This window comes from Cryptomeria japonica, chromosome 10 (assembly GCF_030272615.1).
Source record: "Cryptomeria japonica chromosome 10, Sugi_1.0, whole genome shotgun sequence".
In the NCBI taxonomy this organism is placed as follows: domain Eukaryota; kingdom Viridiplantae; phylum Streptophyta; class Pinopsida; order Cupressales; family Cupressaceae; genus Cryptomeria; species Cryptomeria japonica.
This window is the reverse complement of record NC_081414.1, coordinates 856619681-856691769: the sequence shown is the minus strand read 5'-3', so window position 1 is coordinate 856691769 and position 72089 is coordinate 856619681. Positions and strand designations below refer to the sequence as shown.

The 72089-nt window shown below is 37.7% G+C and overlaps 1 protein-coding gene across 1 annotated transcript; it reads right to left on the bottom strand.

Moving 5' to 3' along the window:
- Window positions 1–40620: 40620 nt before the first annotated feature.
- LOC131065178 (UBP1-associated protein 2C) lies at window positions 40621–70429 on the bottom strand. The gene is made up of 6 exons (XM_057999621.2): window positions 69844–70429; window positions 43323–43443; window positions 42824–42967; window positions 41958–42151; window positions 41627–41702; window positions 40621–41517 (listed from the first exon to the last, which is right to left on the bottom strand). Exons 1-6 carry the CDS (start codon window positions 69984–69986, stop codon window positions 41086–41088), a joined length of 1110 nt encoding a protein of 369 aa, XP_057855604.1. The 5' UTR covers window positions 69987–70429; the 3' UTR covers window positions 40621–41085.
- Between the last annotated feature and the right edge of the window lie 1660 nt (window positions 70430–72089).

Genomic DNA, 72089 nt, shown 5'->3' with positions numbered 1-72089 from the left:
TCATAGGATTTACAAACTTGTCCTCAAAATAGTTGTACTAACACTTTGTATACCTTAAATTCCATATGGACAACCATAGTTGAATAGGCTTTTTCTCGCCATGCTTCTCAAACTAATTTCCTGGAAAAGCACTGCCCCACATTGAATTCATATCCCCAACAAATAACAACATATGCATTAACAGAGAATAATAAGGGAACACTATCTATCTGGAATCCCCTTTGATCTTCTCCAAAGAGCGATTTATCTAATTTCTAATATAGGTTGCATAATCAAACTCTCTGGGATCCTTTGATTGGATATCTATAGCCAAAACCATCAGTACAATGTCCATTAGGGGAGGTGCCTCAACTCCCAAGACTTGTCCATAGAGTAATAGGTGTATTTGATGTGTGTTCTAAAAAGATTCACATCAAATGGAGCTAATTCTTTACTTCTGAATATTGTTGTTTTTTTCCCTACTTCCCTCCTTTTGTGATAAAGAAACCTCTAGTTTATGTATGTACTTTCTAGGGCAACATACTCTTGTTTTAATTTTGCCACATCAATTTGTGCTTTGTTTTCGAAATCCAAATTGAATACCGTTTCAATGAAGTCCTTCCTGATTGGGACTAATGGCCTATTGTCTTTGTCATAAATTGTCTTTGTTTTAGGATCATATCTATCTGTGAGAGCTTTTATCAGTTCAGGACTAATAAATATATTGGGAACTACTAGTCTCCCTATATTCAACCTCCATGGATTATTGACAGGCTTAGGGCTCATTCTCCTCTTCCAGTGAAACATGAATAAATCATACCCTCTGATCTCGGTCCAAATATCTCCTAGAGATTCCTAATTATCCTCTATGCCATCCTCTTTGGACTTCACTCTATGGGATTTCATGCTAGATGCAGGGAATTGGTCCAATAAGTCTTGGTTCAACACTCTCCCTTCATTTTTCTATCTTTTTCTTTTAGCTACCTCACTAGTATCAGTAGGTGGGAGATTCTTGGGATTCCTACTCTTAGCTGGTTTAGATGAAGAGGACTCCATGAATTCACAGAGAAAAAGCAATATAGCAACTTACTTGTTTCCAACTTTATGTTCCTTTCACTCTATCTCCAAGTCACAATTCACCTCTAGATCAATTGTAAGAGTTTTCTCTTCTGCAATTTTTCTTTTATGTTTTAATCTGAATACAAAATTCTTTGTATTTACTTCGGAACACCTTTCTAATTTAATTATGTTAAATCTCACTCATGCATGTATTCAATTTTTGCTCTGATCAAGGTATTACCATCATTATTGGTCACATCAGGAGTCATCAATGATTTTAACACATAGCTAATCCCCCTTTTGCTTTTATCAAAAATCAATGTGTCCTCTATGTGTATTCCTGACAATCGATAAGACAATGTCTTTCTACCAAACCACTTTTCATATCATTAAAACCCTGAGTTTCATTAATGAGTTATATCGATGAAATCGTAGCCTTCGATAATGAGAAAATCCCTTTCTTCGAGTAGCTTTGTTTCTTTGCAATCACTTTGATGATACCTCCTCCTTTGATAATCATTATTTCCCTTTTATCAATCCCTATCATATCATCAAACTGATTGTCTTCGATAAGATCTGGTGCTTCGATGAGAGCATTTTTTTGTTTCTTCGATGCGTTTCTTTTATCGACCTCGATAACATTCACTCTGCGATGATACTCCTCCTTCGCTTGATCGATTTTATATCTTTCATCGAATTTAACTCTTTGATAACTTTCAATCCCTTGATTATATGAATTTTTAGATCATCGATAGTATAAGACCCATCAAAGTGTTCTATAGTAGCTAACCCTTATTTCGATGATCCTGAATCTTGCGATGATCGCTTTTATGGCTTCATCGATCTTACTTGTCTCATCAAAAGGCTTTCTTTTCGATAATACACACTATGGTGATAATAGAAAATAAGCTTTTATCAAAAATATATGTTTCATCAATGTTACTATGTGGGTCCCAATCTCAGTGCTCCTTCTTTGATTAAACTTGCATGTATTCAATTTTTACTTTGATCAAAGTATTACCATAATTACTTATCACATCAGGAGTCATCGATGAGTTTAACACATAGATAATTCCCCTTCTGATTTTATCAAAAAGCAATGTGTCATCGATGTGTATTCCTGACAATCGATAAGACAATGTCCATCTACCAAACCACTTTTCGGATCATTGAAACCCTTACTTTCATCAATGGGTTATATCGATGAAACCATAGCCTTTGATAATGAGCAAATCCCTTTCTTTGAGTAGCTTTTTTTCTTCACAATCACTTCGATGATACCTCCTCCTTCGATAATTGTTGTTTCCCTTTTATCAATCCCTATCATATCATCAAACTACTTGTCTTCGATAAGATGTGGTGCTTCGATGAGAGCATTTTTTTGTTTCTTTGCTACGTTGCTTTTATCGACCTCGATAATAAGTTACTCCATGATGATAATCCTCCTCCGCTTTATTGGTGTTGTAAGTTTCATCAAAGTTTAGCCTTCGATAAATTTCAATCCCTCGATCATATGAATTTTTGGATCATTGATAGTATAAGACCCATCGAAGTTTTCTATAGTAGCTAACCCTTATTTCAATGATTCTGAATCTTGTGATGATCAATTTTATGGCTTCATCGATCTTACTTTTCTCATCGAAAGGCTTGTTTTTCGATAATACACACTGTGGTGATAATAGCAAATAAGCTTTTATCGAAAGTATATATTTCATCGATGTTACTATGTGGGTCCCAGTCTTGGTGTTCCTTCTTCGATGAAACTTGTTATTTTGATGATACAGTCTTTACATTTCACCGAAACCTTTCTTTGATCAAAGGTCCTTTTTGATTAATTTATTGGTGTTTCTCACTTTAGTAGGATATAATGGGATATTCTTTTTCTCGAATCACTAATTAGAATATAGAGTCATATTGTCCTGTAGTATTTTCTTGTTGATATCACTCTCACTTGTATGACAAAAACTAAAAGACTATGACCAGACACAATGACCCTTTATGGGATTTTAATCATAAAGTTTATTCAACAGTACAAATATGCAAGGCTTTAAAGAGTTGATTTAAGGTATTAGGACTTCATGACTAGGCTCATTCACATAATTTAAACACATGGTTTTTTAAGATCCATCACATTGATTAAAAAATAAAATCTTTGCATTCTTTACAGACATGTTTAAAAGTACATAGATTTCTTATAAGACTCTACAAGGATATAAGAAATTCTATAAGAAATTCATTAATGAGTCTATAAGAAATTCTTCATGATATTAAGTTTCATGATTGATTTCCTTGATGTATGGAACCCATCTTCCATTGAATATCTAGTGTGTAATGACTGTTCTTTTGTCTTTATACTCCTATAGCTGTAATAATCTTCAATATCTGCATTAAAATCTTTTAGGAACTAAGCCCTTGCTCATTAGTCTGAATGATAGTTCACTAGGACATTGCCTCCTATTCTTGAATATGAATTCTGTTTGTCTTTCTATACCTCCAAATGCCTCTTTTGTCTCATTTTATCTTGATGGGGTCCTTTAATAATTTCCATAGACCTGCACCTCTATCATTATGTCTCTATTAGCAGTGACTGCACATCTTCACTATCGTGATGGCTACTTTGTTTTCAAAGTTGGGACTATATTTTGAGTTAAGAATTGTGGGCACTTATATTTTGACAACATTGTTTACTTCTCAAGACTGTGCTCTTGGTAGGGATGCTTTGGTGAAATGTTTCTTTGAATTAATTTTCATTTATTCACTGTTTTTTCAATGTAATGCTCATCTTATTGCCATCAATCCCTGCCTGTGTATTAAGATTGAGGATGAGGGTAGAGGTCTTGAAATCTTTTGTTGTTCCTATTTTGAAGCCTCCTTTATCTTTGTTCAACATGACCATGCTCATGATATATCATTTATGATTGATATCTTTGAGTCATTAACTTTCATGACACTCTCATCATCAAAACTTATCACTGCATCTATCTCTCATCTTGTCATAATCTGACCCCTAAGGATTGATTTGTGATGATCTTAGCTAGATCCTTTGTATGTCGTTTGGTACCAACTCTGTGTTAGGTCCATCATCCCTATGACTATATTCTCTGCCCTAATAACTACTCATAGGTGTTTGCACTATTTATGACCACATTAAATGTGGACTTCTCTATTCCCATAACTTTGACCCTATGATGGTTAGGTCACTATCACCTTTGGCTACAACTAATCCCTTTGTTTTTTGATGAGGGCTCATGAATATGCCTTTCTTGTTGGCATTGTGTTTTCATTGATGTCAACCGGTATGGGAGTATTGTTGAAATGAAGTCTTTAGTGTCAACTAAGTGTTGTAGGTCACCGGTAAAGAAGAAGAATGTCATTCAAATTAATGACCACTGGTGTCATAGTGGATTCATCCATATACAAGTTAGTGTCTGACTTGTGTCGATGAAATGGACAAGTTACCAGTAGAGTCTATCACCAGTAAGGAGAGGATATCAACTGGTATGTGATGTGTTGATAGTGAGTAGCTACCAACTGACAAGCTTATGACTAGTGTACAAGCAAGATGAGCAAGGTGCTTTAGCTATTGTTTGTGATGAAGAGGTAGAATGTTACCTGAATCACATCAACATAGGAGAATAAGGAAGTACAGGTCACTGATATTTTGTGTGGATGCAAAACAGTAGGACTCCCACCAGATGAAGATGTAGTAGCCATGTGAAGAGATGACTGACAATGAATGTGCCCACACCGGATCACATGTGCCTATTTGAAGATATGTTGCACAAATAAGGAAGCCACATGAGTGCATTGTAGGATGCAGATGACAAGGATTCATTACCATCGGTAAGTGGAGCTTATCTCCTATTATGCATAGTGTGCATATTAGTTCTATGAGATAAGGAATATGAGGTAAAGGCAGGTGTTTGAAGGCTCATAGCAGATCTACCGATGAATCAAAGGAATGCCTCAAGTGCATGAGATCAGGGATATACACTGGACCGATAGAGAAGGCATGTTGAGTTGCTAGTAAAGATGAAGAGTTATGGGTTTGCCACTTTGACAAACTGGTTGAGATATAGTCTAAGTTGATGAAGAAGAAGGCAAAGTGGAGCAATTGTAGAGAGTGTATGCAACCAATATGCAGATGCCTTAGATGGAATTAGTTTAAGTTTGATAACATGATCCATCAAGATGGCTATTGGTGAGTTTGAGAACCGGTAAGGAAGCAAAGAGGCTAAGTGATGTGCTTCAATCTTATGAGACAGAGTATGCCATGGATAGACATGTCTAGCGACTGGTTAAGGTGTTCAATCGACAGATCAAAAAAGTGCAGACATCAAGGGTAACTAGTAAAGTGTGAGATACCGACAGGGTTAGTGAATTGGCAGAAAGGAAAGACCGATTGTCTGTTGATTGTCAGTGACTGAGTCTAGCCAACACAAAGATCTTTGCTAAAGTGGATATTGACATGGATGCCACATGGAGTTGAAATGGAAAGCTTGCAGAGGTCGGTGAAGTGTCATGTAGGGATAGGTGTTTCTACAAGTGTGCATTTAATATGGAGCCCGTGATTTGTGGATTGGATCAGAAGAGTGCGGCTTGAGGAAGAGTGAATGATAGAGAAAGATCTAGGAGTTTTTGGCACTTGAATCGAAGCAAGGAAATCAGATTGCACGAGGACCTTGAGAAGGAAATAGTTGAGACATTTATGGTGTTTTGACAGATGCAAGATGAGATACAGGGATGTGTTTGCTAAGTTTAGAAATGTGTATTGGAAGACACGTTAATGGCAGAGATGTATAGATAGTTGTTTGGGTGATCAGATCATATAAGATCTTATTGGATTTGGTTTGTCTCGAGGTTGATGAGAAAACCCTAACCACCTAAAATTTGAATTGGCTCTTGGCGGGAAAACTAGGTTATAAATATACAAGCCAAAATCGTTGAAGGTTGTTGTTGAAGGAGAGAGTATTGCCACTAGATAAGGGAGTGTTGCTACATATAAGGAGAAATCAGTCAAGTTCTCATCAAGTAGAAGAGACTGAGTGTGAGGAAGGATTGGGTTGAAGTGTTCAACTGACACCAGAGGTCAAACTGACTGAGAAGAAGTAGAGAAGACTGCAGAAAAGGTAGCTATAGAACTGGCAAAAGATAGTACCGATGGAGAGCAACAGTGTTGTTGAGAGAAGAGAAAACTGCCAGACAGTTGAACTGACAAAGTTCTGAACCAATAGAGAGTAGAACCGGTAGAGAGAGAGAACCGATAGTGAACTGGACAAGAGATCTAGTAGAGAGATTTGAGGAATAGTTACAAAATCCATTTGTAACAAGGCTATTAACTTGTAAATGAATATATTTTGTATTCACTGAGTTGGAGCTCAGTGCAGGGGTTGTGGCTCCTTGGGTTTGTTCCCTAAATCAGGGATTGGTTCTTCTTGGGTTGGTGCCCTAAAATCAGGGGTTGGTGCACCTTGGGTTGGTGCCCTAAACATTATAATCAGAGATTGATTGTGAGGCTAGATTGGAGCAGTAGTCTCGAGCAACATTTCTCATCGAGGTTTTTCCCATCTTGGGTTTTCCTCGTATATGTTTGTGTTATGTGATGTTCCTCTTGTGTGAATGCATTTATGTTTAGTCTCCTTACTAACGGGTAAGCCTGCATTGAGTTAGATTTGATAACTGGTATACACATATAAGAAAGTTAAAGGGAAAAGATTAAGAACCACTGATTCACCCCCCTCTCAGTGGTGCATTGTGTCTAACAATTGGTATCAGAGCATAGGTTCCTAGTTAGACGAGCTTTCTCTAGCTTGGGTACACAATGGTTTGTTTAGTGTCAATCCCCGTTCTAGTTTTTGATAGTTCATTCTATTCTATTTGGAGTTGTAGAATGGAAGTCTACCTATCCTCTCTAGGGTTTGATGTGTGGATGTCTATTGTAAATGGCTGCCCTAGTAAACTCAATCCTCCCACCGATTCAAATACAGAAAGAAGAAACTAGTACAATGAAGCAGTAATGAAGGCTATACTCTATGGGTTAACAGATGATGTCTCCTTACATGTGGATAGATGTAGATCTGCAAAAATCCTATGGGAGAGATTGAAGAAACTTTATGGAAATGAGTCATGCACTGTTAATCGGATTGTGGAAGCATGAAGAACAACAAAGTAGACACATGTGGAAGTGTTGATAGAAGATCGGTCAACTGCTATAGTTTTGATGAAGAGGAAAATCATCTCTTGGTGGCACAAGAAATAGAAAGTGAAGTGCACACATCAGAGTGTGACAAGGCAGACAAATACCACCAACAAGATGTGTTTGGGAGTGATGATGAAGATGAAGCCGAAGTATATCTTGAATGTGAATTGATAAGTGCACTAGAAGAGTTCCAAGATGATAGAAAGGAATTTAAAATGTACAAAGATTCAGTTCATGAAGAATGCAGTCAGTTGAGAATATGCCTTGAAGAATCAAATAATAATATCTGTATATTGACATCTCAACTAGAAGAGGCAAAAGGATTGATTGGTGAGTTGAAATCAATCTTTGATGCTAAGGAGAGAATATGTGAGGATCTCTAGCTAGAAGTGGAAACAAAGGATAAAGAATATCAACAACTGGTTGGAGAAATGAAGATTCTCTGAAATGACCTTAAGAAATGTCAGGATGAGCTCAAGGTAAGAATTTGGTTTGATGGCAGCAGTGATGCCTTGGACAAAATGTTGAAAAAGTAAAAGCATGCCAAGGACACTGAAGGTTTAGGAAGTGGTGCCATTGAATGCTCCACCAGCAAGAATGTCCCCCACAATGACATTTTGTTTGTCTCCTCAAATGGAGAAAACAAGGGACAGACCTTCACAGTCAGAAATGCTCCCCGGAAGAAGGTTGACCTAACCACAACCGGTGAAGACTTGCAGACAAGAATGAAAACCGGTGCTGCAAGAAGGAGGAAGAATGCAGTTCCCAAAGGTAAAGGGAAGATGGGAGATGACTGCTTCACTAGAAGCAAGAACATGAGAAGACAACAAAGAGGACCTCATATCGGTAGAAGACAAAGGAATACTACCACCCACAAGACAAAGTAAGTGTGGGAGAAGAAGAGATCATATGGAAGAGTTGCACAGAATGGACAACCTAAGTTCCATCCCCAAAGAAGAAGAAATAGAGATGCTAAGCCGTTAAGATTTGCCCATGCATGGAAAAATAAATTTGTAAATCATAGGCCATGATTTACTGGTTATTTCTTTGCATGTAATGCTCATGGCCATAGGGTAGAATAATGTAGAAAGAGATCTAGAAGGAATAATCTAGGATCTCATAGACATTGTGCATATAAGAAAAATGTATCCAGGAGTAGATACATGCATATCCCCTCTCCCGGTCATGCAAATATTATTTGTTATAATTGCAGTAGAGCTGGCCATAGAGAGTTTGAATGCAGGAAGAGGAACTTGCAGTCATATGGAGGCCAATATAGTACCTATGCTCAACTTAGAAATGGATCTAGATCATATGGAGGTCAAAGACCTACATGGAACCAAAGGATAAATGTCCCTACTGGATCAAGAGTTCCACCGGTTTCAGTTGTCAGTCACAACAACATGACCAAAAGAAGATGGTCAAACCGGTATGCTAAGAGATTCCCCAATCATGAAGTTGGGAAAATGTTGTGTGCTACTATAGTACTACTTCCGGTTATGATGTAGAATCCAAAAATAGAAGGACCCATCAACAGAAGATGGTAAGACCTGCTCCCAAGACTAAATATGGGAAGAAGAATGAGACCAGGCAGGTATAGAGAAAGAAGACCATGGACCGGTACTATGAATTCAATGCACAAGTGATATATCCTAAGGCATAAAGGAGATGTAGGACCTCAGGGGGAGTAACATATTGAATAGATCATTCACCCCCTTAGTGAAGAAGGACACATGGAAGAACAAGATATTATCGGTATAAAGGATGGAAATGAGAAGATAAGTGTGTGTAGTGGCGGCCTCGCCTACACACCTATAGATCAGAGTTGGATCACTATTGTTGTGTCAATGGATAGAGATTAACAATTGAAATCAGATACATAGTGACACAAAATGTCAGGAGTCAGAGGAAGGTGCTTTGGCAGTGATGATGGACCAGTACAGGAAACCGGTATGTGCAGGATGTTACCGGTATGAATGCTAACAGGTACTTGCAGGTTATGTAAGACAATGAGGTTGGAGATCATTGCATTAGCCCCGGTAGCATTGATTGTGGAGTTTATGTCTCGGGTGGTGTAGATGAAGACCTAAATGACATATGTTGGCCCGACTATTGATCGTGCATGCATGCATGTGTTTGGGCTAATTGGTTTGATCTATGACTTGATGATAACATTGTATGACATTGTGTACATCTAGGATCATGTCATAGGTTGTGGTTAAATAATGGAGCTAAAATATAATCAGATGATCATATATGCACAACTCAACCGGTATATGGAGTTGAGTGGAGCCTCGGTATTGGATCTGACGGGAATTTTGGACCTAAGATGTATAACTCAGGGGGATTTCAAGTGCTTATGCAGAGTCGACATGCTTGAACTTGTGAAGATATTGACTGCCCAAATTGCACATGATGGAAATTACAGTAGGAATACCCAGGAGAATTTCATGGTTAAGGGTATCTACTTGTCATTTGGTTGGTTGTATTCATACTACAATCACATTTGATTCTAAAGAAATTTGGAATCATACGAGAGGTGATGTAGTTTGACCGGCAGGTAAGTAGTATTCACTGACACATCCTCCTGAAATTGAGTGCTTTAACAATTGGTATCAAATTTGCATACTCAATTTTGTGTCAGTTAATGGTTGAGTCCTCCATCTCAAGTGTTGTGACTTGAGAAGATGTAACAATTGGTATCAAAGGAGGAGATACATTCGGTAAAGAAAAAGGGGAGAAATATTTTTGTTAGTGACTGGTAGACACAAGGAGGAGTGAAAACTCTGACAGTGCCCTTTTCCATTGTTGTAAAAGGGGGAGAAGGATTTTGTAGTGTACAACATACTACATGTGTGATAATCCATGGATTACACAAAGGGGAAGATTTGGATCACACAAAGGAGGAGAAAGCCTATATAGTATGTCAGATACTACATGAGTTGACATCAATGCCAAAGGGGGAGATTGTTGGCATTGTGTTGTCATTGATGTCAACCAGTATAGAAGGATAACCAGTATGGGAGTATTGTTGACATGAAGTCTTTGTTCTCAACTAAGTGTTGCAGGTCACCAGTAAAGAAGAAGAATGTCATTCAAAGGAATAAGCACTCGAGTCACAGTGCAGTCACCAGTACACAAGTTAGTGTCTAAGTTGTGTGGATGAAATGGATAGATTACCGGTATAGTCTATCACCAGTAAGGAGAGGATGTCAACTGGTAAGTGATGTGTTGACAGTGGTATACAACATACTACATGTGTGAGAATCCATGGATTATACAAAGGGGAAGATTTGAATCACCCAAAGGAGGAGAAAGACTATGTAGCATGCCAGATACTACATGAGTTGACATCAATGCCAAAGGGGGAGATTGTTGGCATTGTGTTGTCATTGATGTCAACCGGAATAGAAAGACAACCAATATGGGAGTATTCTTGACATGAAGTCTTTAGTGTCAACTAAGTGTTGCAGGTCACCAGTAAACAAGAAGAATGTCATTCAAAGGAATGACCACTGGAGTCACAATGGAGTCACCAGTACACAAGTTAGTGTCTGACTTGTGTGGATGAAATGGACAGGTTACCGGTATAGTCTATCACGGGTAAGGAGAGGATGTCAACTGGTAAGTGATGTGTTAATAATGAGTAGCTGTCAACCGGCAAGCTTATGACTAGTGTACAAGCATGAGTAAGGTGCTTGAGCTATTGTTTGTGATGAAGAGGTAGAATGTTACCTGAATCACATCAACACATGAGAAGAAGGAAGTATAGGTCACCGGTATGCTGTGTGGATGCAGAACAACAAGACTCCCACCGGATGAAGATGCAGTCACCATGTGAAGAGATTACTGATAATGAATGTGCCCGCACCGGATCACATGTGCCTGTTTGAATATATGTTGCACAAACAGGGAAGCCACATGAGTGCATTGCAAGATGTAGATGACAAGGATTCATTACCACTGATAACTGGATCTTGTCTCCTATTATGCATAGTGTGCATCTTAGTTCTATGAGATAAGGAATACGAGGTAAAGGCAAGTGTTTGAAGGCTCATAGCGGATCTACCAGTGAATCAAAGGACTGCCTCAAGTGCATGAGATTAGGGATATGCACTGGACTGATAGAGAAGGCATGTTGAGTTGCCAGTACAGATGAAGAGTTATGGGTTTGCCACTTTGACAAACTGGTTGAGATATGGTCTAGGTTGATGAAGAAGAAGGCAAAGTGGAGCAACTACAAAAAGTGTATGCAGCTGATATGCAGATGCCTCAGATGGAATCAATTGAAGGTTGATGACATGATTTCATCAAGATGGCTACTGGTGAGTATGAGAACTGGTAAGGAAGCAAAGAGGCCAAGTGATGTGCTTCTATCTTCTGAGAAGGACTATGCCATGGATAGACATGTCTGGCGACCGATTAAGGTGTTCCATCAATAGATCAGAAAAGTGCAGACATGAAGGGTAACCGGTAAAGTGTGGGATACCGACAAGGTTAGTGAACTGGCAGAAAGGAAAGGCCAATTGTGTGTTGATTGTCGGTGACCGAGTCTAGCTGACACAAAGATCTTTGTTGAAGTGGATATCGACATGGATGCCACGTGGAGTTAAAGTGGCAAGCTCACAAAGGTCAGTGAAGTATCATGTAGGGATAGGTGTTTCTACAGGTGTGCATTTAATATGGAGCCCATGATTTGTGGATCAGATCAGAAGAGTGCGGCTCGAGGAAGAGTGAACAATAGAGAAAGATCAGGAAGTTTTTGGCACCTGAATCAAAGCAAGGAAATCAGATTGCAGGAGGACCTCGAGAAGGAAATAGATGAGACATTTATGGCATTTTGATAGATGCAAGTTGAGATACAGGGTTGTGTTTGCTAAGTTTAGAAAACGTGTATTGGAAAAAATGTTAATGGCGTAGATGTGCAGATAGTTGTCTAGGCGATCAGATCTGATTGGATTTGGTTTGTCTCGAGGTTGATGAGAAAACCCTAACCACCTGAAATTTGAATTGGCTCTTGGCGAGAAAACTAGGTTATAAATATGCAAGCCAAAATCATTGAAGGTTGTTGTTGAAGGAGAGAGTATTGCCACTGGATGAGGGAGTGTTGTTGCATATAAGGAGAAATCAGTCAAGTTCTCATCAAGTAGAAGAAGAGACTGAGTGTGAGGAAGGACCGAGTTGAAGTGTTCAACCAGCAACCAATAGAGAAGAAGTAGAGAAGGCTGTAGAAAAGACAGCTATAGAACTGGAAGAAGATAGTATCGGTGGAGAGCAGCAGTGTTGTTGAGAGAAGAGAAAATCGGGATAGATGAGAACTAGCAGATTTTTGAACCAATAGAGAGTAGAACCAGCAGAGAGAGAGAACCGGCAGTGAACTGGATAAGAGATCCAGCAGAGAGATTGGAGGAAGAGTTACAAAATCCATTTGTAACAAGGCTATTAACTTGTAAATGAATATGTTTTGTATTCACTGAGTTGGAGCTCGGTGCAAGGGTTGTAGCTCCTTGGGTTGGTTCCCTAAATCAGGGGTTGGTGCTCCTTGGTTTGGTGCCCTAAAATCAGGGGTTGGTGCACCTTGGGTTGGTGCCCTAAACATTGTAATCAAAGATTGATTGTGAGGTCGGATTGGAGCAGTAGTCTCCAACAACATTTCTCACCGAGGTTTTTCCCATCTTGGGTTTTCCTCGTATATGCTAGTGTTATGTGATGTTCCTCTTGTGTGAATGCATTTGTGTTTAGTCTCCTCACTAACCGGTAAGCATGCATTGAGTTAGATTTGATAACTGGTATACACACATAGGAAAGTTAAAGGGAAAAGATTGAGAACCAATGATTCACCCCCCTCTTGGTGGTGCATTGTGTCTAACATTTTTATGCTTAGTATGCCAAATGATTACTATATAGTCAAAAGTTCTTTGCTCCAAGCCCATGCCCTTGGTTGGTTGTCCTAGGGTCTTTGCTTTTTTTAATGCATCTCTATCATGAGTCTATGCTTTAATTGTACTTCTTATTGGACTGTATATTGTAGCCTTCATGAAGATTTATAGTCATGAATGACTATGCTTTCATGCACACTATGATTTGGTAGCCCTCCAACTGAATATTCTCTATTGTAACAGAGATTTCTAACATTATCCCTTGCCACTCTCTATTAGTTTGATTGTTGATGATCCACAGGGTTTTCTTCATGGCATATGAGGGGCTTTTGAATCTCTATTTTAATGACTTCATGTTTTGTCAAAGAATGTTGTAACTTATCATGGATATCCTGCTTAAAGCTCATTGTCTTAAGGAAGAAGGCTATCCTTGACTACAAAAGTCTTCCTATATTGCTATTGTCTTCAAAATTAAGACCTCCATAGACTTGCTACCTCTGTCTGGTACTATTGTTGTGATCTTTACTGTGACAACCATAGTGATACCCTCTTTTAGGTTGTATTCATTGTGTCTAAGTCAACAAACATCTATGCTATCTTCTTCATCTCTTTTATTGTCACAATCTTATGTGCTTGGATAGTCTTAAAAGGTCTATTATCGTATATGCAACAGTCTTACAAATGACATTTTGTCATAGGCTTATTGTTCTTTTAGGATTAACTTATGATCGCTCCCCTTTGAAACTTTGTAACTATGAAGCCTCATTGTCCTTTGATCATTCAAGATATGAAGACGCCTTTTGATAAATAGGTTGCTCAAAGATTGTTGATGTTGTGTGCTTTGTAAATGACTTTTGACTTTTGACTTGACTATCCTTAGCTGTATCTTCAAGGCCATTTGTGATAAGTTTTTTTTTTTCACTATCTTTGCCTTCCCTCAATCTCATGACTGCCCTATTGAAGCTGTGAATTGCATCTTTGTGTTTGAACTCTGCCCTTTGTATAAAGATTTGCACATCTACTATGCATACTCTTTCCTTTTAAGTGATTTGGTCAGCAACTTGATTCTCACCACTCTTACTGCATATATCTAGACTACACTTATCACTACTCTAAGGCTTAGCTACAACCTTCATTATTGTGAGGACTGTCATGAATGTAGGACTTCCATTTGACTCCTCTTTTATTGTCTTAACTACTCTTTATGCACTTAAGATAATTGTCAATTTTTTTGAGGTCCATTCTCTACCATTCATAATTGAGATTTTGTGTTTAGACTGTGAGTTACCGTGACCTTGATGTATTTATTGTATTGTGCTACTAAACTCTAAAAGATGTTATTGTTAACTGTGAAAGGGCTGCACTTTTGATGTAAAATGTTGCTATTGTAGTCCTTCACACCATCATGGGGGTCTTCTATGATATCATCTTTGCAACATGGAGACTGTTCTCTTTCACTCTTTTGGGCTATCACAAGCTGATGTCTGTTGCTTTGTGTGCTCCTAGTTGTCATAGCTTTGAACTAGGGCTATGATCTTGTGTAGAAGCTTCCTTCATTATGACTAGGATTCTTTATTGTTGCTTTTGATTGTGGCTATTGAAGCTTGAGATCATGGATGTCCCAAGCGATGTCTCTTATTTGCAATTTCTGAGACTCGTTACTGACATTGCAATATTTCTTATAATTGTATGACTATTACAGTGAATTCATAACTTTGGTTTGTTAGATGTCTTTTTTTTCAACTGTAGAATCATTGCATTTTTTTTGAAAATTTCTTTTTTTAGTTATTTAACATGAGTACTATTAAATAAATGGTTGTTTTATTATGCAAATAAGGGTAATCATTACATATGTATTAATATAACATGTTATTTTTTCTTTTTGTAGAAACGTACTAATAAATTCAATGAAGGTGATAAAGTTAGGTTGTTGGATCCATTTGATAGTGTTGTTGTTGGCATTGGGAGGATTCACTCCCTATCTATTCTACATGGAGTAAACTTAAAAGGAACAGGTGATGCAAATGTCAACATTTTAACGGTCACAAGTAACATACCTCTTCCTTATGAAGACAAAATAGATGGAGTCATCCATCTGAAAGAGAAAGAGAGAACCTTCCCAAGGTGGCCATTAAAATATTTGCAGAAAATGATATAGTTGAATATGTTTATCATGTTTCTTATTGTTTTATGTAGTATTTTGAATATTTTGAAAGAGTTGGAAACTGTTAGACAACTTTGACATTTTTTTATTATATTTACATATATGCCCTTACACAGATTTGACATCTTATAACTTGATTTATATATACATATTTGCATTATATATTTTTTTATTGCAGATTACCTTGTTTGTCATGATGTTCAATCAATCTTTTAATTCTAACATGTAGCTTGTTCGTATATGTAATATTTTTATTTGCTTTTATGATCTAGTTTGAGTTTAATGTTATATTATTTTTGCATTATAAAATGATTCAATATACTACCAATGGATGCAAATATATGACTAAAATAAGGAATATGATGACTAAATAAATGACCATTTAAAAACAATCAATGATTAAATTAATGACTCAATATATGACTAAATTAATGACTAAATATATGACTAAATAAATCACCAATATGACTAAATAAATGATTAAATATATGACTTAATTAGTGACTAAATATATGACTAAACTAGTGACTATCATGAATAAATAAATGACCAGATAACAACAATCAATCCCTTTGCCAACTCATCCCTCTGCCTGGATGGAGGGGAGGTCGACTGTGAGTCCGTGGAGGACCATTTGGACCGGTTGGCAGGATTGCGAGAGCACATCCTATGGGTGGGAGGGATGTTGGACGGATTGGGAGAGAGCATGGTAGGGTGGGTATGAGATCACCTAGAGGGTTACCATTGACAGGAGGCAGTGTGACTGGACTAGATGGGGGTTGTGGGAGAGGCATTGATTTTGGACAGATTCAGCCAGACCCTAGGGTTATTGCAGCACATGGTGGTGATGATGAGGATCCTGAGGATCATGTTCCCTTGATTAGATGACAGGTTCTAAGAGTTACTCAGATGGAGATTCCAACAGTTAGACAGGTTGGTGGTGAGGAGGGGATTGAGGTTCATGTACCACAACAGGATTTGCCAGGGCAGGATGCACTTGAGCATGATATGCCAGAGAAGGATGCACCATAGCATGATGTGCCAAAGCTAGATACCATTGACAATCTGAGAGCACAGATTGAGCAGCTTCGAGCACAAGTGCAGACTCTTATGACTGAGAGGGATAGAGCTATTAGGAGACAATAGGATACTCAGGGCCTTCTAGATCATATCCAGCAGGTTGGATCGGGTACTCTCTCGGTTGACACTATTAGAGCATTAGTTCAGGATGGGAAGGAGACTTCCCACTGGCGATGATGATATGAGGAGGTAGTTGCAGAGAGCAAGAGATTAGGTAGTTATCAAACCACCGTGTTGATGGATATGAGCAGCGGTGGGGTCATGGGACCTCCTCAAAGGAGTGGTGAGCATGGGAGACAGGCATCTGGAGGATCTTCTCACCCATAGCCACAGAGACAGATAGAGTCAGGTGGGAGTGGTGCAGGACAACTGTGACTTAATTTGAGGCATTTGTATTGTTTATCTGATATCATTGTATACTTGGACTTTTATTGTTTTATGATGATCTATATGTAGACATGGATTCTATATGATGATGATCTTTCTTATATGCATGTTACTCTATTTTATGATGATCTATATGCTTTGATTATATGGATGTAGTGATTAGATGGATGATGATCTATATATGATGATGCAATGATAAATGCTTCTTTGATTTTTTATTTTGATGATCTTGGGTGCAAATGAAAATGATTACTAAGTTAACTGAGATGTAAATGATGCAAATGCAATGATCTATATGGAAATGAAAATGAATGATTGATTTGCTTTGTTTATGATGATGTAACTGCAAATGATCTACATGAAATATTTTTGATTTTATATGTAATTGAAAATGATATGAAAATGCAAATGTAATGATTGATTGTTTTGATGTTTATGTATAATATGATTATGAATATAAGTGCAAAGATGCAACTAAATGATCTTTAATGAAATGGTTATGTAAATAGTAATGATAATACACTACATGATTAATGAAATGCACTTAATGGAATGCAAACTAATGCAATGATTAAAATGCAACTAAATGAAAATGGATGATGATTGAAATGATTGTTAAAATGAATGCAACTATAATGATCAAATGCAAATTATTTTAGTTTTTCCAAGTATACTCAATATTTATTTATGGTCATTGATCTGTTAATGAAATGATATGCTTATAATGCAACTGACAAATGAATGCTTATAATGCAGATGAATAATGAGCTAACTAAAAATTGTACTACCATTCTTCATATGCTATCTTTGTAACAGTGCTTTGATTTCATCATTGGGCTTTAAAATGTTGTAAGAAAATACAAGCAACTTGACATAATGATTCAAGATGACCTGAGTATTCCTTACATGGATTTTGATATAGCAAGTCAATACAAGCAACTTGATATAATGGATCAAGTTGACTTGAGTATTGCTTGCAGAACAGACAAGGATTATCCCCTTTCCTACATGCCTTAGAACGTCCTCCTTGATCTTTTGCCGATCATATCCTTAGACAAATACATACCATAGTAAGAGATAAACCACAAACAACAATCAAAGAAAATAATCATGCCTCGTCATAGCTTCTCTAGTCATGGGCATCCTTGAGTTGCATAGAGTACATGATTAGCAATAAAATCAAGATATAAACACTAAATCTTGCATGTCATTCACATGTTCTTATGGTCATTAATTGATATAATCATCTTGATGAATGATCTTTGATAATCCTTTATTACTTGCTGATTGATTCTTCGATTTCTGAGTTTCATAATTCAGTTGTTGATGAAATGCCTTGATTTTCATTGCTTTGTTGCTCGTTATCCATTTCAAAATCCTAGGTGTTTTTGGTTTTTCTAAGTTTTTCGAATGTTTTGGGATTTTCAAAAATCACCTTAGCAAAAGGAATTAGGATTTTGCCCCTAGCGGAAACCAAAATTTATTATGGATGTGTCAATTGATCAAGATCCAAACCATGGCAGGATACAAATGCAGATATGATTGATTCTGATAAAATCTAAGGTAGTGACTACAACAAGTGTGTCAAAGAATGATAGTTTTTAGTAAGCTGCATATTTCTTGCTAAATGGTTCAGAGCAACGGATGCAAAAGATGAAATGGATAAGCTAAGATAGATGAAAGCGATAGATGTGGTAGGATAGAGTGGATAGGTGCGCAAAGTGATCTCATAGATGGAGGAACCTACTTTTTAGATAGCGCCTGTTTACCAAGTTTTCACCATCTAAATTTATTGCCTTTTTTTGGATTTTATATGCTTTTTATTGATTTTTTCAGGACTTTATATGCTTTTTATTGATTTTTTCAAGACTTTATATCTCAAGCATAGAATTTCTTGAGATGGATAGAATTGATAGATTCATCAAACTAATCACCTTCAAGGGTAGATAACTTGTATGCTCCTGATCCATATGTTGCTACTATGACAAAAGGTCCTAGCCAATTTGGTTCAAATTTTCCCTTCTTTTCTCGGTCTTACTGATTTCTTGGATTCTCCCTTAGAACTATATCTCCAATTTGGAAAATACATGGCTTGACTCTGTGGTTATAGATTCTTGTCATTCTTTGTTGGTATACTTTCAAATGTTCTGGTATACTTTCAAATGTTCTGTTGCATTCTGGCAACGTTCTTGAATCAGTTCTAGTTCTTGGAGTCGAGAGACTCGTTGTTCTTCTTCTGGTATGAGACCGTACAAGGATACTCGTAGAGAAGGTATCTCTACTTCTATAGGTAATATGGCTTCTGATCCATAGACTAAACAATATGGAGTTGCCCGTGTTGGAGTGCGGATGCTAGTTCGATATGCCCAAAGAGCAAGATTTAGCTGAATGTGCCAATCTTTTCCAGCTTCATTGACTGTTTTCTTCAAGATTTTCAAGATAGTTTTGTTTGATGCCTCAGCTTGACCATTACCTTGTGGATAATATGGAGTTGAGAGCGTATGTTGGATATGAAACTGTTCACATAGCTCTTTCCCATCTTGATTTTTGAATGGTTTTCCATTATCAGTGATAATGGTCATAGGAACTCCATAGCGACAGATTATATAATTCAAGATGAATCATGATATTTGTTTTCCTATCACTGTTGTTAAGGGCACTGCTTCAATCCACTTAGTAAAATATTCATTAGCAATCAGAATAAACTTATGTCCATTAGAAGATGAGGGATTGATCCTTCCTACCAAATCAAGGCCCCATTGTGAAAATGGCAATGATCCTGTCATAGGATATAAATCTTGTGCTGGTGCATGAATGAGATTTCCATGGATCTAACATTGTTTACTTTTTTTAGCATATGTGAATGAATCTCTTTCCATAGTAGGCCCAAAGTAACCCATACGAAGAAGTTTCTTAGCCAATGTTAAACCACTTGAGTGTGTCCCACAAATACCTACATGAATGTCATTAAGGACTCTCTCAGATTCATCTTTTTCAAGACATCTCAACAAAGTACCATCTAGACCATGGCTATATAGGATATCAGCAATAATAGTATAGCGAGAGGACTAACGGATAAAGTTTCTTCTCTGATTATGAGATAATTCAAGAGGAAGGATATGATCCTTTAAATACTGATAAGTTTGACTGTATAAGGATTGACTGGTTCCTGATATATGGCAAATTTGATAGGTATGTTGGGATTGGATGGTAGGGGTTAAGATATCTTCCATGAGAAATTCGTAACGCTGTTGATTTTCCTTATTTTGCAAGAGATGCTATTGTAGCCATTGCATCTGCTGCTTTATTCTCATTTCTTGGAATCTAGGTGAATGATATTTCTTTAAAGTGTTCTTTAAATTCCTCCACTAGCTATTTGTATGGCATAAGCTTATCATCCTTTGTTTGATATTCATCATTTATTTGGTTGATGATAAGTTATGAATCACCATAGACATGTAATTCTTTGACGTTCCACTCAATGGCCATTTTAAGCCCTATAGCCAATGGTTCATACTTTGCAATATTATTGGTGCATGGAAATCGTAGTCTATACGATTTCAGAATTGTGTGTCCTTGAGGTGTGACGAAAAAGATTCCTGTGCCTGATCCATATTGTGTATAAGAACCATCAAAGTACAATTCTCAAAAGTTTGTACTTATTGTCAAGATATCTGCATCAGGAAATTCAATGTGCAAAGGCATGTCATTTTGTAGAGGTGCATCAGCCAATTGATCAGCGATGACTTGTCCCTTGATAGCTTTCTGGTCAACATATTCTATGTCAAATTCACTCAGTATCATAACCCATTTGGCTAGTCTCCCTGTCAATGTTGATTTAGTCAACAAATATTCGAGAGGATATATCTTTGCTATTAGTTTCACATAATGAATTAACATATAATGTCGTAGCTTTTGAGTTGCAAATACAACTGCTAGACATATCTTTTCAATTGAGGAATAATTTAATTCGTAGCCAACAAGTGTTCTACTGATATAATAAACTGCTCTTTCTTTTCCTTCATCATCATGTTGAGCTAGGAGAGCACCTAATGATACACTTGTTGCAGAGACATAGAGTAACAATGGTTTCCCTTTGGTTAGTGATATCAGTGCCGGAGGACTCATAAGATATTCTTTTATTTTCAAGAAAGATTCTTCACATTTTAGATCCCATTTGAATGGAACATTTTTATGTAGAAGATGGGTAAATGGAAGGCATCTATCGGCCAACTGAGAAACAAATCTCCTAATTGATAGCAATCTTCCTTGTAAAGATCGTAATTGACTTATGTTCTTAGGTGACTCCATCTCCATGATAGTTTTGACTTTTTTCAGGATCTACTTCAATGCCACAAGCTGATATAATGTACCCAAGGAGCTTTCTAGAGGTTACCTCAAATGCACATTTCTTTGGATTTAATCTCAATTCATATCTTTCCAACTTGTCAAAAATCTTGCTTAAAATGTTCAAATGTTCTTGTCTTGTATGAGATTTTGCAAGTCTGATGACATAATCTTCCATGAATGTATGCATTATATCATGGAAAATTGTCATCATAGCCCTTTGATAAGTCGCTACTGCATTCTTAAGCCCAAATGACATAACATTCCAGCAATCTGTTCCCCATGCACAGGTGAAAGTTGGTTTCTCTTGATCTTCAGATGCAATTCTTATTTGATTATATCCTAAGAAGCCATCCATTAATGAAAACATCTCATGTCCTGCTGATAAGTCCACTATGATATCAATGTTTGGTAGCGGGAAGTCATCTTTTGGACATGCTTTATTCAGATCTCTAAAATCTATACAAATCCTTATGCTCCTATCTGACTTTGACACTAGTACAATACTTGAAACCCATTCTGGATAAGCAACAGGTCTTATGAAACCCACTTCTAATAGTTTCTTTAGCTCGATTTTTACAAGAAGAGCAATGTACGGATGCATCTTTCTTAGCTTCTGTTTAACTGGTTTTGCTTTTAAATCCACATTAAGATGATGCATGATAAGATCTGGATTAAGTCCTGGCATATCTACATAAGACCAAGCAAAATTTATTTGTCTTTGTGTAAAGAATTCCATGTATTATTTCCTCTCTTTTTCTGACAATGAGGCATCAAAATGAAGTATTTTAGGATCCTTTGATGTACCAATGTTTACTACTTCTGTTGATTCTATCAAGATAGCAGATCTCTCTTGAAAATATGCAGGAAGAATGTCAAACCCTCCATGTTCTGGTGCCTCAGAGAGGTTTTCACCATTAGATACGTCCTTTGTTTTCCCTTTTGATTGATCTAATGTTGCCATAAATGATTTTCAACAATAGGTCACTTTCCTTGTTTTATTTTGTTTTTGCGACTAGAAAGTTTGGCATTCTCCTGACTTCGAGAAACATCACTTGATTCTACAATGAAAGATATCTTAGGATGGATGGGTTCAACAACGTTAAGGTACACGGCTAAATCATGATCATTGGAAAAGACATTCAGTTCAGGGTTGTCTAAATTATCCCAATGAATTAGTTCAGGATGAAGAATGGGTAAATCAGAATCACTGTCATCATTAGGTGTTTCAACGTTCATGACATAATGATCATAATCTGGCATAGAATAGGTACTATCATGGATTAAATGTTTTTGAGAATTGTCTTTCTCAAGCGTTTCCGAATTAGTCTTAACAAAATTAATATTAGCATTGTGTAGGTCACAGTCAATAGGTTCTTCAATTGACGTTTGTCCCTTGAATGAATGGATTATATCCACACACACATCTTTGATACTACAAATTCCTTCTTGATTAACCACATTTGCATTTTGGAGTTGACATACTTGTGCACATGATAAAGAGGATTCTTTTGCTAGATTTTGTCTCCTTTCAAACTCAACTTCTTCTGGACTAATAGTCAATCCAACTTGACTATCTCTTAATTCTTCTATGGTTCTGCCATATCTGGATACATCTTGTTCCTCTTTTGATGGAAATCTTGTATTTCTAGATGCTTCTTGTGGTATTACTTCTTTGTCTTTGGCATTCCCTTTTCTCTTTGCATATGCCTCTTTTCTTTGAATTTTGAGTTCCTCTTGCCTTCTTTCTAACTCCGTTTTTTGTTTTACAATAGACAAGTCTTCTTCTGTGATAGTTGCTTGGACTTCATTGTGCTCCTTACTGGATGTAGTCGATAAGACATCTAGACCCCACTCATATTCATTAGAATCTGTCTCTGAATCTTGATCTAAGATTACTCCACTATACCATATTGGAATGTCATATGGTGCAAAAAGTTCTTTGATTTCTATCATCTCTATTTTTACTGCTTCTAGAATATCTTGTTTAGATTTTGCCTTTATTTATATTTTCAAAACTTGCTGACAAGATTTTTCTTCACCTTTGATGGTAATCTCCTCTTCTTTCTTTTCATGTTCCTCTTGCTTCTTTTGTTTATTGGTTACTATTTCGGCCGCTTGATGTAGCTTTTCTTGCCAATTTTCTTCTTTAGAAACTGATTTCTTTCTCCATTTGTTTTGTTGATGATTATGTCACCTTTGATTGGATTTTAGATATCCCAGCCCGGATTTATCTTCTGTGGATTGTGAGTGCAGACAAATAGGTTTTGAAATACCTTGATGTTTCTTACCAATTGGTCATTTTCCTTTGTATCCCATTTTTTGCATGATTTTGTATCCTTTTCCATATTGTTTTATGGGAATATTGACTTCTGTTGTTGTTGCTATAGTTTTATCTTCATCCTTGTACAACCAACCAAGAATGTCTTTGTCTTCATTTTCCTCTTCAAGAGTTCCAGCACTAACAAATGTTCCCTTAAACATATGTTTTGATTTTCCTGATGTCTTTGATTGAATATCTATAGGCTTTCCATATGACTTAGGGGAAAGTGGAAAATTTTGCAAAGAACACTTTCCCATTCCTTCATCATTTAACTTGAGCTTTTCTTCAAAAGTTTCCCATAACTTTGCTTGAATTTATTTGGTAGGATATACTGATTCTCTGTTATGTGGAACTCTTGTATCTTGTGTTGGCTTCAAATTATTGCAATATTGACTGGAATCTGCAATTATAGTGATCTCTTTTCCTTCATGAGGAAATTTCACACATTGATGATATGTAGAAGGAATTGCTTGCATCTTGTGAATCCATGGTCGTCCTAGAAGAATGTTGTAAGAGAGGTTCAAATCTCAAACCTGACACAATGTATCCTTTTCCACAGGTCCTATTCTTATTGGTAGTAAAACAGTTCCTTTAGAAGAACGTTCTGCTTCATCATAAACCTTGATGGTTATTTTCTTTTTCGGGTCTACTGCATTTTCTGAATATCCCAAAGCTTTTATCAAACTTAATGCACAAATGTTTAAGACAACTCCTCCATCTATGAGTACATGTTTAACACGAGTTTTATTAATGGAGACTTCAACATGTAAGGGAGCATTATGAGGATGTTGTAAGGATGCGTCATCATTTTCAGAAAATGATAAGCAATGACGATCTATAAGGTGTCCTTCCATGTTTTGGAACTGATCTACATCCAAATCTTTTGAAACTGTTGTTTCCACTAAAGCTTTCTCCAAAATTTCCTTATGCATAGGTGAAACCTTGAGAAGTTGCAGAATTGATATTTGAGCAGGTATTCTTTTTAATTGCTCTACTAAATTGTATTGTTGTGGATTGGGTGTTGGGTCTTTTGCTATACCTAGAAAGGTAACCTTTGCTTCACTTCTCGTGATAACATTGATTGGTTCTGAAGATGAATTTTCGTTAATAATGATCATATTTACCACATTATCGTATGTATAAGTGTAATTCACTTTGGCTTTTCCTTTGTCATCTTTTAATTGGGATGATTCACCTTTGTCATAATTCAGAAGTGGAGTTTTGAAAGCCAAGTGTGATTTGTTTGTCTTATGGATATCCACTGTGATGGTTCCATTATCAATTAGATCTTGGATAAGGTGTTTCAATCTCTGACAATCATTTGTTAGGTGTCCTTTATTCTGATGATAATTGCAAAAATGATTGTCATTCCACCAATTGGGCTTGATTGGTGGTTCATAACTTCTTGCTTCTAGTAAAACAATCAATTTGTTGGCAAGCAGAGTTTTTAGAGCTGATTCTAAAGGTTCTCCAATGTTTGTGAATTTCCTCCAAGGATTGGAGAAAAAGGACTTGGTTTTATTGTTTTCTCGATTGTTATTGCTTGGGTTTTGACTTGATAGATTAAAAATTGGTTGTTGTTGTTTTGTGGTACTATTATCGTCATTCCCTTCATTGCTAACATTCCTATTCTTTGACCAGAACTTGGGTTTGTCATTGTTGTTGTTGTTGTTGTTGTTGTTGTATGAATTATTGTAAAGTTTTAGTTCTCCTTTCTTTATCATTGCATTCTCTATTTTCAAACCATTCTTGATCATTTTGGCAAAAGAGGGAGGACATTACATCCTTAGTCGATAACTCATTTCACTAATAAGATTATCAATGAATATGTCCATTTTTTCTTGATCAGGTACATGTTGACGTGTATTTTGTACACAATCATACACAAAATAAAATACCAATAGGTATCTTATCCTCTCTTGAGAAAATAGTCTCTAACTGCTGAAGATCTGCAAAAAGGATCAGTTAGATAGACTCCAAGGTTCTTTTAGTGGGGTCTCCACGTGTGGACAAGCTTTTTAGTGGTATGATGTGATTTGCTGTTTCCTCCAAGGCGTCTTACGGATTCCAAAGGCTCGAAGATTCTACTAAACTAAAAAGGAACTTTCAAAAAAAAGCAAAAGATAGGGTTTAAGGAAGTCTAATCTAGCCTAACCCTATGAACGACTTAGCATGAATGAGATTTGGCAGGACTCAACCAACTTCAATTTTGCCATAAGATAACAACTCAATTGAAATTAGTGCGATCTTCTAAGGTAATAATGATGTTCAATGCATCAAAGACCAAGGACACTACTACGAAGGTACATATCCTGGATACGAAAATGCTTGAAGGTTAAGGACTCAAAATGTTCTCCAGTCGACCACGCAAGGCGTTCCTACAATCAGCAAGAAGCTAGTGGTTTGGATAGCGAATCCTACCAAATATCAAATCTCACACTTAGTCTTTCAAATTAACAAACTACTTTGATTGAGCGTGATTCAAGCACATCCAATAACCATGTAGATAACTTAAGAAATTTGCAACAAAACACCATAACTTCAATATTTTATTGATTTCCAAGTCATCATATACAACAATTGCTTGAATTTCTCTCTTCAAGACTCAATCTTGCTACAAAATAAGAATTGCTTCTAACTCTAATCTCTCTATTTCACTCTTATCTGACTATTCGACTATTAACTATTACCAAATGAAATGAAAAATGGGGGTATAAATAGCATCCCCAGTTACAATGAAAGGTCCAGATTGAAAGTAAATCAACGGACAAGATTATGACACCTAAACCCTAATTAGGGTTTGTTACAAATGACCTCCTTTTTACTGAACAATATTAAATACATAGCCAAATATTAAATTTGGCACAAAAATCTAGGAGGTATCAACCAATGAGAAATAAGATGTCATGTCATCTGTAACAACCTTTCATCTAGAATCTTATTCCCTTTCCAATTCTCTTTCTTAGCATATGCAATGAATTTTGTCACGATTCCTTCGATTTCTGTGATTGGAATCTCGGGAAGATTCTTGATACTCTCTTCTAAGTGGATGACCTGATCGAATGCATCTAGAAGAGCTGCGTCCCAAGTAGGTTCAAGTTCCTTCGTTCTATCAATCAGGAGCATGGTGGCATACATCTGATCATACTGCTCATCTGTAACATCTACGTCCTTGCGAAAGATGATCTTGATTCTATCCTCAAATTCCTGGATATCCACATCTGTCTCGACCTCGATCCTTCTGCCAAGAATGGTACGAAGTACCTCAAATACTCTGTCCTGGATCGGATTGATCACCTCCTCAACTTGACCACATCTAACACTGATGTCCTCGAAGAGAACACTCTTTATATGAAGTAAGGTTGACCACTGAAACAAACTGTGAGAATCACCTTCTAAGATCCTCTCCTGCGCTAAAATTCTTCTGGATGTGTGTCTTATTACTTTCAAGACAGGGACGACAACGTCCTTGGTATGGGCAAATGCAGCTACTGTTGCCATCAATCTGTGGATTATCTCAAGAACTTGGATAGCCTGATGAATGATCTTCGACATCCTTGCAACAAATTCTATGGCCACTGTATGAGATCTATCCATCCAACTACATGTACGCTGGACCAGGTTCCTGAATCTCTCTGCTTCATTGATCGATTGAAGGGGCAATGCCTGCACTGGTGATCTAACTAGATCCTGACGTCCCAAAGGTTCATTGATGTGACTGAAATATGCCCTCCATGCACCGACCTCTCTCTCCAGCTTTCTATTCTTTTCTACTTCTTCTCTAAACTTGTCCTTCAATGCCTCAAATGTGTCGGTGGCATCATCTAAAGTCTGCTCTGCTGTGGATGGTCCTAACTCAAAATTCTGTATATCATAATCCTCTGCTAGGATCTCACCCTCATATTTATCTGCTGCCGGTGTAGCTATCTGCAGTTTTCTAGATCCAGTCTCATCTCGAATCATCTTGGACATCTTTGTAGCCTTCTTCTTCTCTGTTGTCATATGTGAACGCCCAACAAGGCTCTCTAAATCAATTGCACTGTCCTCGTCCTCAATTACGATCACCTTAGTCAATCTTTCCTTCAACCAATCTGGGATATTCGATCTTGTCTCTTGAACTTGAATTTCTTTATGTACTATTTCTTCTTGTCTAGAAGGAGATGTTACTTCATTATCCTCTTCTAACTCATAATCTTGGAGAGATCCATCTGATGAAACATGTTGTGCCTGTCCTTCCTCCTGTCTGTCATTCTGTACCATCGACTCCATGGACTCTTCTACTCGAATTGTACTATTCTCTGGTCTAGAAGAAGTATCTGGTACTTGATCTTTGTTGGCCCCTTGCTTTTTCTTGGAAGGCTCTTTCTTTTCTGATCTTTCCTTTCTCTTCGAACCTCTCGAATGGAGATTGCCCTCACTGGCACATCGAAGGTTACCTTCACCTGAATTCCTAGGATTAGGATTGCCTTCACTAACACTTGCTCCACCTTCGGCTGGTTTTTCTTCCAAAGTAAAAGACATAGCTATGCCTTGTTCTCTCAACATCTGATGCTGAACGTCTACCCATCTGCGAGTACAAGACAAGACTGGTGCCATCAAATCATCTAAATCCACGACCTCAGGTTCATTCCAATGCAAACTAATTGTTTTGCTTTCTCTATCATATGAAGATTGGATGTGCCTGCCATTGTCCTGAGCTTGGTCGGCCACTCTGTAAATCCTACATTTCCTGATGAAATCCAAAGGCAATCTAGAATGTATCTTTCGTTTCACTTCGAGATCATCTAGGAGATTCATCATAAAATCTTCAATTTGGTGCTTATGTTTAAATCTTCTACCGACTGTCTCCTCTAAATGTCCATGTGGATCAAAACTATTTCTCCAAGCAAAAGATGAAAAAGAATACAAGGCTAACTCCTTCTCTGCGTCATCCATGGCTAAGACATTAGGACATACCTCAACTGAATTGCCCAAAATAATAGGTACCTGAACTCCATTCTGATGTCTGTGTCTGAATGCCTTCACATATGCTGCCAATTGCCTTGTTACTTCAAGTAACACAATTCTGTCTGTCGGATACCTCGGCAACATGTATGGAGGTAAAGGACTTCCATGCACTCTAATGTAAGTGAACTTGGGAAACTGAATGAACCAAGCACCGTACCTCTTGATGAACTCGTGGGCATCTTGAGATAATCTGTTGTGAATTCCACCTTGCAACGTCCTTGTGATGTTCATCGTGAAAGTATCATTGACTAACTTGTAGTTTTTCCTTGGCGGATGATGCAAGTAGGTATAGGATTCACAAGCTGTGACCTCGCCGGGTCCTCTTCCAATTACTCCTCTATGGGGTAGTCCTGCGTACTCAACGCTCCTGATTAAGGCATAGATGACGTATGAACTCATGTGGAAGGACTTAGTAGCCCTGAGTCTTCTCAACTGTACGTCTAAGCAATGGCTAATTATTCTAGCCCAATGTATCGTACCCTTTCCTTGAACAATCACCTGGATGAAGTAAAACATCCACTTCTCAAAATAGAAGGCATGAGGTGCTCCTGTAACTCTGTTGAGCATGGTAATCAAATCTCTGTACTCCTCCTGGAAATCAATCCGGTGTGGTGTGTTCAGTACCTTGCTTAGACGGGGACGACTCTTGAGTAGCCAGTTCTTGTTGATTATGCTTAGGCAAGCATCTGGATCATCATCGTACACTGATCTGGCTCCTTCAATGCTCTTGTATATCATGTCCCTGTGCTCTGGAAGATGGAAGGCTTCACTTATGGCTTCCTCTGAAAGGTACGCCAAAGTGTTTCCCTCATTGGACACAATTGTCCTGGACTGTGGATTGTAGTGACGGGCACACTCGATCATCAACTCGTGGCACTGAATAGCTGGAGGAAAACCGGCCGCCTTAATGATGCCACTCTCTATTATTCTCCGGGCGACAGGTGATGGCTTGCCGATGTAAGGGACCTCTCGAAACTTCTTCGTGCTAAAGTTCCCCAGGTTTGTATCTCCAATGTTGCTCCACTTAGACACGATCTTGGTCTCCACTTCTTCGGTCTTCTGATCTTCGTTCATGAGAGCTGAGCGGCTGGTGGATGCTCCCGCCTTTGGGGTCGCCATACCTACACAACATTTCATTATAAGAACTAGATTTTGCAATAAATAGCGTAAATAAGAGAGATAAATTTTTTAGGAAACATCATGATAAGTCTCTAGAGTTATCATTTCCTAAAATAAACGATTGAGCTAAGAGAAATTCAAAAATCAAAATTTCAAAACTTGAAATATGACGATGAATGAATAAAGCAATAATAATTAAAATCGCCATACCTCGATAGAGAGCTAACTCTAGAATGCAAAAACAAAATTCGCCTAGGCAAAATTTGAGGTATAAAATAGTCTTCAATGTGGTCTCCTCAAAATTGACTTTGCCACCCTTGGAGTGAACGTGATCTTCAAGTATCGCCTTAGACGTGGTCTTAAATGATCTTCAAATTTGTCCTTGACAAATCGCTCAAACAAATCCTCCAAGTCTTTAGCAAATTCGCCTTAATGTATCCTCAAGTTCGCATTTGGTGTGGTCCTCAAATTCGCACCACCCTTGATGTATAAAGCGCCACCCTTGGTTTGAATTCGCACCACCCTTGGAGTGTCTACGCCACCTTCGATAATATTCGCACTATCTTCACTTCTCCTCAATTCGCATGAAAAAATGATTATGTAAAAATGAAATCTTTCACCCTTCATATATAGCGCGCTCATCCTTTCACCCCTTAGGCCGACTCGCTTAATAAAACCATTTTTTAAATGATTTGCAATAAAATAACAAGGCCGACTTGCTTAATTGGGCGCTTCAAATCGATTTTTATTAATTAATTAATTAATTATTAATGCCTTGCGTTTTTTAAATGTGAATTTCGATTTTTAAATAAAGGCAAAAAATAATTAATAAAAGATAACACCATATTAAATGCTAAATAAAATGGATATTCAATTTTTAAATTGATTTAGCATTTGAGGAAAATTCGATTTGCTCACTTGGCGCCAAAATTGGAAAAAGGAAGGGACGTACCTCATCGCTCTGGTCCCTTGGAGAGGGACAGGAGCGATCCATGATTTTCTCCTTGACCTTGGCAACTTTACACTTTGATCTCCTTTGCGATGTCCTTCAAACGTCGTCCTTCACCTTACCTAACTTCGCTTAGCTTTGATCTTGAAGGAACGTAAGTATTTTGATAAGATCGCCTTGGTCCTTGTCCAAAGGACAGGAGCGATGTGAGTCTTTAGCATGACTAGCAACGTTTGGACGTTCAAAACTCTTGCATGTTATCTTCAAACGATGCCATGGACCTTGCATAACCTTGTGAATCTTTAACTTAGCACGCACTTGGAACAAAACGAGGAATCCAAAGCAAATCGCCCTGGTCCCTTGGAGAGGGACAGGAGCGATATGGTCCATATGTTCATTTTGGTGATTACTTTACGTTTGAAATCTTCATGCATCACCTTTCTATCTATCCATGGACCCTCCAAGATGTTGCGAACCCTTGATCTTACGTAAATCTTGCATAAAATGGCCAATATATCCAACATCGCCCTGGTCCCCTCCTGAGGGACAGGAGCGATCTAGGCTATAGGGTGCGAATTTCATCATTGTGACGACCTTTTAATGTTTGTGCTTGCTAAAGACGTCTTGAAGTGTCCCTCGCCACCTTGTCTTGACTTGTATCGACCTTGAACTTGCATAGGAAGTAACATCCCCACTGTATCGCCCTGGTCCCTTGGAGAGGGACAGGAGCGATCCTTCTTTTGTAGCCTTTATCTCACTTTGCCAGGTTCCAAGTTTATATTCAACGGACTCGTCCTTCCTCGCTCCATTCGTCCATGCCTTGACATCATCTGTAACTTTGCAAGAAAATCATTTATATCAAAAATCGCTCTGGTCCCTTCCTGAGGGACAGGAGCGAACTAGGCATTTAGCACTGTTATGGACGTCCCAAAAATCTTCAATTTATATTCAACGCATTTATCTCATGTCTTTCCTTGTTTTTGAACGTAAACTTGCCTTGACCTTTGTCTGGATTTTGCATAATGAAGGAAATCGCTCTGGTCCCTTGGAGAGGGACAGGAGCTATAAGGTATTTCGCCTTGGTCCCTTGGAGAGGGACAGGAGCGATTTGGTCAATATAGGTCATTCTCCTTCGTTTTTGCATCTCAAATTATATTCATTTGGCAAAGCATCTTCTTTTGGACGTCCTTAAATCATTAAGTCATCAAAATTTTGCAAGGACAAGGCGAAATTTGAATTGTAGCTCCGGTCCTTCACTGAGGGACAGGAGCGATTTTCCTCCTGGAGGCATTTCTGTGCTCATGAAAATCTTCAATTTATATTCAATGGAAAGATATCGCCGTTCTCCATCACTTCCAACTTGAAATTTGTCTGGACTCTGCAGGGATGATGAGATATTTGAAAATGAGCTCCCGTCCTTCACTGAGGGACAGGAGCGATTTTGCTCCTACAGGCCAAGATAACATGATTTTTTCACATTTTAACACTTCACGAGGCGAAAACAAATCAATTCCAATGCCCAGGATCAAAATCAAAAAAAGTCAAAATTTGGTCAAAATATTCAATCAGACAAAAATTCACATTTGACTGTCAACACTTAGACAAATTTAAAGCTCTGCATCAACATTCCAATTGAAAATTAGACCATTTTGGCGAACTCATTGCATTCAAAATTGGCATCCTAGAAAAGGAAGCTCGAAAGCTCTCAAAAACGACTGGATTTTGGCCTAAAAAGACAAAATTTAAAACCCTAAGGCTTGGCCCTAAATCCAGACAACTAACTGACTAACAAAATCCTAAAAACGAAAGCAAAAGCGAGCGAAAGACAAGCAAAAAGAGGGGGTCCCCATTTGCGATGGGGCGATGTGTGAAATGGTCACAACAGTACATCACGGGGATACCTATAAAACATGTGTTTCCATCATTGTAAGAAAATCATAAAGGATTCACCATTCTTTTGTTTAACATTGCAGAGATCCAGCATTGTTATTTCATTCCTTATATTGTAGGAGTATTGTGAAATAAACCTATTCACAAGTTCTTCAAAGGATTTGATTCCGGATGGTAATCTTGAAAACCACTCCATTGATTGTCCATTTAGACTCCTAGGAAAAAGACACATCAGGTAAGTTTCATCGTGAGCAAATTCCATGCTCATAGTACAAAACTCCCTAATGTGATCTTGAGGATCAGATTTTCCATCGTATTTGTCATATTTAGGAATCTCGCAATGTTGCGGAAATGGTATCATATTCAAATTTTTATCAAAAGGATAAGGGCATATATCTTCTAATGAATACTTCTTGGAGCTTGTCCCATTTTGCATGTCTTGTATCTGTTATTGTAGAGTTTGTATTTGTTGAGTAAGGTTTGACAATGTATTATCCACATAGTTTCTCCTTGTTTCTTCGTGAGTTCTCTTATCACCACGCTCTTTCCTTTTGTCATCCCTTTCTTTCCTTGTTTCTTCATTGCTTTCTTTGTTCACATCTTCGTTATTTGGCTCATCTGTGTTTTGGGTGTTACTTGCCTCCACATCTTGTTTCAAGCTTTCTATGTTAAATTTTTGTGGTAATTTAGCTCCAGATTTTTCCAACATCAAGAGATTTTTTTATATTTTTTTTGCCAACAATTTTTCCATTAGCCTATCAAATTTGAAATCTTTCTCAAGGTCTCTAATGGTGCTATTGATTGCTTCTTCGTCAACAACGATAAATCCAAAAGTTTGGAATTCAGGATTATCTTCTTCCTCCATTTGTTGTTGTTTTCTAAGTTGTTCGTATTGGGCTCTGGTCCAAACTAGCATGTGATTATTTCAAAGTTATTGAAATTTTCAAAGGACAAAGTCAATAGGTGATTATTGGTTTAGGAAGATATGCCTTGTTGATTTTACCACTATTGTTTGTTCGTTGGGATAAAGCGTCTCTTTGTTGAAAAGCATGTCTTTGCAAAATTTCACTGTCAAATTTTGTACCGCAGCCACGTAGGTAGTGATGAAACGGTGTAGGAATGTCCTATGTTTCAATAAGATCTTGCGATTGATATACAAGAATCTTATCTTTTTCTGAGTAGCTTTATAACTGGGTTTTCTTTTCTTAAGGGGGTACTTAAAAGTCATATAAGCATTTGACAATTTTCAAGTTTGTTTGATTCCAATGTTGGTGCAATTCTAGTTTTGGTATAACCTAGGTTCAAAATAAGAAAAATATATCCAAGATTAGGAACCTAGTATAGATTGATCAAGCTTCGTGATAGAGGAATTGATTATCCTGATGAGAAACTTGACAAGGATGTTGATTTTTGCACTTAAAATGTTTGAATCAATAGCTTGTTGAATGTTGATGTTTATAGAACTTCTTGAGAATTACCTGTGGGATTAGTGACCTAGTTGTTGAGCTATTTTGAAAAGTATATGATGGTTTAGAGATAAACCTTCTTCAAGAATTATTTTTTTACTGATATTTTTGACACTTTGGTTTTGATCTGGTGTTTCAAGTATTGGAAGGTTTTTGTATCACTCTTTTGATTAAACTTTTCAACAATTTGTTGGATTTTTGCTCGCTTGTAGATGATAATTTTCTTCAATTTTTGACCATTTGGAACATGTTACAGACATAGAAGACACAATGTTTAATAAAACAAAATGCACAAGCAAGTACAATCCCTATGGTAGGCTAAGATAGTAGTTGTTGAATCTCACGTGGGGTTTCCCCCGAGGCTACACTATTCAAAGCAGATATTTAGGTGCTTGACCCCACTGGCTCCACCCTCAGCACTCACTTCTTCAGGGTAACCAAGCACCAGTTTCCATTAAAACTCCCCATGGCAAACTTTATATCTCTACTAGAAACCGTATGTATGTGAGCCGCTTCAGAGGTCCAACCTCGTGCGCCAACAACTAGAAGGATTTTGGCAACTAGTACAAGTGGTTTTTAGTAAAGGCTTCCGGTCATGTGGCCACACATATGGCACTTTCAGCTCTGTAAATATGGAAGGTTCCCAACCTATAGAAGTTACGCTCCATAGGGTTTATGGGGAAACATAGTGTCGATATGAACTTATCAGCACATGTTGTTTGAGACTTTCGTCACAAACATGATTTATTTATAGTGGATTGGAAAGACTTGGTATTAGTCCGTTTCCACTTTAGGTCATTCCCCTCTCACTGGCCCCCTCAAGGCAACTCGGGAAGGCAGGCCCTCTAAAAGTTTTAATTGCTTGAAAGTAAAGAAAGCATAAAAGAGTGGGTTTGGTTTTTTGGTCATCCAATTAAGGGGAGAGCATATACCTACCACATTCGAGACACGGAATATAAGTGTTCTTTTTAATCCTTTCAAAACAATTTTTGGCTAAGTCCTATTTGGAGATGCTGCTCCAACAAGCATGGTGTTTATTTTAGCATTTTTAAAAGTCTATGTGCAACTATTTTAGAGAAAATACTAAAATGCAAGTTGCATGTTGTCAATTTATCCTCTTAGTTAAACTAGATGAACAAGATATGATATGTTACTTCCCGAAACAAGGCTTTTAATTATCTAGATGAGGAAATGCATAAAATTTGCCTTAAATACCATCCTGCACATACATGTTAGTAATTTGAAAATTTTGATTTCTTGAGCATCCGGACTTGCAAGAAAATTTTGTCAGTTTGCAAACAGAAGCGCTAATCTAACATATGCGCTATCCTTTTGCTCAAAAGCGCTAACCTGCACATCAAAAGTGCTAACCTAGACTACAAAAGCGCTGCTCTGTGGATACAAAAGCATGATTACTTTGACAAATGCGCTAACCTAGGACACAAATGCGCGAACCGGTGATGCAAATGCGCAGACTTTAAGACAAAAGCGCTAACCTAAAATGCTTATGCGTTAACCTATGGTGCAAATGTGCTAACTTAGAAGGCAAATGCGCTAACCTAAGATGCAAATGCGCTAACTTGCAGAACAAAAGCGCTGTCAGATTTCACACATGCGTGAATCTGCATTACAAATGCGTTAATTTTACTTTTTGCGAGATTTTTAAAGGTATATGCAAGGTCTATGAGCCCCACGGTGGGCACCAAGATGTGTCGACTTGAATTTCATCCTCAAAATGTTACCTGCAACAAGTTAATTTCACAAAATACAAATGGAAATGCTACAGGAAATCCAAACTCAACCAATGAAACTGCATGAAGCACTAATGAAATAAAATACTAATATATTACCTTCATGACTTATGTCCCATTGTGTCCTAACTCCACTGTTCCAGGTTGCAGATGGTGTGCTCTCAAACAATGCACCGATGGCTTCCAAGATGACATATGAAGAATGGATGTATTTAACTGATGCTATGATATGCAATTCTACATGATTATGCTAAAAATGATTATGCTAAATGATATTTACTATATGATAATTGTTAATTGCTATTTGCTTCAAAAACTCACGGATGCATAAGATTGATTTGAAGACTAACTCTCTCTCAACTGAAGCTCTTGATTTTATAGACTTTGAGAGGATGAGATGATGTGGCTGGATCAACGGTCATGATCAGATCTACAGATTTGAATAGCTGTGAGCAAAGGTGAAGGTTGAGAGAAAGGAGGAAGGAGAAGACAAGTGTCACTCATCTACCTTGACTGGGTTGCTGACTGAGAGAATCTAGGGATGGTTGGAGGAGATTTAGGCATGAGAGAACAAGTGGACTCAAGTCCTTCCTAAGATGTAGGGGGGTGTTGGAGAGAATATAGAAGATGGTTATGAAATATGTGTACGTACACAATTTTCATTAAGTTTGGAAGTTGAGGATAAATGATAAATTAATATTTAAGAAATATTAATTTCCTTAGCCACGTGTTTGATGAGTTGGCAAACGGATTTAAATAATTTAAGAAATTATTTAATATTTTGAGACTATAGGATAGGAGAATTACTATTAAATATCAGATATTTAATTAACTTGGTTAAAAGGATAATTAAATATTAGATATTTAATTAATTAGAGGAATAGGATAGATGAATTAATTAATAAAATATTAATTAATAGAAAAACACGAATAATGAACTAAATAAATTAATCTTTTCAAATTAACTATTTAATAGAAGAATAATCATTAAATAAATATAAAATATTTATTTAATTGCTCATAGCTATTTTTATGTGTATACAACTATTATGACTAAATAAATGACCAGATAACAACAATCAATGACTAAATTAATGACCAGATAACAACAATCAATGACTAAATTAATGATTAAATATATGACTAAATTAGTGACTATCATGACTAAATAAATGACCAGATAACAACAATCAATGACTAAATTAGTGACTAAATCAATGAGCAAATCGATGACCAAATCAATCAATCAAAACAACCAATAAATGACTAAAATAGTTTCGTCATAAATTTGGTTGCGTGATTAATGACCAGAAATAAACTACTAATGGTCACATGATCTAATTTAGTCATTTATATGCAATTTTTGATAGTTTTTTGAGTCATATATTGTTGTTTTTGTACTAGTGAGATCAACATCAACGATGGTGGTATGTCCACACAGGCCATCAACACCGACACACTTGAGCCACTCCATAGTGTGTGAGGTAGAACACACATGTCCATACCACGAGTGCAGGTCAGAGCATCATCAACCATGCAGTTGAGCAATGAGCTTTTGAGCAATAAATTTGATACCCACTCACTAGCACTATCTTCCATACAAAGAAACCACCACAAGTGAGGAAAATGGGGTTGTGTTAAGCACTGGTCAACGCATTGCCTGATTATAGTGCAAAACTAATCACAAGGCAAAGTAAACCACACTAGCCAAAAACCAAACAACTCACTGAGCACCACAAGCCAAGCAGAACAAAAGAAACTCTCCAACATACTAGCCAGAGTAGAGTTTTCACTACCATAGCTACTCTTTTTTAAGAGGGATTTCATCCTCAGGAAAGTTGAGATGGACTTAGTCCAAATCTCTAGAACCATAGAGGATTTTCTCAAAGAGAAATATCAAAAATAATAAACTCAACATACCAAATGAGCTCTCCATCCGCTTTTTAAAAATCTTTTTAGGGAATTTTCAAGAAACTCCCTTTTGAAATCACTTTATTAATTTATTAAGCCTTCTTAAGTCTAAAAAGTGATTCACTTTTTAAACATTTCCAACCAACTATAACATTGAGCTGCCCCATAATTTTTTTTATTAAAATGGCCTTAGGGACATTAGTTAAATATAGCTCAATAATACACTGAATTAGCTACCATGGTTGAAATGCATCAAAATTGAAATCTAATTGTGTAGGAGTGATCATGACGATGAAATATGATAAAACAAACCCAACTAGATGACTAAAATTAGACACTTCGTCCAAGAATCTTAGAGTCCAAATTGAAAATAACATCTAAAAGCATCATATCGCTCCTCTATACCAATTGAGCTCACTAATAACATAAAATTACTCCTCTTAAAAAGATGACACAAACCTAGAAAGTTAGTAACAACTGCACTACTAGAGAACTTGAAAATGGGGACATTATAATTTGCCCTTCCCAAAGATTGCTTATACACAAGCAATGACAATAGAACACCACAATCATCAAATTGATCCATATTGAAACTAAGAAGGATCCTTAGGTAGTCTGAAGTGAACTTAGGAAATTTGCAGCACCAACCTCTCAAAGCATTGTTGTACAAGATGCCAACGCAATAGACCTCCTAATAACCACTAGTAAGAAGAACAATCAAATATTGCATAGACTTAGTCAACTCCTCAGAGAATTGCTCTTCGAGAGAGCCAAATCGATGCACCATAAGAGTGAACTCCATAAAGTCAACACTAGCTCCTACATCTTTAATAGTTGTTGAACTACAACCCAACATGATCCAAGGGTTCCAAGTCAATCTCAAAAAAGAGTTACAATGGTGACATTGCACCACTCTGATCATAATTGTCAAACTATCATGCCCAAACCGCACTCACCTATCCTCAAACCCCCAAAAAGTAAACATCATCAAAACCCAATCTGAAATTCCTAAAAGGGTTATAATCTATAACATGAAGCATATCTTGCCAAGGCATCTTATTGAAGTCCAAAACAACAATCCAATTGTCCAACTCAATCCTAGGCATCGAAAAAAAAATTGTTCAATAATAAAGAATAAAACTCAACATATCCCCTCATGACATCCCAAAATTGAACTAGACCAATCATTGTCACGACTCTGAAATCTACCAACCAGGGAATGTCTCTCACTCACCAGAGTGAAAGCAACAAATTAATGAATAGGGTCCAGAAAAACACTCACAACTATTTGACCTAAACTCTACTAAGGCTCAAAATCAATATAAACCTTGCACAAAAATTATAGAGATAAAATGTATAAGTTAGACCTTTTTTGATATAAATGATTTTGCATTGGACTGCAATAAAACTAATATGAAGTCCATTACATGCTACAATAAAGCTCAAAAATGAACAATAGATGAGGGATAGGATATCCCATAAAATTAGTGCTTGATAACATACCCAAATCTCCAATGAATGAATGATAGCAATGAAGTCCAATCTCCTATGTATGCATAGCAACAATGAAGTTCAATCTCCAATATATGAATATGCAACAATGAGGACTGAGTTGCAGCAATCCAACATGCATAGCAAGTTAACTGAAGTCTGTGCGACAACTAGAGTTGGATTCCAATAGTAACAATTATTGAAAATTTCATGCCAAATGAAATATAGCAGCCAACAAAGAAACAACTTTTAAACCCCAAGTTCTTATTTCTTCCCTCTAACTGTAAGATAAGATATCTCCAACAAATACCAACCATACTAATCTTTCACAACTGCAACTAATCTTCTTCAAAAGGGATTTCATCTTTAGAAAGACACCAAGTCTAAATATATTGAACCATGTAAGATTTCCTCAGAGAAAGATATCAGAAATAATAAACCCAACATACCAAATGAGCTCTTTATCTCCCTTTCTATAAGCTTTTTTAAGGAACTTTTTAAAAACTCACTTTTAAAATCACTTTATTAATTTATGAAGTCTTTTTAACTCCATAAAGTGATTTCATTTACTTTTTTAACATTTATGACACTTAAAATCACTTTTAAGCATCTCAACATTTAAAAAAAATTGTTCTCTTTCCAACCAACTATAACACTAAGAAACCCAACAAATTATTTTAATTAGACCACCTTAGTGAAATTAATGAAATATAGCTCAATAATACACCCAATTAATGGCAATGATTGAAATGCATCAAAATTGAAATTTGATATCTTACAAGTGATCAGCCGATAAAGATGATAACCAAATACAATTGGGTGATTTACTATTAAATGATGCTTCCCCTAAGAATTTTGGAGCCCACTAATCTTGTATGTACCATTCCTATCTACATAATCAAATGATGTATTCGATAAACCATAAGACTCAGGGGCTGCACTACATACCTAATCGTGGTACTTTTTCTCGTTTGAGTAATTTTACACTATTATTACCTTTAAATTCAGCTAGAAAATTGAAAAATAAAGAAAAAACTCCACCCATCTATCGTGTTGCCTTACATCTTCTACACTCGTATCTTGTCTCGTTTAACCAGTTAAGGTAAAAATCCTCCCTTAACGAACTTGGAGCTCGGCAACTCCCTAGGTTTGAACCTCATGCCTTTGTTAGGATACAGTTGTATAATATTCCAAATTTTCTTGTAAAGCGGTTTGATGTGTCTACAATATTTTCCCAAAAACAAACATAAGCCCTCTGCAAAATGGAGATGCTTAACCTGATGTCAATAACTACTGAATTTACGTAGCCAAAATAAAGCAATTTGATATTAAAATGAAATCTATTGAATAAGCAAGGGCCCGTCAACATTTAACATTCTCAATAAAGTTGACCTCCATACTACAAAAAAGTGAATCCAGTAGTAGTATATTTCCCATGCAAATCAAATACAAGCGTCAAATTTTACCCTCATATGCATAATGATAATTTTCTATGAGTTTCCATCTAGTAAAAACTGCAGAATTTTTGTCAAAATTATTGTCCAACTTTTGCAGATTATTACTAATTTCTTTGTGATCACTTAGAAAATCGTGTGAAGCGCCCTTGTGAAATGAATATCTAAACAATGAAAAGAAAATTCCCATTTTCAGTAGCTCTTGTTCTGCCATATATAAATATGATGAGAAACAGGGAAAGGGTATTGTGCTCGCAGTATGTTAGATGAATCAAAACAGCATTAAACCTGTTATTATGGCGAGACTCAATCTTGTAGTGTAGGCAAATTCAACGTGCTACATCTGTGTGAACAAAATGGAGCTAAGTCAAAATCTTTTGCACAGTCCTAGGTGTAAGCTCCTTAACTGTAAATGCGCGCAAAACTTATCCATGTTCCTAAGTATGGACTCCATGAAAATATATGCCTCCAGAAACTAACTCTTCTTGATGACCCAAAACTTAAATATATAACTCCAAGTATCTCCCTGCTGAAATTGGAGCCAAACACAACTTTCAGTTAGCACCCAATTCTCAGAATAAACTCCTCAGAAGTCAATAATCACAATCGTCAAAGCTATCTGACTTTGCTTCATGATGGACCATAGTATGGGGGAACTCCCGGCATTGTGGTGCCTATCGTGGGCATTCCAGGTTGGACAGTTTGTGGGAGTTGAATAGCTGCATGTTGTGGAAATTGAGAGCTTGGGTTGTACTGTGTTGGTGCACCAGCTCCATGGGGAACAGATAGTCCTGTATACACAGGTTGTGCTGCAAATGTATGCCCATATGATGGTTGTGTCACATAAGAAGGCTGTGGAGCATATCCAGGTAAAGGTGTGGGGTAGGCTTGTGGGGCAGGAACTGATGGATGTTGCCTTGGATAGGAAGAAAATTTTGGGTTTACTGTGCCATAAACTGGTGGAACATGTGATGCCAACTGGCCTTGAGGAGATGGTGCAGCCTGCGGCATTGTTCTCTCCTTCTGACCTTCAATTGCAAGTTTTACGGTAACTGACCTTCCCTGCAAGTCAAAGACAGTACATATTTTCATATTTTATGCTACATAAAGAGAGAAGCATGTTCCTTTACAAATCTGAATTGCAACTATGTAAAACTTGCCTATTACTTACATCGATATTCCTGTTTGTATCTTCAAGAGCTCTCTTTGCTGCTTCAATAGTCTTAAATGTAACGAAAGCAAAACCCCTATTGGGGATAAAACTTGTTAGAATCAAAATAACAAATGATGCAACTTCCAGTCATGCTATTGGAATTGATTACATTCCCACATAAACCCCTCACACAGCAATTTTAGAAAAAAAATTCAAAACTTTTCCTTTCATATAACATTCCATTCCGTTAAACAAAAGGCAACCATCTCCTGCACTTATTTTTTCTTTCAGTTAATCTCCCATACAGTTAAACAAAACACAACTTTCTCTGGCACTTGATTTTTAGTACCTGGATTTGCTTGTACTCTTATCATATGCAACAGAACCTTCCTCTATTTCTCCATATTGCGAAAAAATAGATATAAGAGTTTCACTGGATGTCTCATATGAGAGGCCACCGATGTACAATTTCCTCTGAGACTGGTCAGCAGCTTGTGCTGGATTTGTGCCAGCAGTTGCAAGATTGCACACTGTGATTCGACCCTGTAGGGTCAATCTCACACCAAATTAAACTCCAAAAAAAACAAGCAATGCATCTTACCTAAATTTATTACAGTAAACTTCCAACATACTTAAAATTGAACCAAACCACAATTCACAATGTCCATATGAATAATGCAGACTAAACATCCATAATTTTATACAACTTTAAGCCCAAAATTAATTATTTTCTTCAAAATAATGTTCTGATCCTTTGCACCTAACAACAAATACCAACTGCCTACATAACCTGTAAAATCAAACCAACAGCAACATTTCAAAGATACAAACAAAAGGAGTAAGAAGTTATTTGAAGTTTACTTCAAAATATTTTTGGTTCACATGAAAGGCAGCAATGTTCCTTTTAGTCCACAAAATCAATGTCCGGCCATAATTGATTTTCACAAGAATGGCAATGTATTACAACCACTTAAATGCTGAAGTACAGGCATTAATGATAAAACTACATAGATCATCTATTGGAACATGCATTTGATATGTCTGATGTCAGACATAAGGCACTTAAGGTGATACCACATTCGCTAGTAAGATCCAATAAATTGAACACTATATTACTTAGCAAAATCAACAAACAAGAAATGCCAGTGCTAATCATATAGCCTACACTTAAAATAAAAATGTTATAAATATTTACAAGCTAGGATATATACTTACATCAATAGTCTTGCTAGGCTCCTTCAATGCCCTTTGAGCAGAATCCATATGCTTAAATGTAATAAAACCAAAACCCCTTGGCTTTCCAGTTGCCTTATCAATGATGACGGCACCCTCTTCAACTTCTCCATACTTTTCAAATGCCTGGACAATAAAAGTCACAGGAACAATCACAAAAACTAGTTTTATATGTAAACGTTACTTACCTATTAAGCCTCCAACAAAATTAGTTTTCGAAGTTGGGGCAAAGAGGTGGAATCCGAACGACAATTGATCTTGTTGTTGGTTATTCTTCAGAATTGATGTGAAATTAGCATAGCATCATGCCAGACAAAGCATAACAAAACTTATGTGCATCCAGATCATAAAGAAATACATAGCCACTTAACACCATTGTAAACACCTCAAACCACACACTAGAGGCATTACAACTAAACAACATGATACTCAGTACCTGCAAACATACAAATCAAAAGCAAGCAATCAATCATGCACTCACTTCACGCAGAGTCTGTGAAGAAGTCTCCCAAGACAGTCCACGCACAAACAGCTTCCGATGAGCAGGGTCCTTGCTTGCAACATCCCTAATATTATCTGCAACTACAGGGTACAAACAACCTCTGCAGGATACCACCACAAGCATTCCAGTCAATCCATTCCCAAGCAATAAGCAAGACAAACAAACCATGCCAAAATAAATGAAGGAATTAAACACTTAGCATCACATGCAAAAAGAAAACAAGAAAAACAATCTGAAAGCTTGAAACATGAATAATGCATTCAACAAGCAATAGAAACTGCACTACAAGAAGCGTAAAACACATGATAGCAGTAGGAAGCTTTTAAATAAGCTACAAGTAAGAAATCTGTAACAACATTCTTCTCAAATGGGACTGGAATGCAACTGTAGAAGAAGAACCAAACTTTCCTTACAAAAAATGATCTAAAACATCATTACATAATTTCCTTTCTAGCAATGTCCAGCAAAAAACATGTGATTCCATCAATAGATTTAAAATCCATAAAAGGAAATATAAATTCATTTTATATACTTCAACCAAGATGTTTCATTTTAAACACATGCAAAGCATATTGCAATGATATCACTGAAAATAGAAAGAAATTCAATGGCTACACTACGTAGTAAGTACTAACCAATAGTAAAGATGAATGTCTCAATGGGAAAAATGAACAAACCACCACCACTACAACTTACAAGTAAAAGGGAGGCCATTGATAAGAGAAGCTATTGCCCCTGACTCTTGAATTGTGCACAACTAAGAAAAGCAAATGGTAGAGACCATCAGCAACAGGGCCTAGTCAAAGGTTTCACTTACCAAACTAATTCAACCCACCTTTGCAGTGATTCTCCGTGGAGTAGACAGCACATAAGTTCCATTAATTCAAGTTTATCAGATTCAAATTTCAACCCATATATCCAATAACTGTCCTCACAATAGCCAGAACATTTATTTTTCATAAAGTATATTAATTGATTAATAGTGATACCCAACTAAAGTTTACGTTTCAAAAAAAATACCCAACTAAAGTTTTGAAGTGAAGGTTGTCTATTAGGTAATCACCAAGTGAGACACCAATTTAGTGTATGAGACGCCTTTCTACAATCATTCAAAAGGGAAGTACTTTTTCCATTTACCTTACATTTCTTTGAGGCATGTAACCCTAGCCCTCTCCCAACTCTAACATGTGACCTTCATTATGAAGTACATGTGACTTCACCATCAAGCCAATTCTGGCTACATGCATAGGGCCTTATGCTTTGACCCAACCTATATGTAAGAGTAGCTATGCTTTTTTTCTCAAAACTTCTTCCATGTATGATAACAATGAGGAGCGCCCTGACATGGACCTTACAGATAGGCCATTTGTTGGAATTAATATTACATTTTTGTATAGTATATTGTCGGTTAGATATTAATAGTTAGTAAATAAATAAAGAAAACAAATGCTGGTTTTCGGAGCTATTTTTTCAGATCATAGTTTAGATAATTTTGTGTGGAAAAGCAAGGCTTTATAGGCCAATGCAATGTAATGCAAAATTAATGTGTAAAATCCCAAAGAAATCGATATATTATTCGTTATTGACTGCAATGATGGTGTCATCTGTGTCTATTTGCTCTACCAAATTCAGTATGATCAGAGCAATATAAATATTCTGCCATGTAGTTGATTGTAGACTGAAGGTCATGTGATTTGACAGACTAAATAGCATCCCAAAAAAGATGTAGCATGTGTCCCTGCCTGAAGAATGAAAAGGCTACCACGTAGTGTGATAAATGCAGAGATGTGTGCTTGCATTCAATTTTGGAGAATGGAGTTTTGTGGTTGATAAAGATCGAGTGAGGGAAGAAAGATATGTAAGCACTACACTCTAAAGTTTGGAAAGATCTTCTGCAAAAGATGTGTTTTATTAAGTATCACTGCTCAATTTCTTAATATTCATGAAAGAAATGCATTATGATTAGAATTATCTGTGAACCTACGGAGAAAATATCCAAATCAGAGTTAGACACATCAGTCATAGAAGGCTTCATATAAAAGTGAAGATGTGTGGAGAGGTCCAAAAACTAGTGGCACTGAATGCTTGGGGAGAACAGAAAAGCATATGTAATGACCCCTACTAAGTTATTTTGACCAAACTTGCAATATGACTAGTTTCAGCTTAAATATATTCCGTTAAACACTCAGATACCGGTTCTCCCCTATTTTGGCTGGGTCCTGGTCCTGGTCCGTGCCCGGTCCTGGTCCCAGCTTGGTTCGCTCTGGGTCCCACACGGGTCCTGCCCAGGCGGCTGGGTTCCCTGTGGGACCCAGGGCGAACCTAGGAGGACCCGGGTGAACCCAAGCCCGTGGGTTCCCAAAAACGGGGCCCACGAGTTAGCAAGAAATTAAAAACAATAAAAAAACAATATTTTTAATCTTATAATTACATCTAAACCCTAATCCGCCCCTCTATGATGCATTTCATGCATCAAAACATGCATTCAACCTATTCTACTTGCATTTTTGAAGATTTTTTCTCTACAATCAGGCTTCTTAGTTTTTGTATTTTTCTTCGAAGGTGACGACTACGAAGGTGTGAGACACGCATCAAAGGCATAGGAATCATTGGAGAAGAAAGATTTAGCCGTTAAAGGTAAGTGAATCTGAATTTTTTTCAAGTTTTCAAGAATTTTTCCAAGTTTTTTTCAAATTTTTAAATTTTTTTTTAAAGTTTTTTAAAGTTTTTTTAATTTTTTTTAAAGAAGTCTTGTATATTTTTTTACACTTTGTATGCATAGTATGGGGTTATAATACCAAAATTTTAATAATTTTTTTCAATAATGTTGTGCGTTCTCTTTTCATTTTAGGTGCACTATTCATATAATCATACATAATGGCTGGAACTGGAAGTGCAAGTGCAAGCTCTAGTTCAATTGCAAATGTCCGAAATGAAAATACCCCCTTTAAAATTGATCAAGATTCACCACTTTGGCATTATACAACAATGATCAAGCCAGTGTCTGGTGGTGGGGGTTTTGTTTGGCAATGCAACCATTGTGGCACTGAGTATACCAGCTCATACTTTCGAGTGAAAGGCCACCTTTGTTTCATCCCTGGGCATGGAATAAAATTTTGTAAGGGATCAGATGGCAAGGGGCTGTCAAAAGCTCTAGTTTTGGGATATATTAGAGAACAAGAGGAAGCTGATAGGAGAAGTAGCAAAGCAAAGACTGATCATCCTCTTGTCCATCCAAGCTCAATGTCTAAGAGGCCTTCTAGTAGCATTGGCTCCACAAGACCAGCTGGTTCACATCCTTTCATGCAAAACCCACCAGTTGATGCAGTAGAGAATCAGAATGTTGTGGCTTCACGGAAAAGAGGCCCATTGGATTTTGCCTTCAAAAATGAACTGAGAGAGATTGCAGATTCCAAAATTGGACGTTGCCTTTATGGCAATGGGCTTCCTTTCAACCTTGTTAGATCACCTTACTTTCGGGACATGGTGCATACTCTTTGCAATACACCTTCTGATTATGTTTGTCCAGGGTATGAAAAGGTGAGAACCACCTTATTGGCAAAGGAGAAAGCATCCATAGAGTCACAGTTGAAGGTCATCAAAGATACATGGCAGGAAACAGGTGTGACCATTGTTTCTGATGGATGGAAAGATTGTAAAAATAGGCCATTGATCAATGTTATAGCAGTGCGTCCTAAAGGGGCAATGTTTTTGAAAGCAGTGGATTGTGAGGGGCAAGTGAAAGATGCAAGTTTCATTGCCAATATCTTGATAGAATGCATTGACATGGTGGGGCCTCAAAATGTTGTCCAAGTTGTAACTGACAATGCTAAAAATTGTAGGGCAGCAGGGACTATAGTGGAGGCTACATATGGTCACATCTTTTGGACACCATGCGTAGTACACTCACTCAATTTAATCATGCAAAAGCTTGGCACACAAATTGATTGGGTGAAAAAACTATATGCGGAGGGCGAGGAGATTCAAATGTTTGTGACTAATCATCATATGTCACAAGCCATTTTCAGGACCTTCTCCAAGTTGGAGTTGTTGAAGGTAATTTATAATTACTAATTTTAAATTTTATTTTTTAATTTTTTAGTTTTAAATTTGTATTTTTTATAGACTTGCATTTGATATATGTTGTGTATTTTGTTATGTCATGTTAGGTTGCTGAAACACGATTTGCATCTCACACGCTCGTCTTAAGACGACTTCTGAAGGTGCGAGACGCCTTGAGTTCTATGGTCATCAACAGCTTGTGGAGTGTATGGAAGCAGTCCCACACAGAAAGAGCTCTAAAAGTAAGAGCATTGATCCTTAGTGAGAAATGGTGGGATGATGTGGAATATGTTTTGAATTTCACTGAGCCCATCATGAGCATGTTTACCCTCTCGGGTAAACGGTTAAATGCAGAAAGTAAATGCACAGAACATAATGGAAATACATTAAATAACCAGTCTCTATATTAATTCAACAGTCCATGTACATCAAGTGCTTATAACATTACATTTGACATGACTATCATGATCCTACTTCGAAGAAAAGGTACACAATATATAATACCCGAAGGAGTGCGACACAACCGTCGCGACTCCAACTACCTACCCGTCGGCTAACTAACTGACCGCCGTAACTCATTATTACCGACGACAACATAAACATAATATAACAACATAACATAATGATTATTCCCATCAACATCATCCCCCCCAAGAAAAGAAGTCGACTCCGACGACTTAATACAAAATAGAGATGAACGGCAGGAACTACTGACGCCAGTCGGGCCCGGATCTTATACACTTGCTGCATCCTCGCCTGAAAACCCTTTTCTGCTACCATCCGATGCTCAAGTGCGGATTTCACCAATATTGCTTCCTTTGCCATCACAGTCCTCCTGTGCCTAACCCAAACTTGTCTGCAAAACATGTTTTTCAATCTCAGCTTCCACCAACTGCTACTCGAATGATACTGTCTCCCTAGCCAATTTGTCCTCGATAGCCACCCGTGCTGCTCTCCCGGCATCCAACTCCTGGGTACGCTGAACTAAGTCTCACGCGACTATTGCCTCCATCCTGGTGGTCAGCTCCTCCCGAGCCCTCTGTGCATCCACCATGGCAACCTCACGTCCAACTGAGACATACTCCGAGTTCCTCAAAGCGTACCAGTCATGCCTGGAGGTGGCCACAATCCGCTGGCACAAATACTAGGAGACACCCCAAATCCTCCATCATACTCCCCAAAGGCTAAAAACTGAACTGAATAACTCCCTGTTGTCGTACGACTGCGCGGACCTGCAATGCCTTCCCTCAAACTCTGTTTGTTCGCAACCTCCAAATCCGTCTCCCTCTACGGCTTATGGCTTCCTCGCCAATGCTTAGCTGCAAGCTTCTTTCTCACAAGACGGACAACCACAATACTTCCCGTGGTCTTCTGTAGCTCAAAATAAACTGGGGGTCTGGGGGCAACGCCCCCAGCGGGGTCGAGGGGCAACGCCCCTCGCGGGGTCTGGGGCAGCGCCCCAGCGGGGTCGAGGGGCAACGCCCCCGCGGGTTCGAGGGGCAGCGAAAGTCCATGTCGCACAGCATTTCTGTGATATTTTAAGATGCCAAAAACCCTTCTTCTCCACTTTGAATTTCCAGGAAACTGGCTTCAAACTCCAGCAAATCATTTTAAATCTGGTCGTCGTCGTTTTTTTTTAGCACTGTAATATCCCCGATGGCACCCCGGCCATACAACCTCCCTGTACGGTCAACAACATCACTGGCACCTCCAATCATGCGGCTGCTTGGTCTACCTATGGCGGTCGTTCCGTGCTTTACCCTTCGAGTCGCGTGGTGGTGCGGTGTTCGGCGTCTTCTTCCCTTTACCCCTTGCTATGCGGTGATGGCGGTGTGCGGGATTGTTTTGTTCTTTTGTCGCGATGGTGTTGTGCGGCGTCTTTGATGTTTGGCGGCGTTTTATTCTTCCGCGGGCTGCTTGGTGACTGCCTTCGGTGGTGCCACCGTCGGTGATTCCACCGCACGGTGGTTCCACCGCACGATGGTGTCACCATCGGTGGTTCCACCGCACGGTGGTGCCATCGTCGGTGATTCCACCGCACAATGACCATTTTCCTCTTCTTCTTTTTTTTTTTTCGACCGTACGGTTGCTGTCGTACGACCATGCGATTTTTTCCATTTTTATTTTTTTTTTTTAATTTTATTTTTTTTCAAGTTGTCTAGAGAGTCTTCGGCTCGAGTCCCCTGTCTCTAGGATCGCTCTTCATCCTTCTCAGTTTTCCTCGCCCAAAAGTCTCCTGCTTTTGTCCCGTGCCTCTCGAGTCGCTTGCCCGGCCTCTTAGGTCCCCTTCCATCCTCTCGGGTGTCCCTCCGGACTCCCGGGTGTCCTTCCGGCCTCTCGGGTCCCCTACGCGCTTCTCGTGGTAGGGTTTCAATTTGAACCTATTGGTGGCAAGTTTATTTTCCATGGCCATCCAAAGACCTGGAACCACAAATTCTACAGGGACCATGGTCTCCTTCCCATACATAAGAAGAAAAAGAATAATAAATATTTTGAAGACTGCGGTCTTCCACACAAGGTTCCAATTGTTGCCAACACTCTTTGGATTATCTACGTCGCCAGGGTTTGGGGCGTCTCCCTTCCAATATTCTTTGTATTCCAGTAGGTACACCTCTGTTGGTTGCTCTGGTTCCTCTACTTCTAGCTTGTAGCTTTGGAACATTTCGTAATCCCCCATTTGCCAATGGAAGAGCCCGTTAAGTGAGCATACCTCATCTTCAGAACATCCCTCCAATTCGAGCATCCCTTCACTGTTCGGCTCCATCGCGTTCTTGCCCTTACTTTCATCGAGACCCCCTTCCCCTTTATTAGAGTCCTTTGAGTCCGAGTCGGAAGAGGCGAGCTCTTCGCCGACATCTTGGGTGTGTAGGTCAATGGTATATTTCCACCCTCCCTTCTCCATGGAAAGTGTATTTTTCTTCCAGTTGTGGTTTACCCTCGCGTTGATCAACCACGCTCTCCCCAGGATGGCGTCATAGCCTTTCTTCTTCGAGGGAATAACCGCGAAATCTAACAAGAATGGTTGCGTACCAATTGTCACTTGCTAGGCCATCAACAGGCCGAGTGGCTTAATGCCGTGTTGGTCCGCTCCCACCAGGTTGAATGTGGGTGGCCACAGGGTGGGCTTCCCCAACCGCTTCCATGTTTCTTCTGGTAGTACATTCACCCCAGATCCCCCATCCACAATGGTGTCCTTCAGAATGGTCCCACGGATACCCATTTCTACCACAGTTGGGTGTCTACCACTGCTCAAGGCTAGTAACATCGGGTCAGTCGAAGGGCTGACGGAAACCTCCACCTGTGGTGTACTCTTCGAAGCGGTGGTGGGAACCTCTACCTGTGGTGCACTCGACGATGCGGTGGCGGGAACCCCTACCTGTGGTGCACTCGACACTGTGGTGCTTTGCACATTGGTGAGGATGGCAGTCCTCAGTTGTGGCATAGAGTCTAGAAGGTCTTTTACCTTTATCGGCACCTCTATCTGCAAGATTTGCCCAATGATGTTATTTTCCGCTTCCGTACGGGATGATGTACTCGCCACCTCGTTGTCCCGTCGTTCGGTCGTCATCTCACATTCAATATTGGCCTTTGCCTCCCGTAATCTCTCCGTCTCCGTACGGGGGTCGGGATAAGTGGCTTTTGCCGTCTGGGCGCGGGTGATCACCAGTACTTCTTTCTCACCAGTCTTCTCAGCCTTCTCAATGTTGAGGAGATTAACCCCTACCTGCGGGCAATTTGCATCCTCATGGTCGCCTAGCCCACACCAACGACAAAGGTGCTGAGGGGTGGCTTCCTTCGTGCAATCATGGGCGAAGTGCCCCCACTGATTACAGGCCCTACATTGGATAATTGGCCGGCCCTTGGCGTCATACTGGATACGGCTTCCGTTATTGTTATTGTTGCTATTCCTTCCGCCGCCACGTCTGTTGTCCCGGTATCCTCCAGATGATGCCGTTGTGTTAGTATGTTGGCCGGTACCCGCTGGTGCGGATGTTGTGGCCTGCTCCGTGAACAGCACCTGGTTCATTTGCGCACTTCGGGTTTTCATGTTGTATGGGCACTCCCTGGTGGAGTGTCCCATCACTTGGCAAATCTCGCAGAATGCCTTCTTTTGGCAAGTACCCTTTGTGTGCCCTTCCTCTTTGTACTCAGTGCACCATATGTCCCCTTCGTTCCGACCAGTGCTTCTCATTATTTTGAATTCCTTTCTCATTCGCTCCATGTCTTTCTGGAGCGCTTGCACCCGTTTGCCAGCCTCGTCGTCGCTGCTGCTTTCCTGTGAAGAGTCATCGTCCTCGGATGAGGATTTATTACTTTTCTTCTTCTTTGATGTTTTGTGTTCGCTCTCCAGGTCCATCGCACTATTATAAGCGTCGTCATATGAAGTCGGGGGTACAATTTTCATCTTTCTCCGTAGGGAGGATTTCAACCCTTCAACGAACCATCGTTTCTTCAATCCATCTGCTGGTTGGCTTTCCATTTTACCCAAGAGTTCTTTCAGCCTCCGACTGTATGCCCGTACTGTCTCCCTGGTACCTTGTTTGGTACTGTATCTCTCCGTTACAATTTCATTGTCATCACAGAGCAACCGAAACTCCCCTGTGAATTCCTTCTGTAGATTGGCCCACGTGGCCACTTTTTGCTTGTCCACATCAGAGTACCAATCTATGGCAACTCCTTGTAACGTGGCTAGGAACTGTTGTACCTAGTCATCCTGGTCTGTTACTCCGTTGGCGGACCAAATGGTTTCACATGTACGGCAATGCCGTAAGGGGTCTTCCTTGCCCTCCCCTGTGAACTTTGGCAATTTTTGTTTACTCGCCATCCCACCACTGGGTCTCGCTCCTCTAATTCCTTGTGTGCTTGTACCTGGCGATCCTCCGCCTCCTGCAACTGAACCTCCACTCGTGGGTCCTCCGGAAAAAGTTGCTGACACCGAACCAAACAAATTGCCTCCCGTACGGTACCCTTGTGCTCCCTCGGCACCTTCGGTCGTACCGTCACCTTCCGGTGTCTCCCTCCGGTTGTCCTCCGAAATGGACAAATTCTTTAGCAAGTGTCTAGTAGTGTCGACCAGGTTTAGACTTCGCCTTGTTTGTTCCACCAACTCTTCACGGTTTCTTACCCTACGGTGGTATTCTGGCGAACTGTAGAGTTCTCCTTCGGCACCCTCCATGACTCCGTCTGGCAGCCCTACAACAGTGTAGACAGTGTAGTTCTCTCCATCTATCTCTGCCTCCGCAACCTCCGTGACACCTCCTGGGTTCCCTTCGAGCAACCCCTCAGCCGGTCGTCACTCGGCAAGCTGCCTTAGCCTACGCCTTCGTTCTATCTGTTGTCTGAGATTCAACGCGGTTTGTGCCACTTCCCATTCGTCACTCTGTATCTTTTTATTTTTGTCCTTATTTAGTCTATTGGGCATAAGTCACTTCCATACACAACAAACACACGCCATGTACACAAAAAAACTTTTACTATTTTTATTTTTATTTTGCCTTTCGGCCACAATTTATATCAGCAGTGTGTCGGGATTATTACAAGGTTCAATTTCCTCCTGGCCTGGCGCCATCTTTCCGTTTCCCGTCGGCTGTTCTCTTCGTAGCGTTGCAGGATTTGTTGTCGTCGCTCTTCCTGGGCAATCTCCTCCAAGCGGGGCTGTTGTGCCAGCGATGCCTGTGCAAGCAACCGAGGGAGGTGGTTCATCAACCGGTTTACTGCCGGGCTAACCTCCAGCGCTGTCCACACGGCACTTGGTGGGATTTCTGCCTCCGCCGCTTCTCGTCGAACGTATGTCTGAATGGCTACCTGGAGCAAAATTGAAAATTCTCGCGTTGTCGTGTCTTCTCCTGTGTAAAGTTCTGTCCACGCGTCGTCGGCCTCCGGGTTTACTTCACCAACGGGTAGGCCCATTGTGTCTGTGCGCCATCCGTGTCTTCCGTTCCCGAGTTCGTCTAGGCAACGGCGCCAGATGTTTGCCCTCTCGGGTAAACGGTTAAATGCAGAAAGTAAATGCACAGAACATAATGGAAATACATTAAATAACTAGTCTCTATATTAATTCAACAGTCCATGTACATCAAGTGCTTATAACATTACATTTGACATGACTATCATGATCCTACTTCGAAGAAAAGGTACACAATATATAATACCCGAAGGGGTGTGACACAACCGTCGCGACTCCAACTAGCTACCCGTCGGCTAACTAACTGACCGCCGTAACTCATTATTACCGACGACAACATAACATAATGATTATTCCCATCAACAGAGCATGATCAGGTATGCTGATACTGATCGCCCATGTTTGGGCGAGATTTATGATGGCATGGATTGCATGGTGGAAAAAATAAAATAAGTAATAAATAGAAAAGAAAATGACCCAACGGAAACATTTTTCAAAGTTGTGCAGAAAATTGTTGTTGACCGTTGGAACAAGATGACCACCCCCTTACATCTCTTAGCATTTGCTTTGACGCCAAAATTTTATAGTGCAGAGATGCTTGCAACACCAAGGAGGGTGCCACCATATAGAGATGCAGAGGTTGCTTCTGGCTATAGGGCTGCCTTTAAAAAGATATATCAAGATGAGGAGACAAGAAATATTGTCATGAGAGAGTTTGGCCAATTTGTATCTGCAAAAAATCATGATATTGTAGCTCTTAATGCTAGATATGGGATGGATGCTGATGAGTGGTGGTATGTACATGGTCAAGGCTCCATTTACTTGCAGCCTCTTGCAATTAAACTTAACTCCCAAGTATGTATCTTTTTATTTTTTATTTTTATAGTTTTCCAATTCCATTTGATGCTATCATATTTTTATTTTATAATTTTAATTTATAAATTTCTAATTATGTTTTAACTATTAACAGGTTGCAAGTTCTTCTTCAGCTGAGTGGAATTGGAGTACATACTCCTTCATCCACTCAGTCAAACGTAATCGTTTGGGTGCAAAGAAAGCTGAGGATTTGGTCTACGTACACTCCAACCTTCGTTTGTTGTCACATAAGGACCCTGAATATAGTGAGGGTGTAACAAGGAATTGGGATCTAGCCCCTGAGTGTGCTGATTTAGATGCTACAGTTGCACAACTTTGCCAAGTCTCTATAGACGAGGCGGTTATGGAATTTGAGAGAGACATAGCTAGTGGGAGTGGCATTCCATTTGATATTGGTTCAATTGATGCTGAATTTGAACCACTTGATGATCGTGGGCTTGGGTTGGATGCTTCAGATGAAGATGAATATGGAATTTAAATCCCATAGATGGCTTGTAATTTGAATGTTTAACTTTATACTTTATTGTGTCATGACATTTTCACATTTTGAAACTTGAAACTTGAATATTATCTTTTTTGCAAATTATGAATATGATATTACATTTATGATTTATGATATATCAATATCAGAATATTTATTGGCATAGGCAATTATGGATTTATGATTTATGATTTATCTGTTATCATTTATGTATCATTGTATGGGAAAGTTACATTGTATGTTTGATGTTTCATATTTGTATGTTTGAACTGTGAACATATATAATTTTGATGTTTGAAGTTTGAACATATATATATATATATATATGTACGGACGAACCCGTACCCATACCCAAAAAAAAATTTTTTTTGCCGAATCCACGAATCCGAACCTGAATCCGAACTGGAACCGATAACTTAAAACACTTTGCAGGAAGCCAAAATATTGAGTGATGTGAAATGCAAACACTTAGAACTGCTGCAACTAAGATTCTAGATCATATATACGTCATTAGATCATACCATGGATCATGGAATTCACCCGGACAATTCGTCAAACAGTTTGAATGCAGCTGCAACAGAATGCTAGATGCAAAACTTCTTTGGCAAATATATTATGGCATGAGTTGACAACATTTTTTCCACCTAAGATACTGATAACAATACGCCCAGATATAGCTGATGCAGAATATGACAATTGAGAAACACCATAAAATATTAATATTGACTCATACAGCTTGCTTGGAACTTAATTCAGATCTGCACCAGCAATGGAAAATGTTTCCAGACTCCCATGGCCAATGCTACTATTAAACACTTGCAACCCACACGCCACTTCCATATAAGGCTGCGACAAACAAATAACTTCTGAAGTCGCCTTATAACAGTTGTCCACAATGTCACACCTAGCACTAAGTCTTTGAATGCCCAGCCATTGATAGCATTCACACCCAGGAATGGGAGTAAAACTCACGCCTAGCCAATAAAATGTATGGTGGCCAGAAAAATGCATATTACTCGCCCAAACTCACTGAATATCTTCATCGCCCATCTTCATATTTGCTCCTTGTTGGCTATGGCATCCAACTCATTTCCTAGCATTCATGTGATGTATACCTGAAATGGCAAATCTCTATCCAAAAATCAAAGTAAACAATAATTTTCTGTTTGCCTGCAAACCCACGGAAAATTATCAAATTTCAACATGCGGAGTACATATATCTTTCACATACCCCAAATTTTGAATTCCAATCCAATAGATGGACCTATGAATCCTGTCCAAATCCACCTGGGTTGGCTGAAATGGGTTTTCATCCAATCAACCAAGAAAAAACCCAAGGGTTTCCGTCCTAAGGCTTGCACTCACAAAAGAGAAAAAAATTCAGCATGTGCAAATGAACTTTCAAGTCCCCTTTTATAATTTCCCAATAGAACTTGCCAAATGTTATTTTAATTTCCCACTCAAAATATATCATTAAAGTACTTTTATAAAGTGACTTTATAATATTTACCTTTAAAATCACTCGAGTCACTTTATTAAATTAATTAAAATAAAGTCATCCGGAAACTTACTTTATTGGACAGCTTTATTAATTAATTAATTAATTAATTCCCTATCAAGTCCTAAAATTAGGCCAAGGAAATTAAATAGGCTAAAAGGGAAACTTCCGGCGACTCAGCAGAAGGGTACATTAAAACATATAGGCCCTGCAGTTCTGAATGGTCGATTAATTTTTTTCTTTTTGCTGTTCACCTGCAGGATTATTAATCATGCGCTTCCACAGTCTGCTCAGAGCTGATAGGAGTTGGAGAAAACAATAACAATTTGGTAGTTGTATATATGGATCTCTGATATAAAGACCATGCTTTGTCAAACAAACTATAAGTACATTCAGTTTATTACGTTCAGCTTGCTCTTTTGTGTCTCATCATGTTGAAATTGTAACAATCCACCTACAACACCTCATAAGGGGCAGCGGCAACTGAAGAAGCTTGAATTCAATTTGATAGATTGAAGGTAGATGACTGATAGAGAGAGGATTCATGCTTCAATGCAGTAAATTGGAGAGTTACTTACCTATTATTCTCTAATACAATAGATAAAGTCAAAAGTTAGTCTCATAGGAAGTAACAATTGCTTTTGTATTTATCAGTAAACATCTTTCATCATTTTTTATCTTTTTGGAATCTTTGAACAGCCGATTTTCTGCGGAGAGTTGTATACGTGGAGGTTGTTGCAAGTGAAGCTTATATATGTGAAGGTATATCTTAAGGTTTGCTTTTTGGAAAAAAAAAAAATGACAGGAAATCACACAAATCAGGAGATAGGGAGTGAACATTTCTGTTGAAACGATTTATAAAAGATTACTATTTAATTGAAGGTTTGGTATTACTGATTACAGTTTCATTCTTATACAACAGCTTTTTATAAACGGAGAAATCATATGTTAAGTTTGAGGGGTATAACTTCACACGTGACAGATTAAGGTGTAACTGATTCTAATTGAGAAAGATTTGTGGGATATTGTAGCTGGAAACATAAAAAAGTTACAAGATGTAGATGAAGCAACAAAATGGACAGTTAAAGATTGTAAAGCAACAATGCTCATTGGTCTTGGATTATCAGATTATACTTGCATCATATTGATCTTTCAAAGTCTTTCAAAGAACTCAAAGCAAATTTTGCTAACAAGCTTCTAGAGAAAAGATGTCAAACAAGCAAAAACATTTTGGCCTGAAGATGAATGAAAGTGAAAGTATTGTTCAGCATCAGTACATCTCAATGTCTTCTCAATCAACTTGCTGGTATCAATTCTACAGTTGAATATGATGATGCTAAAGCAATTTTTAAGTATTATGTCTTCAAGTTTTGATAATGATGCATTTATATTAAACAAACTCAATCCGAATATGTAAACTATGATTAATGAAGAAAGTTGACCAAAAAAATCACTTGATTAATGAATAAAATGCTATACTTGTCAAGAAGTATACCATTTCAGTAGTGAAAAATAAAGTGTTTACATTTTTTTGTCTGTGTTACCGGTTTGGGCCCTGGAACCTGTCTGTTCGAGTCTGGCCCAGGTCGCATATAGGTCCAGATCTAATTTGAATTGGGAGCCATCCAGGGTCCCATCCCTAACCTCTATGTCTGTTCAGGACAACCTGGGCATAGCTACAAAAAATTTCACTTCTTTTCATGCCCAGCAAGTGAATTTGACTGTTTAAAAAAAATCTTCTAACTTGAATTTGACTTTGACCAAAAGCCCAAAAAGCACCCCCCAAACCCTAAAATGTGGAGTCCAGACATTTTGAAAACAAAAATAAAGTAATTTATCTTATTGTGAATATGAATGCAAAACAAAAATATCATTCATCCTTGCTTTGCATGAATAGAGTTCAAGATTGATCAGCAAATGTTCCAAAATGGTTGGCCTATTATTCCTATGCATTTGCAAGAGCCCCTTTTGTTGCCAAGGAGTTCATAAAGGAAGATTTTGCAAAAGGAGTAGGTTTTTTACAATTTTTTAGTTTTTTTCTACATTTTTTTCACAAATGAACTCTCTTGTTTTGTTTTCATTCCTTTGTGAATCTATAACACGTTTAATTTTTATAAATGAGTTAAATTGTATGTATGTTCTTTTTTTTCATTTGTTTCAGATCTTCAAATGTGTTGTTTATTGGACTTGTTGTCATAGCCTCATAGGTGTTACAATGGCAATTGGTTCTAGCTCCATGGGTCGACCTCACTTCAAAACAAACCCAAATTGTCCCCTTTAGAAATATGTTGATATGGTATAGCAACTTCCAAGTGTTGAGAATTATGTTTGGGTCTGTAGTGGGTGTGATGTTAGGTATTCAAGCTCATATACTTAAGTGAAAGGCCATTTGTGCCACATTCATGGACTAGGCATTAAAACTTGCCCAAGAAAAAATGGTGTACCATTCTAAAGCACAAGTCATGGCATATATTAATGAGCATGAAAAACAAATCAAGTGGCAGGTCGCAAATCAAACCATCCTTTGTTAAAAAAGGGATCTCAAGGAATGAAGCCCTCTTCATAGTCTTCAAATTTTCAACCTGTAGAGAGCCACCCATTTTCGGCCACACCTGAAGAACAACCCATGGCCTTTGTGCATATGAGATCAAAGGGGTCGTTGGAAATGGCATTTCAAAACGAATCTCGAGAGATTGTGTCATATCCCTGAACATATATAGGATCACAGCCTTTGTAAAGGAGATCACAGCTTTAATAGCAGTCAAACCCAGGCAATTAAAATAAATAGGGCCGAAGAATATTCAATAAGAGTGTATATTTCAAAGGCTGACCTAGATAATAGGGAATTTAATTATGAGCAATTGCATTAGAGAGCCCAACCTGAATTAAAAGTGAATCAGGATGCCAGTGATTTATCCAAGACAGCCAACTCAAAATAGATGATAAAATAATAATAATAATAATAATAAAGAAAATTGCTAGGGCCGATCTAAGACTTGTTAAGTCAAGCACTCAATCTGAAAGGACACAACTCTTGCCAAGGGAAAAGGTATGTGCGAAGAGGTATGTCCCTGGCCCAAAGGAAAGATATAAAAGTAGGACAATTTCCCCGAGGAAGGAATTGAATCAGATCAGACCAACTTAAAGAAGAAGAAGAAATTTACAAATCGGAGCAAGCCTATTACATCCAACATATAAATATATTAATACAGCAGATTATAAGCATTCCACTGAATGTCAATCTATTCAATGTATAATAAGCAAACCCTAGAGCAGATCTAAGGAAAATTTAAGGGCAGAAATGTGTGAAGACTATGAGCACTTCATTTCAGGCTTTATGAGCAGCAAGAGATCGAACAGGGGCAGACCTGATACAATCAGATTCAGGCATACAGATAGACCTGATATAATTAGATTCAGGCATACAGATATTATTATTACAACTGTGATTTGATATGAAATAATAATTCTTGTGGATCTCAACTAGGATTTGTGATTTTAGGGCAAAAACTAGGGCATGTACAGAAAGGGATATTACAAGTAGTATCATAGCACCGTTCCTGCCAGCCTGAGGGAACAGAGAGCAGGTTGTAATCAGAATTACATAGGTATTTACATTAAGGCGTGTTTTGTATGAATGTTGACTTAATGAAACAGCAAAATCAGAATGAAGACAACCGACTTCTTTAGCTTCATAATGCAGTGACTTTCTGGGCAGACTGTGATTAGTAATGATTGAGTTTATTGTGTACAGTTTGAAGACATACAACAGCAGTTAATATGATACAATAATTAATAATTCAAGGCTCTTTTAGGAAGGTCGATTCTAAATAGTTATGCTAAACATATGATCAACTTTATGAAACAGACAGCCGACTTGATTATGGTTCAAGAGATGTGATTTGGCTATGAACAGTAATATAATATGCACAGCAAAGTGGCAGATTAGTGTTTAAAGAAATGTATTACCAATGCAAAGATAATGCAGTGATCTTGAACCAAGAAATAGTTGACAATGAACAGCAATTAAATGGATAAATAGTTGATTTCTTATATGAACAACTCTTCAATGTAGTCAATTCTCCAAGAAAAATATAAGATAAAAAAATTAATATATACAGTGATATATTAAGGAACAACTAAAGGCAGTGATTTACATATACATAACTAAGGCAGCGATTACACTTACACAGAATTAAGTAAATAATGCTTGATCTATATCCCCACACGGTGCAATTCAGTAAGTAAATAATGATTACTGTGACTTCATAAAAAGGGTGTGTTTTCATTAAAGCAAGAAAAGGTGCGATGATGTTTAAAAGAGTTACAATTTGAAAGGATGCAAAACAGCATTAGAAGATCTGTTTAATGACTATAAGCAGCGATCTTTTATAAGAAAGGAAGTCTTATGTTAGCAAACATTAAAAAGTGAAGAAGCAGCAATTAAGGAAAGGTGCAATCTGTTTAGAGAAAATAATAATTGCTCGAAAAGACATAACTCTTGAAAGGTTGTCACTTCATAAAGTTGCCTCTCTTTGAAGAGTCGTCTCCATTCTTAAAGACATACAATGGGGTATAAATGAGATAAGAATTGAGAGTGAAGAGCGAGGGGTGTATTGTGTGTGAAGAAGACAATCAAGTGTATAATATATACACCAAATTAAGAGAGAATATTATATGAAGATCAAAGGTGAAGTATATAAAGAGTTGGTAATAGACTTTTGAGAAGAGATTGTGGATACTTTACGACAGTCCTACGATAAGATTATAGAAGACTTTACAGCAGATTTGTGGAAGATTTTCTAGCAGATTTGTGGAAGAGATTTATTGTGAATTGTGGAATAATGATTACCCCAAGGGATGAAATTGGTCATAGTTGGATGTTCCCGCCGCTTGTAAAATAATGATAACCCCAAGGGATGGAACTGGTCATAGTTGGACATTCCTGCCTCTTGTGGGCCAAGTGATGAAATGATTACCCCAAAGGATGGAATTGGTCATAGTTGGGTGTTCCTGCCTCTTGTGGGCCAAGTTATGAATTGATTACCCCAAGGGATGGAACTAGCCATAGTTGGATGTTCCTGCCTTTTGTAGGCCAAGTGATGAACCGATTACCCCGAGGGATGGAATTGGTCATAGTTGGACGTTCTTGCCTCGTGTGGGCTAAGTGATGAACTAGGGTAGGGATGGAACTGGTCATAGTTGGATGTTCCTGCCTCTTGTGGGCCAAGTGATGAATTGATTACCCCAAGGGATGGAACTAATCATAGATAGATGTTCTTCCCTCGAGTGGGCTAGGCAATAAATTGATTACCCCAAGAGATGGATCTAGTCTTGGTTGAATGTTCTTGCCTCTTGTGGGCTAAGTGATGAATTGATTACCCCAAGAGATGGATCTGATCCTGGTTGGATGTTCTTGCCTCTTGTGGGCTAAGTGATGAATTGATTACCCCAAGAGATGGATCAGGTCCTAGTTGGATGTTCCCTCTTGTGGGCTAAGTGATGAATTGACTACCCCAAGAGATGGATTTGTAACTGGTGGAACGTTCCTGCCTCTTGTGGGCTAAGTGATGAATTGATTACCCCAAGAGATGGATCTAGTCCTAGTTGGACGTTCTTGCCTCTTGTGGGTTAAGTGATGAATTGATTACCCCAAGAGATGGATCAGGTCCTAGTTGAACATTCTTGTTCTTGTGGGCTAAGTGATGAATTGATTATCCCAAGGGATGGATCTGGTCTTGCTTGTGTTGATGTGTTTTTCATGCACAATGCAACACAGAATAAAATACTAAGTATTCTATCCGCTCTTGAACAAAATCCTCCCAAGTGATAAGCTACATGATCAAATAGTATGACTCCAAGGTTCTGAATGTCAGGTCATGACATGCTCTTAGATAGACTTAGTGTGTATGATGCAATTTTGCTAGAATCACAAGGCAGACTTACGTTGAATCTTGAATGCTTGAATACTGCTAGAACATGGAAATTAACTTGATTGAAAAAAAGGAAAAAGGATAGGGTTTAGGAAGCTATTATAATCCTAAGAATATAAGAGGAATGGACAATCTTTGGTGAAACTCAACTAAGCTTTGCTTTGACATGCAATGAACATCTCCACAAGGCTAGTGCAATCTTCTAGGGATAGCTAACGATTTTCAAATCACCACTACAAGCATAGACACCATCAAGACGATGCATATCAATGAAGGAGTGATAATTGAAGTTAAATTTGGCTAAGATGGATCCAATTGACTATGCAAGACACTTTACAATCAGCAAGGTGTTAGTAGTATTGATGTACGAATTTCACCATTGATCATGCACAAAGTCTTCCATTCGTCTAAACAATATGAGAATTAAATGAGAAGTAAAGACCATGCAAATTGCTGAATCAACATATGAATTTCATCACACCTTCAATGAAGTTTACATGCTTCTTACAACAAAGTCTTGGCAACAATCTTTGCCTTCTCCTCTTACTCTACTCTAACTATTTGCTTGCTATCTAACTTCTATCTACTACTGATCTATTAACTATTAACTATTAACCTTTACAAATGAAGTGGAGCCTTATATAGTGCTCTCATTACAATGAAGGGCCAAGATCAAATCCTCATCAATGGCCAAGATCGAAAGATAGAAACCCTAATTAGGGGTTGTTACACCCATTACAAAGCATTTAATGCTTGACCAATGATAGACTTACAATAAAATGGACACACGTCCTCCTTTGAATTTTCGACCAATAGATGATGAGGGTAGGTGCATCGAACTTTGTGCCCACATGTGGTCGTTATCATCTTTGATGGATGAGTCAGGTGCATTGAATTTGGACACCTTAGCTTGAAATGATGTGATTGGATAAGTGATGACCGGGTGCCACCTTAGCTAGCTGATTCTTGTAACTCATCACAAGTTGAAGGTGATGGAGGCATATCTCTTGATACTCAACATTTCCAAGCTCAACCATGAATGAAATGAAGGTAGGAGATATTCCCAATTTGCATTATCTTCTGACTTTGATTAACCCTTCTAAAACTATCTCATGTCCTGATCACCTCCACCCTGGAGCTTTCATCTTGCTATACTAGCAATGATTCTTGGATTTCCGGAGGAAATTCAAGATTGTGCAAAATTTCTTCCTTGAGTGTTTGATCTTCCTTGTAGAATGTTATCTTCTTCATGCGGTGGAAATCCTTCATACCAAGTCTAGAGTTTTCTTGTGCCCTCCTTGATCTCTTCTCCTTGCATTGTAGTGATTTGGGTTTGATGACCTTATCCTTGTGTTGCCCTTGCTACTTGCTCGTCATCTATGCTTCGATTCACCCTCTTGCATGTAGGTGTGATCTTCCTTCCATGCCCTAACGTCTTGACTTTCTCACATTCCTTTGTATGTTCATCCCCCTTGCATCAAACATGGAAACAAAAATAACATGAATTAAAACATTGTAAAAAGTACTTAATCAAGCTTCCCACTACCTTCTCTAAATCTGGAAATGAATTTTCTGATCATGGAAACATCTGATTTTAAGTCTGATTTACCTTCTTTTGACTTAAATTCTCATCAATTTGAGTCTGATTTTGTGTCTCGGACCTCATTTAATAGGTTTTAGGTGGCAAAGGAAGTTCGTGGATCTCATAGGGCAAAGGAAGTGACTAAAGGAAGGTCACGGTTTTGACACCCCAAAGGAAGTTTGCTGATTAGAGACCCCAAAGGAAGCATTGAGTGGAGGGTCGTGACTTGAGGGGGTCAAAGGAAGTGCCATGGTAAAGCTTGTTTGCTCAAGTTCAATATCTTCCAAATCGCTGTAAAAACATTAAACACTCATCCTTAATCAAAATTTCAAAGGTCTTCTACCTTGATCGGGCTTATATGAGGTCAAAGGAAATGCTCCCAAAGAAGGTTACGGATCTAGGAGGGCAAAGGAAGTTCGGGCCTTGGAGTGGGCAAAGGAAGTGGATCAAAGGCATCAAACTTGAGTTAGACATCCTCCAAATCAATGCAAAAAACATCAAATGCTCCTCCTTAGTCAAAATTAGAGGTCTCCAAGCTAGATCACAACTTTGGGGGGTCAAAGGAAATGCATATCCAAGCTAGACTGCAGCTTTGAGGGGTCAAAGGAAATGCATCCAAGGAAGGTTGCGGATTTGGGGGGTCAAAGGAAATGACCTCAAAATGTCAATTTCGCTCACTTAATCACCTTGCTCTAAGCCACCTCATGATGGTTTATACCTTAGCCTATCCTCCTTCCAAGCATTCACTCTCTTTTAAACAATTTGCCTTCACCAAATTTCAGCACCTCATCTCTGATTTTACAAGCCAATGATGCTGATCAAATGGAATGATCATCATGAATCATTCATTTCCTAAATTTTGAGAGCTAACTGACCTCAATTCATCCTAAAGAGAGAGACTTGACTTGATTACCCCCTGGCCACCTAATATACTACACGTCTTCCAAATGAAAAGCTAATAGCAGAAGACTAAAACTACCAGCAGTTCCAGCAGTTAAGCAAAGACAACTAACCTAGAAAGCGAAAAAGTGGGGGTCCTCATTTGCAATGGGACGATGTGTGAATACGTCACAACAGGTTGGACATTCCTGCCGCTTCTAGGATGTGATACAAATGGCCATGACTTGGATATTGCATGCAATCGAACTTTGTTGGGTTGGGCAGTTTATTGGTGCCCTTTCAAGTCTCATACTAAACTAAGCAATGACTATTTATAGGATTGTTAACTAGCCATAATACTCATTATTCCTTAAACCATTAATGATAAATTGCGTTACTTAGGAATGTTATTATTGGAATTGTTGTTTTCCTTGCACAAACAGGTTGATTCCAAATCCTAATGTGTTGGAGTACTAGGGTAAATCTATGGATGCATTCTAGTCAAAGAGAAGAAATCAAACAACTTCTGTCTTATGTGTATACTTTGTGTTTGCATATGTTCATGTGTATACTTTTTGTCTTTATGTGTATTATCCGTGTTTGACTCATATCTGATGTGTTTTCAGCATGTGTTCTATTTTTTGTTGATCTAGAATATGAGGATAATTAGGGTGAACCAAAAAGAGATGAATTTGTTTAAAAAGAACATTGCATTTAAGGTCATAGATGTATGTCATGCTTCTAATCCGCATCTTAAATAAGCTCTCCCTTTAATGATAACAGATATCTATAGTATATGCAAACATTGGGACCACCTAATCAAAGCTAATCATGTCATAAGAAAGATCTAAAGATAACTTATCTCCAAGGGTCAGTTTAGTGGTCTGCATGTGAAAGATTGGACATTGCTTGAGGACAAAGAATTTTGGTAAGGGCAGACTGTCATATCCCTTAACATATATAGGATCGCAGCCTTTGCAAAGGAGATCAAAGCTTTTATAGCCGTCAATCCCAGGCAATTAAAATAAATAGAGCTGACTAGAATATTCAATAATAGTGTATATTTCAAACGCAAACCTAGATAATAGGGAATTTAATTGTGAGCAATTACATTAAAAAGGCTGACCCGAATTATAAAGATTCAAATTGGCAAAAATTTATTTAATGGAGTCAACCTGAATTAAAAGTGAATCAGGATGACAGCAATTTGTCTAAGACAGCCGACTCAAAATAGATAATAAAATGATAATAATAATATATATATATATATATATATAATAAAGAAAATTGCTAGGGCCGACCTAAGACTTATTAAGTCAAGTGCTCAATCTGAAAGGACACAACGCTTGCCAAGGGAAAAGGTATATATGAAGAGGTATGTCCCTGCCCCAAAGGAAAGATATAAAAGTAGAACAATTTCCCCAAGGAAGGGCATCAAAGAAGGAATTGAATCAGATCAGACCAACTAAAAACAGAAGAAGGATTTTACAAATCAGAGCAGGCCTATTACATCCAAAATATAAATATATTAATACAGCTGATTATAAGCATTCCATTGAATATCATATCTATTCAAGGTATAATAAGCAGAACCTAGAGCAGATCTAAGGAACATTTATGAGCATAAATGTGTGATGACTATGAGCAGATTATTTCAGTCTTCATGAGTAGTTAATTTCAAACTTTATGAGCAGCAAGAGATCGAACAGGGGCTGACCAGATATAATCAGATTCAGGCATACAGATATTATTATTACAACTGTGATTTGATGTGAAATAATAATTCTTATGGATCTCAACTAGCATTTGTGCTTTTAGGGCAAAAACTAGGCCATGTACATAAAGGGACATTATAGATTACCAATCAACACAACAAGATGTTTCTATGCAAATGGATTGGCTTTCAATGTTGTTCACTTACCATAGTGACAACAAATTTTGAAAGCAATTAATAAGGCTCCAAAAGGGTACAAGGGCTCAAGTTTTGAGAAAGTGCATAGCACCTTATTGGAAAAAGAAAAGTGAATTTTGTGGAGGACCGTTAAAATCCATCAAGGATTCATGGGCTGAAACAAAAGTGTCTAGTTCGATGAATGGAAGGATGCAAAATATTGGTCATTGATCAATGGTATTGCAGTGTCCCCTAAAGGAGCAATGTTTTTGAGAGCAAAGAATTGTGAAGGGGAGGTGAAGGATGGTGCATTTAGTGCTAGGGCTAATAAAACATTGTTAAAGTCATAATAAACAATGCCAAAAATTGTAGAATGACTGGATTATTGGTTGAGGAGCGTTATTCACACATTTTTTGTACAGTTTATGTTGTATACTCCTTAAACCTTATGCTACAAAAAATCGGCACCAAAACTGATTGGATCAAATAGGTGTATGCTAAGGCCAATGTTCATCACCAACTGCCATATATCACAAGGCATATTTGAAACATTCTTGAAATTGTAATTGTTGAAGGTAAGTGAAATATAAGATTTATTTTAATTACATTTTTTATTTTAGTAAAAAATTTGATTTTATAATTTTGATTTTCAAATAGGTTGATGAGACATCTTTTACCTGGAGACAACTTTTGAAGGTTGGCAAGGCACTTTCTAACATGGTCATCAACCCAAATTGGTACACATAGAGACAATCTAGCACTACAAGGGCAACAAATATTAATCAAATATATTTGAAACATTCTTGAAATTGTAATTAAAGAAGGTAAGTGAAATATAAGATTTATTTTAATTACATTTTTTTATTTTAGTAAAAAATTTGATTTTATAATTTTGATTTTCAAATAGATTGATGAGACATCTTTTACTTGGAGAAAACTTGTGAAGGTTGGCAAGGCACTTTCTAACATGGTCATCAACCCAAATTGGTACACATAGAGCCAATCTAGCACTACAAGGGCAACAAATATTAAGCAAGTGATCCTAGGCGACATTTGATGGGATCATGTTGAATATCTCCTCAATTTCACCAAGCCCATGTTAAGTATGATCCATTGCACGACATGGATAGGCCTTGTTTGGGAGTGATATATGATGGCATCAATTCAATGATTGAGAAGATGAAAGTCATCATAGATGCAAAAGAGTGGGATCGTAAAGAAGCTTTCTTCAAACAACTACATAAAATTCTTGAAGAGAGATGGAACAAAATGACCAACTTTCCACATCTTGTTGCCTTCGCATTCAATCCCAAATATTATGGCATTGAGTTCCTTTTTGTGTCAACAAAAATTGCCACACATAAAGATGTTGAGGTCAACCAAGGGTACAAGTAAGAATTTAGTAGTTACGAATTGAGTGAGTCTTGATCCATAAGTAGTGTTTGACAGTCAAGAAAACCACTGATGCAACTAGTTTGATCTGTTTTGGGTGAACAAGGAGATTTGGTGGAGAAGCATCATTAGATTTCTAGATGAGTTGCTCTGTTCAGTCCATTGAGTATGTCTTGATCCATAAGTAGTGTTTGATGGTCAAGAAAACCACTGATGCAACTAGTTTGATCTGTTTTAGGTGAACAAGGAGATTTGGTGGAGGTGCATCATTAGATTTCTAGATGAGTTGCTCTCTTCAGTCTATCCAATGGTTCATCCTTTGTTTAGAATGATGTAATCAGGAGGGAAAGTTATAATTAATATTATATTTTAATATAGTATATTGTAGGTTGTTAGAATATAATAGTTACTTAGTAAATAAATAAAACAAATATTAATTTTGGAGTTATTATCCCATGACATAACATAGGTTAGGTAGTTTTGTGTAGGAAAGCAAACATTTATAAGTCAATACAACGTAGTGTAAAATCAATGTGTAAAATTCCAAAGAAAACAATATATATCAATTTCATTATTGACTGCATTCATGATGAAATCTGTGCATATTTACTCTAACGAATTCAATACCATTCATAAGAATGCCATGTTGAAATCAAATCAGATAGACAAGATGAGAAAATCCAGACTTTTCAATGTTGTGGAGCATTTTGAATTATGAAAAGAGGAACTGGATCGAAATTTCAATGTGGCACAAAGGGGCTTGTTTATTTCATAAAATCCTTAATATAATTCAAAGCCATCAGAGTCGTTGTCATGTAATGGCAATCGGACACTCACAAGATTATGACAAAAAGTCCAAATCACACTCACTGCAATAAAGAAACCGAAAACTATAGCAAACACGTAGCAAGATTGCAAGGTAACAATAGTTTAAAGTCAGCCCATAACATCACCTAGAACTTACAAGATACATGCCAAAGCCTATTATACAGAGAGATGCTTCCCAATTCTTTCCTAAAGGCCTAGCATTAGAATGAATTTTGGCTAATCAGATTAAGAAGAGACTTCAAAGCCATCAGAGTCGTTGTCATGTAATGGCAATCGGACACTCACAAGATTATGACAAAAAGTCCAAATCACACTCTCACTGCAATAAAGAAACCGAAAACTATAGCAAACACGTAGCAAGATTGCGAGGTAACAATAGTTTAAAGTCAGCCCATAACATCACCTAGAACTTACAAGATACATGCCAAAGCCTATTATACAGAGAGATGCTTCCCAATTCTTTCCTAAAGGCCTAGCATTAGAATGAATTTTGGCTAATCAGATTAAGAAGAGACTTCAAAGCCATCAGAGTCGTTGTCATGTAATGGCAATCGGACACTCACAAGATTATGACAAAAAGTCCAAATCACACTCACTGCAATAAAGAAACCGAAAACTATAGCAAACACGTAGCAAGATTGCGAGGTAACAATAGTTTAAAGTCAGCCCATAACATCACCTAGAACTTACAAGATACGTGCCAAAGCCTATTATACAGAGAGATGCTTCCCAATTCTTTCCTAAAGGCCTAGCATTAGAATGAATTTTGGCTAATCAGATTAAGAAGAGACTTCAAAGCCATCAGAGTCGTTGTCATGTAATGGCAATCGGACACTCACAAGATTATGACAAAAAGTCCAAATCACACTCACTGCAATAAAGAAACCGATAACTATAGCAAACACGTAGCAAGATTGCGAGGTAACAATAGTTTAAAGTCAGCCCATAACATCACCTAGAACTTACAAGATACATGCCAAAGCCTATTATATCTTCAGTACAGAGAGATGCTTCCCAATTCTTTCCTAAAGGCCTAGCATTAGAATGAATTTTGGCTAACCAGATTAAGAAGAGACAACATCTCAGCATATGAATTGGACTAGGAGAAATGCACTTGACAAAAATAAAAGCTAAACCCTAAATAGATTAGATGGGCATCAAGTCAATACGTACGCATTGACCAGGAGAGTGATGAGCTGGTCTTTGCTCAAGGGAATCAAAAGCTGCCTCAAATCATCCTCTGATGGATGCATGGCTCCTCCACCGTTGCTTTCATCGTCTAATTTCCTCTTCTTCCCATCCTCAATGCACTCCATCTTTGTGCGAATTATTGTTTCTATCTCAAAATATAATATACCCTCCAATCCAAAATACCCCAAAAAGCCCTACTAAACCCCAAATCTGAGCCAGCAGATAAAAAGAAAACAAGTCGAACGTAGTCCCAAATACAATGGATCCACCTGCTACGTAAATTCGCCTCGCAACCCCAAACGCATGTACAAGAATAAGCAAAACCCAAATGGCAAAATGATCGAAGGAAAAAGAAATCTCAGGGTACTGTGAATTTTAGACAAGAAGCAGACATAATGAATGGGCCTGTCTGGGGTCTCGAAATTGAATATTGAATGTGAAAATTCCGACCTGTCAATTTTAGTGGAAAACTGATCAATGGATTTCGAGGTTCGGATATTTGTACTAAAATGCAAAATGCACGTTGGATGATCAGATTTGCACTGATTTCTGAGTAACTGGGATTTTAGTTGAGTAAATGGGCCCCTGTACTTTGAATTATAACGTAATGGTAAAAATGACGAAAACTAATCGAATGTGTTAATATGAAATGAGATTATTTTAATTTCGTAAAATTATAAAATAATTATTAAGTGGATAAAAATTAAATAAATTTTTTAAAAGTAATAAAATATTTTTTAATGAAATAAAATAACTTATTTTTAACATAAATATCTTATGTAAAAGTAAAATATAATTGAAATTCAAATACTGAAAATGGTATTCATGTGAAAAATAAAAAATAATTGATAAATTAAAATTAAAATAATATTTAGTTTTATGTAATATTTTTTAGATTTATTTTCTAATTATTGAAAATAAATACTTTTTAATAAAATATAAAATAAATAATATGACAAAAAGAATTATTTCTGTAGACACCTAAAATTGTCATGTCTAATTATTTAATTATCTAAGCTTAATTCTTCTATTAATTGAATAAATCTTTATTTATTTAATTAATTCATTTATCCCTTTTTAGCCTTATTTCTCATTTAAATAAATACATTTATTTATTTAAATTATCCTTTTCCTAAATTGAATAAATATCTTATTTATTTAATTGATCTCACCCTTTCTATTAATTAAATAAATCTTTATTTCTTTAATTAATTCATTAACCTTTTTCTACCCATGACACATGTCATTCATCTCTTAATTCATACACTACCTACCCCTTTCATTATTTTATTATTTCTTTTACCTACCCTCTAATCATAACCGACCTCCTTTTACACCTCTCAATCTTATCCCTCCATTTCATATAGTGTCTTATATATAAGGAGATGCTTCCTTCATTATCAACCCTAATCAATTGATTACACTCACTATGCATTCAGCTCCCCGTTGACTACTTGACTACACTACGCTTTTGAACATAGGCAATCCTACTTGCAACCACATTCTGTTCTTTGTTGAGCTCTTGTGCACATAAAATCTGAGAGCAAATATATCAAGCAAGATCAATGGAGATAGGAAGAATGCAGATCCAAACCCTATTGGACATGTGATGGTATAATCTTTGTGATTTCATTTTATTTGCATTGTCTTAGGTAATCTTCATATGTTATGGTGGATCTTTGTTGTTGTTAGGCTAGGGTTTTGTGGTTGAATTCATTTAGCCTTTCAATATCGTTATTATTGTTATCCATTTTCACCATATACAATTTAAATTTTAAAATAATAATTATTTCAAAAAAATTGCTTACTATTTTTTAATTAGATTATGTGTTTCAAGTTAAACATTTCTTTTTATAAAATATGTTTTTTCAATTTAAAATAATTTATCAATTTTATATTCTTATAATAATTATGAAAAAGTTATATTTTATTGTATCAAATATCAAATCATATTAATTAAAAAAATAGCTCTGCTCTAATGCGAAAAAATGTGAATTTTTGATAACCTTGTTCCCGGGAAGCATTGTCCTCCCACAATTTCAACAGCAAATGGTGAAGGTTGGCAAGTGGTTCGCTCTAGATTAAGCAGGAGGCTAAGGAGGACACGAGAAATCCTTAAAAGCTATGCCACAAACATTCCTATGAGAAGATTGGCATGACCCCGGAAAGGTAGGAAATTCCAGTCAATTCAAATGCAGAAGCGGTCGCAAGGGCCTGCTAGGGCATCG

Bases quoted from the DNA above. Each gene is read 5' to 3' on its own strand.
- LOC131065178 (XM_057999621.2), bottom strand. From the start codon at position 69,986: ATGGAGTGCATTGAGGATGGGAAGAAGAGGAAATTAGACGATGAAAGC. The intron at 42,152-42,823 runs GTAAGTATATAT...TTGACCCTACAG, and splicing joins AGCCTAGCAAGACTATTGAT to GGTCGAATCACAGTGTGCAA. The intron at 41,703-41,957 runs GTACTAAAAATC...TATCCCCAATAG, and splicing joins AAGAGTACAAGCAAATCCAG to GGGTTTTGCTTTCGTTACAT.